This window comes from Peromyscus maniculatus, chromosome 19 (genome assembly GCF_049852395.1).
Source record: "Peromyscus maniculatus bairdii isolate BWxNUB_F1_BW_parent chromosome 19, HU_Pman_BW_mat_3.1, whole genome shotgun sequence".
Lineage (NCBI taxonomy): Eukaryota > Metazoa > Chordata > Mammalia > Rodentia > Cricetidae > Peromyscus > Peromyscus maniculatus.
Window position 1 is genome coordinate 51,366,561 of NC_134870.1, and position 72,089 is coordinate 51,438,649.

The 72,089-nt window shown below is 41.0% G+C and overlaps 2 protein-coding genes and 1 pseudogene across 8 annotated transcripts in view; 2 read left to right on the plus strand and 1 right to left on the minus strand.

Annotated features, from left to right (window-relative positions):
• The first annotated feature begins 248 nt into the window (after positions 1–248).
• LOC102905607 (interferon-inducible GTPase 1-like) lies at positions 249–10,696 on the plus strand (annotated as a pseudogene). The gene is made up of 2 exons (XR_013046121.1): positions 249–387; positions 6,650–10,696. The product of XR_013046121.1 is annotated as an interferon-inducible GTPase 1-like (transcript).
• LOC102909102 (interferon-inducible GTPase 1-like) lies at positions 249–28,994 on the plus strand. Of its 6 annotated transcripts, XM_076555306.1 has the most exons (9): positions 249–387; positions 10,770–10,859; positions 17,140–17,224; positions 18,383–18,517; positions 19,692–19,980; positions 20,087–20,365; positions 20,787–21,017; positions 25,596–25,693; positions 26,185–28,994. In XM_076555306.1, exons 8-9 carry the CDS (start codon positions 25,675–25,677, stop codon positions 27,477–27,479), a joined length of 1,314 nt encoding a protein of 437 aa, XP_076411421.1. In that variant the 5' UTR covers positions 249–387; positions 10,770–10,859; positions 17,140–17,224; positions 18,383–18,517; positions 19,692–19,980; positions 20,087–20,365; positions 20,787–21,017; positions 25,596–25,674; the 3' UTR covers positions 27,480–28,994. The 6 variants fall into 6 exon arrangements, with proteins under 6 accessions (XP_076411421.1, XP_042119873.2, XP_076411422.1 ...); XM_042263939.2 differs by lacking the exon at positions 25,596–25,693; XM_076555307.1 differs by lacking the exon at positions 25,596–25,693 and having other exon boundaries at positions 20,787–20,925.
• Positions 28,995–68,351: 39,357 nt separating this feature from the next.
• Positions 68,352–72,089, minus strand: part of LOC102909410 (interferon-inducible GTPase 1-like) — a 3,742-nt gene continuing 4 nt past the window's right edge. The window contains exons 1-2 of the mRNA XM_006985118.4: positions 71,957–72,089; positions 68,352–71,143 (exon numbers count right to left, since the gene is read on the minus strand). The exon at positions 71,957–72,089 is cut by the window's right edge and continues 4 nt beyond it. Coding sequence (XP_006985180.1) covers positions 69,882–71,123 — 1,242 coding nt within the window. The 5' untranslated portion in view covers positions 71,124–71,143; positions 71,957–72,089 and the 3' untranslated portion in view covers positions 68,352–69,881. The remainder of the gene's footprint in view (positions 71,144–71,956) is intronic.

Below are 72,089 nucleotides of genomic sequence, written 5' to 3' on the forward strand. Positions count from 1 at the left end.
CACTCCTTTATTATTTTAGGACATTCCAGCATGTGCTGCCAAAAAATTAAGACATAATAGAATGAAAAAGAGCTGATAGTTTAATTTTCTCTTTATTCTTCTTGGAAATGCAGGGGATTCTGAAAAACAAGAAGATCCATGAGCTTTGATGATTGGCCAAAACACACTGAGAGGGAAGGGGCACAAGTCAGAAGACTGTACAAATCCTGCCAAACTGCCTTGAGCCTGCAGCTTGCAACAGAGGAAAAGGAAGGAGCAAAGTGCATTGTGGTTCCTGCAGCTGAACTATGCTGAGCAAATCCACTGGACGCCAGAAAAGCTAGTACATGGATAGCAGCGTTCAGATCTAACTTCAAACCCTCACCATCTCTGTTCTGATAAGACCTGGTAGGTAACAAGACTTTTTGGGGACTCACTTTGGAAGCTTTCATTGGAGGCAAGCAGGACAGGCTTGTGGGTGCTCTTAATCAGTTACAGAAGTTGAAGTAGACATAAAGGCGATGATCTTGATATTGGTTTTGGCAAATCACATCCAGTTGTCTTGGCTTCTACCTTATTCCTCTCCATAAAATGGTTGTAAACATATGGTTCTGGTAATGGCATATCTCTGCAGTTTGAGGTTTGTTGTATCTCATTTCAAATTGCTGCCGAGTTCATGGTTAACTATTTAATTCCTTGTATCCCAAGGCCTCTGGTCTGTGGAGAAGAGGTCTCTCTGCATGCTGCTTCTGCTGGAGCTAGCTGTGGAAATCTGTGCCTGAAGAATCTTCTTCACTGTGCTTTTCTTTATTGTAAAGCAGGAGTGCTAAGGATGTTTTCTTATTCTGTAGGGTACATGAGCTGTGTCAGGATGTGGTGGCAGCTGTCACTTAGGCAGGCTTGCTTTTGTAATGTTTGCTGTGTCACAGCCATCTCATTCCCTGTGTTCACATTCTGTGGGCAGACCTTGAAGACAAATGTCACACTGGAGTCTGCATCACAAATCCAGGAGCTGAAACTGAAAGAATGAGAGGGAACTGAAGAGATAGAACAGCCTGTGTGCTGCAGGGATGTCTGTCTGTCTGTGTCCTGTGGGTGACTGTCCCTTTAAACAAGAAATTAGGCAATGGTGTTTATTTAATCAGGTTTAGCTTCCCTTTCAGGACATTCTTTTTACCCACTCCTTCCTGGCCTGTGTCTCCAGTCAGACAGAACAAAGTTCTGGTCCTTTGATTTCTTTTTCTTCTTTTTTTTTTTTTCATTTTTTTTATTAAGAAATTTTCTACTCACCCTACATTCCACCCACAGATCCCACTTCCTCTCACCCCCCAGCCCTCCCTCCCAAGTCACCACTACCCCCATCCCGACATCCTCCAAATCAAGGTCTCCCATGGGGAGTCAGCAGAGCCAGGCACACTGAGCAGAGGCAGGTCCAAGCCCCTCCCCACCACACCAAGCTCCCAAGAGTCTGCCCATGCACCAGGGATGGATCCCGATCGAATGCCCGGGTACTCGACAAACAATTCAAGCTAAACAAACAACTCTCTCCCATATCCAGAGGGCCTACTTCAGTTCCATGGGCGCTCCACAACCAGTAATCCACAGTTCATGGATCTCCACCAGTGTGTCCGGTCATCTCTGCATGTCTTCCCATCATGATCTGGAAGTCCCCTGCCCTTAGAATCCCTCCTCTCTCCCATCGACTAGATTCCCAGAGCTCACCCTGGTGCCCTATCACACATCCCTTATCTACCTCCATCAGTCACTGGATAAAGGCTCTATGATGACAGTTAGGGTATTCACTAGACTGGTCACCAAAGTAGACCAGTCCAGGCACCCCCTCGATCACTGCCAGCTGTCCAAGGTGGGGTCATCCCTGTGGATTCCTGAGAGTTTCCCCTGGGACCCTGCCTTTTCCCACTCCCATGATGTCTTCATCTATCATGGGGTTCTCTTCCCTGTTCTCCCACTCTGTCTCCACTCCAGCTCGACCCTCCCATTCCCCTATGTTCTCACCCCCCATGCCTTGGCCTCTGCCAACTCCCCACCCCCAACCCACTCATGCAGATCCCATCCACTTCTACTTCCCTGGGTTACCCATGTGTCCCTCCCAGAGTCCCTACTGTCAGCTAGCCTCTCCGAAGCCATGGGCTGCAGTCTGGCCATCCCTTGTCCTACATCTAGTATCCACTTATGAGTGAGTACATACCATGTTTGTCCTTTGAGTCTGGGTTACCTCACTCAGGATGATATTTTCTAGTTCCATCCTTTTGCCTGCAAATTTCATATCATTGTTTTTTACTGCTGAGTAGTACTCATTGTGTATATGGGCCACATTTTCTTTATCCATTCTTCAGTTGAGGTGCATCTAGGTTGTTTCCATGTTCTTGCTAGTACAAATAATGCTGATATGAACATAGTTGAGCAAGGGTCATTGTGGTAATATTGAGCATTCCTTGGGTATATGCCCAAGAGTGGTATAGTGGGTCTTGAAGAAGACTTATTCCCAATTTTCTGAGAAACCGCCATTCTGATTTCCACAGTGGTTGTACAAGTTTGCATTCCCACCAACAGTAGAGGAGTGTTCCCCTTGCTCCACATCCTCTACAACATAAGCTGTCTTCAGTGTTTTTGATCTTAGCCATTCTGACAGGTGTAAGATGGTATCTCAGAGTCATTTTGATTTGCATTTCCCTGATGACTAAGGATGTTGAGCAATTCCTTAAATGTCTTTCAGCCATTTGAGATTCTTCTGTTGAGAATTCTCTGTTAAGCTCTGTAGCCCTTTTTTTTTTTTAATTGGATTGTGCAGTATTTTGAAGTCTAGCTTTTTGAGTTCTTTATATAGTTTGGAGAACAGCCCTCTGTCAGATGTGGGGTTGGTGAAGATCTTTTCCCATTCTGTAGGGTGTCATTTTGTCTTATTGACTATGTCCTTTAGTATACAAAAGCTTCTCAGTTTCAGGAGGTCCCATTTATTAATTGTTGTTTTCAGTGTCTGTGCTACTGGTGTTATAATTAGGAAGTGATCTCCTGTGCCAGTGCATTCCAGACCACTTCCTACTTTCTCTTCTATCAAGTTCAGTGTAACTGGATTTATGTTGAGGTCTTTGATCCATTTGGACTCGAGTTTTGTGCATGGTGACAGATTTCTTGTATAGCGCTTCCCATCGGTTCTGTACATTAGAAGGGGCTGCCTGTGCAGTGAGTCTCTATGTGCTTGTGCTCAACACAGTATGATGATAGGGACATCCCTCTTTTGTATTAGACTGTTTTGGGGCTCTCCCCTGACATTTTGCACCCACTGTTTATGAATGTAGTAAGACTTCAATTTCCCACTGAGCAGTTAGAACTACAGAACAAGCAAAAATTTTCACAGTAGAGTCCAAGGATTTTCCTCATAGTGCTCATTCATTGCCTGATGATAAACTAACCTTTACCAATGTGTTGATGGTGATGAAGAAGTGAGCAAGACAAAGGCACATTCTTCAACCTGAGGTTCATTACACTGTGGGAGGCTGACAACAAATGACCCTAGACAAATACACATTATGTGGCAGCAAGTGCTGTGGAGAAACTGAAACATAATGAAAGGATGGTGAATGACAGAGGCAGAAACATATTTATATCCCAAAGGGAATATAAATCCTGAATCCTGTCTAATTGAAGCATACCTAGAGAAAGGTGATTAAGAACCACATGCCTACTGGGGGAGAGCATGAAAATGGAAGCAGGCATGAAGTACAAAGTCCTGAGATGAGAAGATAGCCTGAGATAACAGGGAGGCTAGAATTCAGATATCAGCAGCTCCAGAGGTGTGATAACAAACTTCAAAGGTGTATTGTATGTAGTGTGTACACTGTATACCTAATGCATGTTCCTTGACTGAAATGGGAGTCCTTGTGCTGCCTCTCAGAATTGATATTACATGACATGACTTCAGTGTCAATAGGGTAATCTGGCTGTTTGATCATCCAGGTTGTTGCAAGAACCATCACAAGAAATACAATAATGTGGACAACACAGAAGGTGGGATTGAGGAGGTCTCCAAGAAGATAAAGGAGGGAGAATGACCGATTGTGAGGGAATTTGGAAACAGAGATTAAGTCTTCAAACTGATTTGATATGGATGAGAGAGAAAGAGGAGGCTCCAAGGTGACAATAGGGATTTGCTATTTCCTTTACTGATGGTGAGGTCCATTGTGCTGCCATGGGAGATCTTGTAGGCAGGTTTGTGGAGAATAAAGGGTAGAAAGAAGATATCTGAGCTAGTTAAATACTCAGTCCCTAGGCCTGACAGCAAGTATATTTATCTGTTGAGCCACCTTACTGGACTTGATATTTTTTTTTAAGGCAGGGTCTCAAGTAGCCCAGAATAGCCTTTAACTCACTATGTACTAAGAATGGCCTTGAAGTCCTGACCCTCATACCTCTACTTCCTGACACCAAAATGATAGGGATCCACAAGCACCTGCATTTGATGAGGTGCTGGGGATTGAACTCAAGGCCTTATTCATGCTGGGAAAGCTCTCTACAAATGGACCTACATCTGCAGTGCACAGCTAGATTGCTTTCATAAAATAAAAGGTTTACAAGAAAACAGTGAATATAAATGATGACTTGAGGACACTGAAATGTTGTACTGAATAAATGAATTTTAACATGGACTTTAAGGGTAAAGAAATTTTACATTATTGAGAGTTTATATTCCTCATGGAGTATAAATATAAATATAAATATAAATATAAATATAAATATAAATATAAATATAAATATAAATATATTCCATGGCATGAAAAAGACATAAGGAAAGTAAGTCTAGGAAAATTAGAAATTTTTTCAACAAAATGCAATAGCTGAACTTACTGAAACCTTTGAAAACAAAAGTAACACAGACGAAATCAGATTTATGTGATCATTAGAGAGATTAAACACTGATGTCAATTATCATTCATTAGTGTTGATATTTTAGTGGATAAAACCAGATGTACGTTAAGTTCCCATTCATTTGAAGGCACATTTTGAAGAAAGTGCGCACAGACAGAGAAGACATCTTAGATTTCAAATAGAATACTCTAGTCTGGTTAGGCAGAACACAGTTACGCAAGTTTTCATAGTTGTTGATGCTGGTTAAAAGACACGTGCACATTTTATGTTATTTTCCCTTATTTTACTTAAGTTTCAATTTTTCTATGATAAAGGGTTTAATTGAGAGCTAGTAGAAATTTGTTCGAGTTTTTTACAATGCTATTATAAACAATAGATTTTTTAAAATGTTTTTTGGGGCTTGCACACTCTGCTCACAGTCCATCACTGGGGAAGGCAGGGCAGAAACTCTGCAGGAATAGAAATAGGAACAATGGGAGAATATTGTTTACTGGCTTGCTCCCCATACTTTGATAATGCTTTCTTAAATTACCCAGGACCACCATCCCAAGAGTGGAACCTACCACCAACAGTGGCCTGGGACCTCCCACATCAATCCTCAATCAAGAAAATATCCCATACTTGCCAGGGACCAGCCTCAGCAGTTTTGACGGTCTCGAAGGGCAGGGATGTCTGGCAGGTGCAAGAAAAGACTCAGACACAGGAGTTGGTGCAAGCTGATGAGTCTTGTCAGATCTGGAGATGTGCGTTTTTTCTTCCTTCTCCTGATCAGACTCAACCCCAGTCTTTTATTGTAATAGTACAAGGAAATCAGGGATGAGAAAATTTAACAGGTGATGGGGTTCTTCACAATACTTTCAAAAGTTCTTTTTTTAAATCAGCAAAGTGTATCCCGTGCCCCGTGATTGCACATAGAAGTTCCCAGGAAGAAAGCCAAAGCATACCAGCTTATTCTTTCACAGGTTAATAATTATCAGAACATCTGAGCTAATCACCCCAGAGGCCATCTACTTGCATTTTCTTAAAAAGCACAGAAATGCAAGCAATGGTTTAAGGTACCAGACTGCCAGCTTCCTCTCAGCCTAAGTTCTTCTTCATCTCTCTGCAATTCATCAAGTTGTCTTCTAACTAGTTCTGGACAACTCTTCTCTTCTATCCTATCTAAATGTCACTCCACCTATGAATTTTCTGCCACCAGCATTCTGGGTTTTTCCCATGACCTGCATCACAGCTTTAACTCCTGTCACTGTCACAATCTCAGTATCATTTCTAAATTCATGGAAACCACCACAGGAAAGAGAAAGAAAATCATAAAGAGCAAATAGAGGAGGAGGATTACAAGAACAAGTAACAGTTGGATGGGTGAGAACATGATACGCATACGCCATAAAGTCTGCCCTCGGGACACAAGGGTTGTTCTCTCCCTGGCCCACAGAAGGCAGGCTTAGTATAATATCTGGTGGGGCAGGCCTGGAGGGATTGATGTCCTCATTCTCGGGTACCTCCAACACAGATTCCACTGGCAACACATCAGGCTTTTCATATGCCATCTCCAGCACATACTCATGCTCCCAGTCCATTCTGATGGAGGCAGTTCCTCAAATGAAGTTTTCTCCTCCAAAAGGACAATGGTTTGTATCTTATTGACCAATAATAACCAGCACTACATAATTGGGAACTAGTCAACATCAGAACATAACTGAGGCTGCAGCACAGAGCACACAGTGCTAAGCACAAAGGCCTCTTCAGTCTCATGCAGCTCATTCTCCCTTCCTTCTTTCAGGGCCCATTTTCAACAGAGCCATGGGTCAGTTATTCTCTGATACATCCAAGAATGAAGACAGTGGAGATTTTGAGTCCATCTTCATTGCATATTTTAAGAAAATTAAGATGGAAAACAAAATCATTCCTCAGGAAGCCATCCATTTAATAGAATTACATCTGAAAAAGGAAACATTCAGGGGGCACACTCTGTAATCAGTGATGCATTAAAAAATATTGATAACACCCCAATCAACATTGCTGTGACAGGAGAGTCTGGAGCAGGGAAGTCCAGCTTCATCAATGCCCTGAGGGGGGTTGGACATGAAGAGGAAGATGCAGCTGAAGTTGGAGTAGTAGAGACAACTAAGTGGAGAACTCCGTACCAACACCCCACAATTAAAACTTTGACTTTATGGGACCTGCCTGGCATTGGAACTATGGACTTTCCGCCAAAAGATTATTTGGAAAAAGTGAAACTCCAAGAGTATGACTTCTTCATTATTGTTTCTGCCACATGTTTTACAAAACTTCAACTAGACCTTGCCAAAGCAATCAGATTCATGAAAAAGAATTACTACTTCGTGAGAACCAAGGTGGACACTGATTTAAACAATGAAAAGGAATCCAAACCACGGACCTTTGACAGAGAAGAGATCCTACAGCAGATCAGAAGCTACTATGTAAATTCCTTTAGTCAGAATAACATGGAAGCACCACAGATTTTTTTTTTATTTCTAACAGCCATTTATCTGACTATGATTTTCCAGTTCTGATGGACACCCTGATAAAGGATCTTCCTGTCCAAAAGTGCCATAATTTTATTCTTTCTTTGCCTAATATCACGGAGGCAGCCATTGACAGAAAGCACAAGTCTATGCAGCAGTATATCTGGTTGGAAGCCTTCAAGGCTGGAATTTTGGCTACTTTTCCTGTAGTGGGCATCATCAGGAATGATGTAAAGAAATTCAAGGAGAAGTTAAACCACTTTCGAGTCCTCTTTGGAGTGGATGATGAATCCCTGGAATTCATGGCTAAGGATTCCAAAGTGCCTGTTGAACAGCTGAAAGAAATCATTAAATCTCCTTATTTGTTGGAAACTAAGAATGAAGAAATATTAGCAGAAACATTTTTGAAATATGTGGAGAAATTTGCCTCAGCTAATGGTGGGCTCCTTGCTACAGGTCTTTACTTTAGGAAAGCCTTTTACATGCACCTTCTTTTCCTTGACACAGTGACTGAAGATCCCAAAGTTCTCCTTAGAGAAACATTAAAAAAAAAAAAAAAACTAGTTCAAACTCACCTCATCCACAGCTACTCACCATTACAAGATCAATAGTTAATACCAGGGAGTCAATTAGATAAATTCCTCCTTTTATCTTTTCTTTATACTATCCAATCTACCATCACCATGAGAAAACCTATTGTTTATTAATACTTCAGAATCTGACAATCTCCAGGTGCAACTAAAATCTCTACATTCCTCCCTGTCTTTCAACTGCACATGCATACTTGAATACACAGACACAGACACAGACACACACACGTATACACAACATACACTCGCACACACAGACACACACACACAGACACAGACACACACACACACACACACACACACACACACACACACACTACATAAAGCACTTTGTATGCCAGGCAGATATAAGGAGCAACTCTCGATTTCCAGAAACAACATAAATGGTGAGTGGGTGTGGCATCCACCTTGTACTTCCACATTCAGAAGACAGAGACAGTGGAACCATGGAGCAAGCTGACTGCTAGAGTGTGTACATCTGCAAGCTCTGGGTTCAGTTGAGAGACCCTGCCTTGATGAAAAAGATAGAAAGTGATTGAAGATGAGGCCCAACATAAGCCTGACATGTGCACACACATGTGAACATTCTCACCATACAGACAGATGCTGAGAGCCTTGCTCCTAGCAGGTCCGACAACCTGGGACAGATGTGTGAGGTCAGCAAAATGAAGAAAATAATGACCACCTGTTTCAAACAAGTGACCCCCGGATAGCCTGAGCTGTTTTTATTCATTCAGTTTCAATAGTTTGCATGAACAGTTTTACTATCATGTTTCTTTCCTTAAGTTTATAATAATAATTACAATAGTTGCCAGTTTGCTCCCTTAGCTCATTCCCCTTCTGATGCCCAACTCTCCCACCAGTAATCATTACCTACTTGATTCGTAGCTTTAATGTTAGAAACATAAGCAATCTGGCAAGCAACAAAGAAAGTTTTCTAACTAGGCGCACCTGCAGGTAGAACAGCGTGCCAGCTCGCAGCATTTGCAGTTACAGTATCATATGCAAAGTGAAAGAGAGTTTTGCCTCTAGTGGTTAATGTTTAGCTCTAGTCAAATCTAAGTTCTCACAATGAACTCATCAGCCAAACCTGAATCAATTTATTCTTCATTCTATCTCCTATGGGGGAATATATGAGGTTTTTTCCTATCATCCTGTAAACTACATAATTTAAAGGCTTACTTCTAAAAGCTGACATTACTTATTTCTCTTTTCTCATATTTCCTTCCTTTCAGCTTCCTTCAGAGTTGACTCCTACAGAATTGGCACAACTATTAGAAATAAGGATGTTGTGTGTTTTTATGATACTGCTTTGCTCTCTGTTTCTAGACTGTTCCCATTAACTTGATATCATCTATTCATCTGCATTTCTCTTAGACTCCTGTGGTTAGGATCAATCTCTCTAGAACAATTATACAAATTTATAATGACATAAACTACTGTGACTCACTGGTCTACTCTGGTGACCACCTAGCAAATAACCTAGCTGTCTTCATAGAGCCTTTGTCCAGTGACTGATGGAGGCAGATGCAGATATCCACAGCCAGGCACCAGGCTGAGCTCTGGGAATCCAATTGATGAGAGAGAGGAGGGATTCTGCAGGTGAGGGACGTCGAGATCATGATGGGAGGACATTCAGAGATGACTGGCCACACTAGTGGAAGCCCATCAACTGTGGACTGGTGGCTGTGGAGCCCCCATGGGACTGTACTGGGTCTTCTGGATACAGAAGAGGGTTGTTTGGCTCGAACTGTTTGGGGGCACCCAGGCAGGGGAATGGGGGTCTGTCCCTGGTGCATGGGCAGGCTTCTGGGAATCCAGTGCCTGTGGTGTGATGCCTTGCACAGCCTTGGTGCAGTAGGAAGGGGCTTGGACCTGCCTAGGCTCAGTGTGCTGGGCTCTGCTGACTCCCCATGGGAGACCTCGATTTAGGAGATGTGGGGATGCAGGGTGGCTTGGGAAAGAGGGCTGGGGGTTTGAGGAGGGAGGAGGGGGGATCTGTGGATAGTATGTGGACTGAGTAGAAAATTTCTTAATAAAGAAAAGTGAAAAAAAAACTACTGTGACTCTTTCAGACTTGTCACAAGGTGCATTGAAAAGGCACCATTCTGGTTTTGAGAATCCTGAATTCATGCTTTAGAAGTTGAACATCTCCACTGGTTCACCCAAAGGAGAGTCATCAGGGTGAAGTTTTCCTAATGCAAAGGCCATTTCATCGATGGCTCTAAAAAGTGAGAAAAGAGGCAGCCAGCAACATAATTTTTGTAAAGAAAGCAAGAAGAGCAGATAGCACATATGCTCCTGGGGTCCTGCCCAGAATTGTGCAGCAAACAATCCATCAGCCTTGCCAAAAATGGGTTAAATTCTCCCAGGCCTTGCCACAAGGAGTACTTGTTTGTATTATTCTCAGTCTTTGTCCTCCAAAGAAGTCACATGGCTCTTTGACATGACACATTTTAAATATAAAATAAAATAAGACTCAGGAAGTAAAAACAAAAAAATCACAAGTCTTAGAAAGCATGGAGACATAAGCTCTCCTCAAGGTTATATAATCAAAAAGCATTCTGTGGGAGTAAGGATTTCAGAGCAGCTGAGGTTCCTGAAAATCATGCAGGGGGCTCCATGGCTGCAGCTGTGGTGAATCATTGCCATGCTGGGATGTGTTTTTTCAGGGATGCAGCTGCCTCTGACTGGTCAATGTTCTAATAAGTAACGCTCACCCTAATAAACTCACTCATTCGCCAAACTAGACTTGAAAGATGTTTCCTTGATCTGTTGTGGGTACCTAGATGGGAGGAAGAGATATTTATTTGTATCTCCCCAGGAACAATACTACAACACAAATTGATACCCTGAATATGGACCAGAAGAACCAAAGATGAATTGAAGAGGACTAGTTGTCTTATCCTTACAAGTAGGTGCTGATATATAGGAAGTGAGATGGCACCTGTGTTCAGCCTTCTCAATCCTATACCCAGACATATCTGAATAGAAGCTACACACAAAAGGGTAGATCTTGGAGGGTTGTTGGAACAGATAATCCTGTCCATTGTCTGTAGTGGGTGTAGATGCAGCACAACTGGAGGTGGGTAATGTCATAGGATGGTAGGTGCCATGTTAAAATGGGGAATTGCATGCATCATGCATGCAGGTGAAGGTCCTAGATTGCCCAGTGCATTATCAGAAGAGGACTGTATGTAAAACCCAAAGCAAGTGGAGCCCAGATTGCTAAGCTATCCTCGTGTTCTTGCCCACCTCAAGGGGAGGACAGAGGGCAATGAAAAGTTCTAATAAAACCTTAATAAACTCACTGACTCATTAGAACTGACATGGGTGGAATCACTTCTTTAATTTGTCCTCAGTGCACTTCTGTGGTCTGAAGAGACATTTCTTTCTCTCTTCCCAGGAAAAGTCACATAATAAGACAGATGTTCTAGTGTAAGTAGCCATTGTCAAATATGGAATTTGGTGTCACAGGCCCTAAGTAGTAATTTGTCTTAGTTTGTTTCTCTGGTGATGTGATTAAACTCTAACTGTCAGAACCCAGTCCATGAAAGAAGCTGTGTGAGGAGATTTCTGAGAGATTGTGAGGAAACTCCAAGCAAACAAGACAAAGCCTCCCTGGCAAAAGCCATGATCATATTTACATATTTACATACAAGAGTCCTGTACCTCCGTTCCTCCACAGCATGGATCTGTTCTTGGAATGTGCTGTCATGCCCATCTCAGGTGTAGTAAATGGGAGTGGGTTTACCTTAGATTACCCATTGTCTTACCCATTATTACTCAGAATGATGTTTCTAATTACAAGTTGTCCTCATGACTGCATAAGGCCTAAACTCATGTGACCTTGCCTTTGTGACTGTACATAACATGAATGCAAATGAACTTTGCTCACAGGACCTGGCTTATACTGACAAAATACCCTCAGAATATAAATTGTCTGATGCCCTGAATTAAATTGGCATGAGACTTTAGGCTGCCTCATTTTTAGGAGCCACTCTCTTAGGTTCACACCACCAAACAGAAAGGAAACTCTAACCAAACGCAACTTGGGGGAGGAAGGGATTTAACTGGCTAGCAGGTTACAGTGCATCATCAAGGGAAGCCAAAGCAGGTACTGAAGCAAAGACTGGGAAGGGACACTGCTGACTGACTTGCTCTCCAGGGCTTGCCCATCCTGCTTTCTCCCACAACCCAGGACAACTTTCCTAAGGCTGACATTCACCACAGTGGGCTGGGTCCTCTTACATCAAGAAAATACCCTACAAACATTCAAACAGGCCAATCTGAGGCAGTTCTTAGACTGAGATTCTGTCTTCCAAGTTAGGCAGTGTGGTTCATGCCTCTAATTTCAGCATGATTCCCCATTCCCTGGTATAATTATATTCATGTCAAAGCCTCCCTGGCCAAAGCCATCATCATATTGAATAGATTATTCCAGTTCCCCATATATCTACCACATTCTTCTCTTCCAATTTTCAATCATTCTTATAGTATTGAAAGTCCCAGGAGCCCCCCTGTGATAACCAGAGACAGAAGCATACCCTGTACTGAGTAGGAACAGGTAAGGCCCCATCTCCGGACTGGGCAGACCACGTCCCTAGTCCATAGGCCATGGGGGCACATCCTGTACCACTCCCCCAAGCCATTGGAGCCCCAGGGACTGGCCAGCTGCCCCTTCCCCAGCTCCCTCGCCAAGAAAACAGCCCCCTGTGACACCAGGGAAAGCCGGAGTCACAAGTCCAAACTGCACGAATTGGAACAGGTAAGGCCCCATCTCTGGACTGGGCAGATGAGGTCCCTAGTCCCTAGGCCCTGGGGGCACATCCTGTGCCCCTCCTCCAAGCCATTGGAGCCCCAAGGACTGGCCAGCTGCCTCTTTCTCCGCCCCCTTGCCAAGAAAACAGCCCCCTTGACAGCAGTAAAAACTGGAGACATTAGCACATCCTGCATAGATTAGAAACAGCACAGATTGGACCAAGAGCCCAGATTATGCCAAGAGCTCCCATTAGACCAAGAGTATCAACCAGACCAAAAGAGGCTCCCTCAGACACAGACAGTACTTGTACAGAGTGGAGGAAGAGATGGGAAGATGCCAGTGCAAAAATGCAGTCAACAACATGAAGACCAATACAGCACCATCAGAACCTATTGGTGCTACATCAGCAAGACCTGAACATTCCAAAGCAGAAGAAATAGACCTTTAAAAGGAACTTAAGAAGATGATATAGACTTTTAAAGAGGAAATGAAAGCTGCCCTTAAAGAATTCAAAGAAAAGACAAACAAAAATTTGGAAGAAATCAATAAATCCCTTAAAGAAAGCCAAGAAAAAGCAATTAAACAGGTAAATGAAACAGTCCGAAATTTGAAAACTGAAATAGAGGCAAAGAAAACACAAACCGGGGGAAGGCTGGAAATGGAAAATCTGAATAAATGAACAGGAACTACAGATGCAAGCATAACCAACAGAATGCAAGAGATGGAAGAGAGTATCTCTGGCATTGAAGATACAATAGAGGAAATATATTCATCAGTCAAAGAAAACACTAAAGCCAAAAAAGTCATAACACAAAATGTCCAGGAAATTAGAGACAACATGAAAAGACCAAACCTAAGAATAACAGGGACAGAAGAAGAAGAATACCAACTCAAAGGCACAGAAAATATATTCAACAAAATCATAGAAGAAAACTTTGCCAAGTTAAAGAAAGAAATGCCAATGAAAGTACAAGCTTACAGAACACCAAATAGACTGGATCAAAAAAAAAAAAAAGACCCCTTGCCACATAATAATCAAACCACTAAACATACAGAATAAAGAAAAATTATTAAGAGCTACAAAGGAAAAAGGCCAAGTAACATATAAAGGCAGACCCATAAGAATAACACCTGACTTCTCAATGGAGACTCTGAAAGCCAGAAGGTCCTGGACAGATGTTATGCAGACACTAAGAGACCATGGATGCCAACCCAGACTATTATATCCAGCAAAACTCTCAACTGCCATAGATGGAATAAACAAAATATTCCATGATAAAACCAGATTTAAACAATATCTATCCATAAATCCAGCCCTACAGAAAGCAATAGAAGGAAAATTCCAACCTAAGGAAGTTAGATACAATCATGAAAATACAGGCAATAGATAATCCCACACCAACAAATACCAAAGAAGAGAAACACACAATACTACCACCAAAAATAACAGGAATTAACAATCACTGGTCATTAATATCCATTAATATCAATGGTCTCAGTTCGCCTATAAAAAGACACAGACTGACAGAATGAATACGAAAACCGGATCCATCCTTCTGCTGCATACAAGAAACACACCTCAACTTTAAAGACAGACACTACCTCAGAGTAAAAGGCTGGGAAAAGACTTTCCAATCAAATGGACTTAAGAAGCAAGCTGGTATAGCTATCCTAATATTTAATAAAATAGACTTCAAACTAAAATCAATCAAAAGAGATCGGAAAGGACATTACATACTTATCAAAGGGGAAATCCACCAAAATGAAGTCTCAATTCTGAACATTTATGCCCCACATACAAGGGCACCCACTTATGTAAAAGAAACATTACTAAAGCTTAAGTCACACATCAAACCCCACACACTACTAGTGGGAGACTTCAACACCCCGCTCTCACCACTGGATATATCTGCCAGATTGAAACTTAACAGAGAAATAAAGGACCTAACAGAAGTTATGACTCAAATGGACTTAATAAATATCTACAGAACATTCCACCCTAACACAAAAGAATGTAACTTCTTCTCAGCACCCCATGGAACCTTCTCTAAAATTGACCACATGCTCAGTCACAAAGCAAATCTCAACAGATACAAAAAAATTGGAATAACCTCCTGTATTTTATCAGACCACCATGGCTTAAAGTTAGATTTCAACAGCAACAAAATTTACAGAAAGCCTACAATCTCATGGAAACTGACTAATGCTCAACTGAATTGCTACTGGGCCAAGAAAGAAATAAAAAAAGAAATTAAAGACTTCCTAAGAGATCAATGAAAATAAATATACTGCATACCCAAACTTATGGGATACTATGAAAACAGTCCCAAGAGGAAAATTCATAGCACTAAATGCCCACATAAAGAAGATGGAGAAATGTAGCATGAATCTTAGAAAGTTCTTATTAATAAGAACAAACCTGAGGCCAGTTATTGGGGTGAACGCTGGAAGATCAGAGAGACAGAACAGGCCACAGCCACCTCACCTCACCAGTTCCTCAACTGATCCTGTTTCCTCAGGCTGGAAGCCTCTGAGTCCTCATCCAGAATGAATCTCAGCTGAACTGCTGCTCCAAAGCAGAGATCTAGGACCTCCCTGATCAACAACTCAGGAGTGGGCATTCCACATCTTGTACTCAGCTTTCATTCGATAAGCTGTATCTTCTTCAATGAGCATTTCACCTTCACTTATACATATAGTGACTCCAGTTAAACTCCTTAAGCACACATAAAACAGTCGATTTCAGTCTAGTGTTTTCAGACATACTCAATGATTCCTTCACCCATCCCTTCTCCTCTGCCCTGCCTTTCCCACCTTCCTGCCCACTTAAACTCCTCCCCATTATCCACTTGTGTTCTGCCAACCCCCTTGATATTAGTCAGGGTTCTCTGAAGGATGAGACTCAATGGAGTGAATGTATGTGTGATGTGTACATAATATACATACTATATGTGTAATATATAAAATAATATCTTAAGACAGCTTAAATTGAAACAGTATCAACAGGTGAATCCCAGCAAAGAGGCTGAGAATCTGCTGTTGCTCAATACTTGAGATGGGGTACCTCAGCAGTTAGTATCTTCTCACTAGGCAGGTCATCGCCCTATAGTTGCTCAGGTCATAAGGCTGGTTACCTCCTCAGTCCCAACTAGCACTGAAAACCTGGAAGCTTCCTGGAGAGTCACTGATTCAGAGTCCAGGACATGTCCCTGGAAATGTTTGCTCTGATATCAGTGAAGGAATCAGCAGCAAAGACAGGGTAGTCAACCTGCAGTAAGAGGGAAGGCCAAGCCAGCACAAGGCAAGTGATCATCCCCTGCCTTACCCTTGGCAGCTGAGCTGGTCTTCTCTACCAACCAAGACAATCAGGACACATCTTCGGGTAAGGCTCCATATAAAGAGATTCTAATTTCTTGCCAGTTGACATTAAAAATCAACCACAATATCCTCTATTAAGATGTTTCTTCCCTTCTTGTGGGACTCCTAACAGTGGGTAGAAGAATATCTCTGACTCTATAGTCTGCACTTGGGTCCCTTTTACTCCTTTTACCTCATCTAGCATTGCTAGGAGAGGTTGTGCCTAGTCTTATTGCAATTTGTTATTCGTGTTCAGTTTAATATCCCTGAGAGGCTTGCATTGTGTTTGTTTGTTTTAGCATTTGGAGAAGGAGAGGGAAAGGTGATGATCTATAGTTTGCCTTCCTGCTTCCCCAGCCAGAATCTTGTTTGTTTTCTTAGTCTTAGCCATTCTGACTGGGATTAGATAAAATCTCAGATAGTTTTAATTTGAAGTTTCCTGGTGACTAGGATGGTGAACACTCTTGAATATTTCTACTCATTTGTGTTTCTCCTTTTGAGTATGCTCTGGCCAGTCCCATAATGAATTTTAATTGGATTGATTGTTTTCTCAGTGGGTTTTTTTTTATGGTTTTGCATATTCTTTACAGTGGTCCTCTAACTGATTTAATGCTGGTGAAGATTTTCCCCCATTCTGAAGGCTGCTACACTAGAATAACAGTTTCGTTCATGGTTTGTGAGCATTTTAACTTCATGAAGTCATGCTTCTTGATTGATGGCTGCATTTCCTGTGTGGACAGAGTTCTATACAGAAAGATCTTAACTGAATCTGTATCCTAAAATATACTCCTGATAATTTGCAACAGAAGGTTCAGAATTTTAGGTGTAACTGTTCTGTTGGAAGTTCCACCTCAGCTCCCTCCTCCCCCTCTAAATCCAACCCCTCAGAAAGGACACTAAGCAGTGGCTCCTCCCCAGAGCTGCTCAAAACCAAGTCTACAGAGTACTTAAGTTCTATTCCATTTACCTGCCATATGATTTCTCTTCCTTACTTCCCTTGAGGTCACCCAGGAGTGCTCTGCTCAGATTCAACCTGGTCTTGTTAATCTGACTTGATTTGACTTATTGCATACAGGGAGAAACACCCATTAAGGGGGAGTCAAAATACTTATCAGTAACCGTGAAGTCTTTGATGAAATTGAAACTGATTTTTGGACAAGGTGAGTGAGAATAACAAAGTTTCATCTTCTGCATGATAAATACAGAGTTTTCTCAACACAGTTTCTTGAAGATGCTATATATTCTCCAGTATTTATCTTTGCCATACATGACAAAAAAAAATCAGGTGATTGTAGGTATGTGGATTTATACCTAAGCCCCTGGTACTAGTCCTTTGATTAATCAATGCTTTTGTGATGGGACCATGCTATTTTTACTACTATAACTAGAAATTAGTGTCTTAGATTTTGAACAGTGAAGAGACACCATGACCAAGGCAACATATAAAAGAAAACATTTAAATAGAGAATAAGAGGGTCAATGGATGCACATCATGACTATGGCAGCAAGCAGGCTTTGTGCTGGGGCTGAAGGTAAGACTTGGGCACTCTACACTCCTCTCAATATGCATCCACTGAGGGATGTGTAATATCCATCACATACCATCAATAAGTTGTAGACTGACTCCAAAAACTACGAAAAGAGGTTTCTGAGCCCTGTGGATATGCAGAAAAGAGAACACTCAGTCCCTGCTGGTGGGAGGGCAAACTGGTACAGCCACTAAGGTGATCTGTGAGGAAGCTCTACAGACAGTGAAAATAGATTTCCCACAAGATCCAGCTCTGTCACTCCAGGGCATATTCCCAAAGAATTCTATATCCAACTACAGAGCTACTTGTGTATCCATGTTCATTTATGCTCAGTTCACAATATCCAGGGAATGGAAACAGTCTGGACACCCATCAGCTAAGGAAAGGGTAATGAAAATGTGGACCCAGGGCAGAATGGGATATCACTCAGCTGTTAAGCAAACTGAAACTTAAAGTTTATGGGAGAATAGATGGAGCTGGAAGCATCCTTCTGAGTGAGGTAACACAAGCCCAGAAAGATAAACATCATTTCATTCCTCTCATTTGTGGATGTTAGCTCCCACCGTTCAAATATGTGTGATGCATTTGGAATATCCACAGAGACTTTGAAATTACTATGTGGCCATTGGGTGGGACCATGAAGGGAGGAGAGATAGTATACACTGGTAGAAAGGGTTAAAAGAAAATTACAGTTCAAGAAAGGTTAAAGTGAGGGGAGGCAGATAAGGTAGAGGAAAGAAAATGGGAGGGATAAAGAGCACTGAAGGATTTTTTTTCTTTTCTTTTCAGAGCTGAGGACCAAACCCAGGGCCTTGTACATGCTAGGCAACCGCCCTACCACTGAGCTAAATCCCCAACTCCAGTACTGAAGGATTTTAAACAAGTCATATAGAAACCTACCTCTGCATGCATTTCCTAAACATGGTATGTACTCACTCATAAATGGATACTATATGTAGGACAAGGATTGGCCAGACTGCAGCCCATGGCTTTGGAGAGGCTAGCTGACAGTAGGGACTCTGGGAGGGCCACATGTGTAACCCAGGGAAGTAGAAGTGGATGGGATCTGCATGAGTGGGCTGGGGGTGGGGAGTTGGCAGAGGCCAAGGCATGGGGAGTGAGAACATAGGGGAATGGGAGGGTCGAGCTGGAGTGGGGACAGAGTGGGAGAACAGGGAAGAAGACACCATGATAGATGAAGACATCATGGGAGTGGGAAGAGGCAGGGTGCCAGGGAAACTCTCAGGAATCCACAGGGATGACCCCACCTTGGACAGCTGGCAGTGATCAAGGGGGTGCCTGGACTGGTCTACTCTGGTGACCAGTCTAGTGAATACCCTAACTGTCATCATAGAGCCTTTATCCAGTGACTGATGGAGGTAGATAAGGGATGTGTGATAGGGCACCAGGGTAAGCTCTGGGAATCTAGTCGATGGGAAAGAGGAGGGATTCTAAGGGCAGGGGACTTCCAGATCATGATGGGAAGACATGCAGAGATGACTGGACACACTGATGGAGATCCATGAACTGTGGATTACTGGTTGTGGAGCGCCCATGGAACTGAAGTAGGCCCTCTGGATATGGGAGAGAGTTGTTTGTTTAGCTTGAATTGTTTGTCAAGTACCCGGGCATTCGATTGGGATCCATCCCTGGTGCATGGGCAGACTCTTGGGAGCTTGGTGTGGTGGGGAGGGGCTTGGACCTGCCTCTGCTCAGTGTGCCTGGCTCTGCTGACTCCCCATGGGAGACCTTGATTTGGAGGATGTCGGGATGGGGGTAGTGGTGACTTGGGAGGGAGGGCTGGGGGGTGAGAGGAAGTGGGATCTGTGGGTGGTATGTAGGGTGAGTAGAAAATTTCTTAATAAAAAAAATGAAAAAAAAAATCAGAGGGCCAGAACTTTGTTCTGTCTGACTGGAGACACGGGCCAGGAAGGAGTGGGTAAAGAGAATGCCCTGAAAGGGAAGCTAAACCTGATTAAATAAACACCATTGCCTAATTTCTTGTTTAAAGGGACAGTCACCCACAGGACACAGACAGACAGATGTCCCTGCAGCACACAGGCTGTTCTATCTCTTCAGTTCCCTCTCATTCTTTCAGTTCCAGCTCCTGGATTTGTGATGCAGACTCCAGTGTGACGGTTGTCTTCAAGGTCTGTCCACTGAACGTGAACACAGGGAATGAGAAGGCTGTGACACAGCAAACATTATAAAAGGAAGCCTGCCTAAGTGACAGCTGCCACCACATCCTGACACATACCTACCAGTGTACTCATGGCAAAATGTCTTGGGAGTAAGCAACTGCTTCCTGATTGGATTCAATAGTTTCTCCACAAGATGAAACCTGTATCTGGGCAAGAACCTAAGGCTAGACAGATCATAGACCCTAGGTGAGAATTATTATTATTTATTATTATTATTATTATTATTATTATACTTCATGGACATAATATTAAGTCACTTCCTAATGAGTTATCATTATACCTACAAAATAAGGCATCTCTCACCCTTCATCATGGAAGCTTGTGGTTGCAGTAGATGATCATCAGTCCAGAGACCCACAACTGGCCAAGATTCAGAGAATAAAACACTGAGGAATATCCAGCCCTAAATGGAAGATGTTAATTCTACCTCCAAAGGCACAGGGATGGCTGTGGAAGAAGGAGTGAAAGGACTGGAAGAGCCAGAGTTGGTGGACGATGACAGGGAAATGGTGTTGTCTGGACACAGCAGCACAGCTCCTTGTATGAACTCACCATGGCTGTGACAGCATGTGTAAGACCTGTTGAGCCCAAGCTGGACTGAATACTAACATAAACAGGGGAGTTGAGAATGACAAGGATTAATGAACATGAATTTACCATCATGAGAAAATAAGGTTGTAGTCAGAGGGGAGAAAATGAGTTTTGTCTTGAATGAGATTAAAACTGACATCTGCACAGGAGTCTGCACAATGTTTTGTGTGATCAGTTCAGGGTGCATTTGTGGAGTCAGGGATCAGAAAAATTATCTTTCAAGGGTTTGTGTTCCTGTTTATATGAACTGCTTCGCCATGTTCCCCCCTGTTTCCAATGCCCACATTCCACTGCTTCATTGTTTTAGGACATCCCAGGCTGTGCCGCCAAGGAATTAAGACACAATGGAATGAAAAACAACCAATAGTTTCATTTTCTCTTTCTTCTTCTTGGAAATGCAGCAGATTCCCAAAAAATAACAAGATCCGAGAGCTTTGACGATTGGCCAAAACACACTGAGAGGGAAGGGGCGGAAGGCAGCAGAGTGTATAAGTCCTGCAGAATTGCCTTAGCCTGCTGCTTTCCATGGAAGAAGCAGAGGTGAGTGTCAAGTGAAGAGACTGGAGTGCAGTGGAGAGTGGTTCCTGTAGCTGAACTACAGTGAGCAAATCCACTGGACACAGGATAATCTGGTAAGTGGAAAGCAGCGTTCAGATCTAACTTCTAACCCTCACCATATTTTTTCTCATAACAGCTAATAGGTAACAAGACAGTAGGAACATGCCCTGAGAGTGAGGGTTCTCAGTTTGGAAGCTAAGGAGCTTTGGTGGGAAGCAGTCAGGACAGGCTTGTGGATAAAGTCTTAGCTAATTACTCAAGTTGAGGTAGACCTAAAGCCAATGATCTTGATACTGTTTATGGCTTGTCTCTTATTTTTCTCCCTAAAATGGTTGTGGATAGATGATTCAGGTAATGGAATATTTCTGCAGTGTGTATGAGAGTTGTTGTATCTGAAACATAGTGAAAGGATGGTGAATGATAGAGACAGGTACATATTTACAATGTACACATAAATCCTGAATCCTGCCTAACTGAAGCAGAACCTAGAGAAAGGTGATTAACAGCCATGTGGCTACTGGGTAGAGCACAAAGACATGGAAGCAGTCACAAAGTACAAAGTGCTGAAATGAGAAGACAGCCTGAGATAACAGAGAGGCTAGAATTCAGACACCATCAGCTTCAAATGTGTAATAATGGAGTTCAAAGGTTTGTTGTATGTGGTGTGTGCACTGGATAACTAGTGAATGACCCCTGACTGAAATAGGAATCCCTGTGGTGCCTCTCAGAATTGACTTGACATGGTATGACTTCAGTGTCAACAGGATTAACTGTGACTGTTTGATCATCCATGTTGTTACAAGAACAGTCACAGGAAATATAATCAAACATAACATAGTCAAAGCTGGAGTTGAGGAAGTCTTGAAGAAGATAATGTAGGAGGAATGATCAATTGTGATTGGATTTGGAAACTGATTTGATGTGGGTAAGACAGACAGAGGAGGCCCCACGGTGACAGTGGGGATTGCTGTTTTCTTTTTGTTGTTGTTGTTTTCTTTCTTTTTTTTTTTTTTTTTGGAGTGATAATTTTTTTAAATTTAATTTAATTTTATTTTACAATACCATTCAGTTCTACATAACAGCCACAGATTCCCTTGTTCTCCCCCTTTCTGCCCCCCCCTCCAATTCCCCCCAGCTCACCCCCCATTACCACCTCCTCCAGGACAAAGCCTCCCCCGAGGACTGAGATCGACCTGGTAGATTCAGTGCAGGCAGGTCCCAGACTGAGCCAAGCTTCCCTGCATAAGTCCCAGGTTTCAAACAGCTAACTCATACAATGAGCCCAGGATCTGGTACCACTGCCTAGATGCCTCCCAAACAGATCAAGCCAATCAACTGTCTCACCTATTCAGAGGGCCTGGTCCAGTTGGGGGCCCCTCAGCCTTTGGTTCATAGTTCATGTGTTTCCATTCGTTTGGCTATTTGTCCCTGTGCTTTATCCAACCTTGGTCTCAACAATTCTCGCTCATATAAACCCTCCTCTTTCTCGATAATTAAACTCCAGGCACTCCACCCGGGGCCTAGCCGTGGATGTCTGCATCCAGATTCTTCAGTCCTTGGATGGGGTTTCTGGCACAACTATTAGGGTGCTTGGCCATCCCATCACCAGAGTAGGTCAGTTCCAGCTGTCTCTCGACCATTGCCAGCAGTCTTTTGTGGGGGTATCTTTGTGGATTTCTGTGGGCCTCTCTAGCACTTTGTTTCTTCCTTTTCTCATGTGGTCTTCATTTACCATGGTCTCCTATTCCTTGTTCTCCTTCTCTGTTCTTGATCCAGCTGGGATCTCCCGCTCTCTTTCCCTCGACCTTCGCCCTTCATTGCTCCCACTCATGTCCAGGTTGTTCATGAAGATCTCAGCCATTTCTCCGTCATTGGGCGATCCTCGTGTCTTTCTTGGGGTCCTGTTTTCCAGGTAGCCTCACTGATGATGTGAGTAGCAGTCTAGTCATCCTTGTTCCACATCTAGTAATCCTGAGTGTTATTTTCTTTTTTTATTATAAGAAATTTTTTATTCAATTTACATACCAACTTCAGATCCCCCTTCATCTTCCCACTTCCCATCCCCCAGCCTTACCCCAACACCCCCCCTCCCCACATTTCCCAAGTCAAGGTCTCCCATGGGAAGTCTGCAGAACCTGGCACACTCAGCTGAGGCAGGTCCAAGCCCTTTCCCACTGTACCAAGGCTGTGCAAGATGTTTTCTTAACTGATGGTGAGGTCCATTGTGCTGCTATAGCAGGTCTTGTAGGCACGTTTGTGGAGAACAAAGGGCAGATATATGAGATCTGAGCTGGCTAAATACCCAACAATCAAACTCAGGTCCTTAGGCCTCGCAGCAAGTGTATTTACCTGCTAAGCCATCTTACTGGACTTGATATTAACTTTTTTTTGAGACAGGGTCTCAAGTAGCCCAGGCTAGCCTCTACCAAGAATGACCTTGTAGTCCTGACCCTCTTACCTCTAATTCCTGAACACCAGTATTATGGGGATCTGCAGACACATGCATTTGATGAGGTGTTGGAGATTGAATCCAAGGCCTTATTCATGCTGAGAAAGCTCTCTCTACCAATTGACCAGTATCTCCAGTGCACAGCTAGATTGCTTTCATAAAGTAAAATGTGTAACAGAAAACAGTGAGTCTAAATGATGACTTGAGGACACTGAAATGTTGTATTAAAGAAATGGATTTTAATGTGGACTTTAAGGGTAAAGAAGGTTTTTATTATTGCTAGTTGATATTCCTCACGGAGAAGAGCTCCAAGTCATGAAAAAGACAGAAGGAAAGTAGATCTAGGAAAATTAGGAATCATTTCAAAAAACCACAATAGCTGTACTTACTGAAATCTTTTTTTTCTTCTTTTTCTGAAATATTTTGAAAACATAAATAAAATAGACAAAATAGATTTATGTGATCATTAGAGATTTGGCATTGATTAAACACTGATGTCAAGTATCATTCATTATTTTGATTTTTCAGCTTGAGAAACTAGATGTCTGTTCACTAAGTTTCCATTCTTTTGAAGGCGCACACTTAAGGAAGTGTGCACAGATGAAGAAGACATTAAATTTCATATACAATACTGCAGTCAGGTTAGATACAATACAGTTGTTCATGTCTTTATACTTGTTGGTGCTGGCTAGAGGACTCCTGCAGTTTTTGTATTTTTTCCCTTCCTTTACCTAAGTTTTAATTTTTCCATAATGAAGGCTTTAATTGAGAGCAAGTAGAAATTTGTTCTAGTTTCCTTTCTTTTTTTTCTTTATTTTATTTTACATACCAACCAGAGCTTCCCCTCCCTCCTCTCCTCCTGTTCCCTCCCCCCCCACCTCCCTTCTACCCTCCCCCATCCACTCCTCCTCTCTCTCCATTCAGATGGGGTAAGGTCTCCCATTGGAATTAACAAAGCATGGCATATCAAGTTGCTGTAGGACTAAGCTCCTCCCCCCTGCATCAAGGCTAAAGAAGGCATCTCACCATAGGAAATAGGTTCTAAAGAGCCAGCTCATGCATCAGGTACAGGTCCTGGTCCCACTGTTAGGGTCCCCACAAAAAACCAAACTATACAACTGTCACCCAGATGCAGAAGGCCTAGGTCAGTCCTATGACAACTACCTAGCTGTCTGTCCAGAGTCTATGAGCTCCCACAAGCTCAGGTAAGCTGTCTCTGTGGGTTTTCCTGTCGTGATCTTGATGCTCATATAAATCCTCCACCCTCTCTTCAAATGGACTCCCAGAACTTGGATCAGTGCTTGGCTGTGGATCTCTGGTTCTGCTTCCATCAGGTGTTGGATGAAGGCTCTAAGATGGCAATTAGGGTAGTCACCACCCTGATTACAGGGGAAGGCCAGTTCAGGCACCCTCTCCACTATTGCTAGGAGTCTTAGCTCGGGTCATCCTTGTGGATTCCTGGAAGTTTGGCTGGCAACAGGCTTTTCCCTAATTCTATAATGGCCCCCTCAATCATGATACCTTTTTTATTACTCTCCCTCTCCATCGTGCGTGCAACTCAACCATCCTGACCCCTCGTGTTCCCATCTCCCCATCCACTTCCCTCTACCCTCCTTGTCCCCCGTTTACCCAGCACCTCTCACCCATTTTCTCTTCCCAGGGAGATCCATGTGTCCCTCTCAGGCTCCTCCTTGTTACCTAGTTTCTCTGAGGCTGAGGATTGTAGTCTGGTTATCCTTTGCTTTACCTCTAATGTACTCACTTATGAGTGAGTACATACCATGTTCATCTTTCTGGTCTGGGTCACTGCATTCAGGATGATTTTTTTGTTTGTTTCATCCATTTGCCTGCAAATTTCATGATGTCATTGATTGTATCTGCTGAGTAATGCTCCATTGTGTAGGTATACCACATTTTCACTAGTTCCCTTTCTATTGCCTTTATAAACTCCATTACCAAAATCATTTTGAAAAGAAAACAGTGTTTTGGGCTTACACACTCTATTCACAGTCTATCACTGGGGGAAGTCAGGATAGAAACTCTCCAGGAATACAGGCATGAACACGGGAAGAATATTGTTTCCTGGTTTGCTCCCCATAGTTCAATGTTATGGAATAATCTTTTTGTACATTGTGAAGATGTGTCTTTGCAAGGCGCCTTCTGATTAGTTTAATAAAAAGCTAAATGGCCACTATCTAAGCAGGAGAGATAAAAAGGACAGCCAGACAGAGAACTCTGGGGGGAAGAAAGGCAGAGTCACCAGCAGACAAAGAGGAAGCAGCATGACAGTACAGAGTAATGGTAACCAAATCATGCAAAAAAAAATGTAGACAAAAGATATGGGTTAGTTTAAGTTATGAGCTAGTTAGAAACAAGCCTAAGCTATCACCCAAGCTTTTATAATTAATAAGTCTCCATGTCATAATTGGGGAGATGGCGGTCCCAACAAAAAAGCCCAACTACAGTTTATTAATGCTTTCTTAAATTAGCCAGGACCACCAGCCTAGGGGTGTGCCACCCACAGCGGACTGGGACCACCCACATCGATCCTCAATATAGAAAATGTCCCTATAGGTGTGCCCCAGAGTCAATCTGATGGAGGCAGTTCCTCAAATGAGGTTTTCTCCTCCAAAAAGACTATAGCTTCTATCTTGTTGACAAAAAAAAAATCCACAATTACATGGAAACTAGTCAACATCAGAACATAACTGAGGCTGCAGCACAGAGCACACAGTGCTAAGCACAAAGGCATCTGCAGTCTCATGCAGCTCACTCTCCCTTCCTTCTTTCAGGGCCCCTTTTCAACAGAGCCATGGGTCAGTTATTCTCTGATACATCCAAGGATGAAGACAGTGGAGATTTGGAGACCAGCTTCATTGCATATTTTAAGAAAATAAAGACGGAAAACAAAATCATTCCTCAGGAAACCATCCGTTTAATAGAATTACATCTGAAAAAAGGACACATTCAGGGTGCACACTCTGTAATCAGTGATGCATTAAAAAATGTCGATAAAGTCCCAATCAACATTGCTGTGACAGGAGAGTCTGGAGCAGGGAAGTCCAGCTTCATCAATGCCCTGAGGGGGGTTGGACATGAAGAGGAAGATGCAGCTGAAGTTGGGGTAGTAGAGACAACTAAGTGGAGAACTCCATACCAACACCCCAAAATTAAAAATATGACTTTATGGGACCTGCCTGGTATTGGGACCACAAATTTCCCACCAAAAGATTATCTGGAGAAAGTGGAATTCCAAGAGTATGACTTCTTCATTATTGTTTCTGCCACACGTTTTACAAAACTTGAACTAGAACTTGCCAAAGCAATCAGATTTATGGGAAAGAATTATTACTTTGTGAGAGCCAAGGTGGACATAGATTTAGACAATGAAAAGAAATCCAAACCACGGACCTTTGACAGAGAAAATATTCTGCAGAAGATCAGAAGCTACTGTGTGAATACCTTTCATCAGAATAACATGGAAGCACCAGAGATTTTCTTGATTTCTAGCAGCCATTTATCTGACTATGATTTTCCAGTTCTGATGGACACCCTGATAAAGGATCTTCCTGTTCAAAAGCGCCACAATTTTATGCTTTCCTTGCCTAATATCACGGAGGCAGCCATTGACAGAAAGCACAAGTCTGTGCAGCAGACTGTCTGGTTGGAAGCCTTCAAGGGTGGAATTTTGGCTACTGTTCCTGTAGTGGGCATCATCAGGGATGATGTGGAGAAATTGAAGGAGAAGCTAAACCACTATCGAGACCTCTTTGGAGTGGATGATGAATCCCTGGAATTCATGGCTAAGGCTTCCCAAGTGCCTGTTGAACGACTGAAAGAAATCATTAAATCTCCTTATTTGTTGGACACTAAGAATGAAGAAACATTAGGAGAAATGTTTTTGAAATGTTTGGAGAAATTTGCCTCAGCTAATGGTGGGCTCCTTGCTACAGGTCTTTACTTTAGGAAAACCTTTTACATGCACCTTCTTTTCCTTGACACAGTGACTGATGATGCCAAAGTTCTCCTTAGAGAGACATTAAAAAACAAAGAACTAGTTCAAACTCACCTCACCCACAGCTACTGACCATGACAACATGAAATGGTTAATGCCAGGGAGTCATTAGATAAATTCCTGCTCCTGACATATTTTCTTTACACTAGTCAATTGTTATAGAATATTATTTTAAGGTATGTTTTGTTTATGTTGCATTTGTTGAACTCTGTGGAGCTGTGTAAAATACCTGATGGTCTAATAAAGAACTGGCCGATAGCAAGGCAGGAGAAAGGATAGGTGGGGCTGGCAGGCAGAGAGAATATATAGAAGGAGAAATCTGGGAGAGAGCTAGGAGAAAGAGAAGGAGGAGGACTCCAGGAGCCAGCCACCCAGCTACACAGCCAGCCGTGGAATAAGAGTAAGATTTACAGAAGTAAGAGAACAGGAAAAGCCCAGAGGAAAAAGGTAGATGAAATAAGTTAAGGAAAGCTGGCAAGAAAGAAGCTAAGCTAAGGCCAGCATTCATAAGTAAAAATAAGCCTCCATGTGTGATATTTGGGAGCTGCCCCCAAAAGAGAAAAAAAAAACAACAACCAACAACAGCCAATTAACGATCACCATGGGAAAAACCTAAAGATAAGGGCCATGGGTCTTACTATGTCAGAACTTTAAAATCCCCAGTCTCTCTACTCTCTATCTTCCTCTCTGACGGTCAACTCCACCTGAACACTTGAATACAAACACACACACACTCCTCTCTCTCTCTCTCTCTCTCTCTCTCTCTCTCTCTCTCTCTCTCTCTCTCTCTCTCTCTCACACACACACACACACACACACACACCACTCAATAATGCACAAGCACACACACACACACACCACTCAATAATGCACAAACGCGCACACACACACACACACACACACACACACACACACACACACAAAAGATACCAATAGGTGTTTTATAGCTATTTTCTCCTAATCAAAACATTCTAATGAAAACTCGGGAAGTTGGGGGCTCTGTGATCAGTGCATAAAACACTTGCCATGCATGTATGAGGACCAGAGCTCAATTTCCAGAACCCATTTAAATGGTGAGTGGGTGTGGCATCCACCTTGTACTTCCACATTCAGAAGGCAGAGACAGTGGAACCATGAAGCTAGCTAGAGTGTGTATATCTACAACCTCTTGGTTCAATTGAGACACCTGCCTTGATGAAAAAGACAAAAAGCAATTGAAGATGAGGTCCAACATAAGTCTGACATGCCCACACACAAGTGAGAATACACACCATACAGACAGGCAAATTGAAAATATAAAATAAAATAATTCTTGGGAAGTAAATAAAAATCTCAAGACTTACAAAGTAAAGAAATATATAAGATTCACGAAGTTCTCCTCAAGGTTATATAAGCAAGAAGCATTCTGTGGGACTGGGGATTTCAAACAACTGAGGTGTCTGTAACTCATTGAGGGGGCTCCAGGGATGCAGCTGTGGTGAATCATTACCCTGCTGCTGGGGTGGGATTTTCAATGATGAAGCTGCCTTTAAGTGATCGATGTTTCTGTAAGCAACCCTTGCCCTAATAAAGTCACTCATTTGCTAAGCTGGACTCAGAAGACTTGTTTTGTTTTGTTTTGTTTTGTTTTTGTTCTGTCATTGGTGCCTATACAAGGCGAATAGAAATTTGTTGGTGTCTCTCCAAGAAAAGATCATACAACACAATTGATGCCTTGAACAGGGACTAGGAGAACCAACGATGAGTTGATAGGACTGGTTGCATTGTCCTTATGATGGGTGCTGATAAATGAAAGTGAGACTGCCCACGTGATCAGCCTCCTCAATCCTTGTGGTGGTTGGAAAGGAAATGCCCCCCACCCCCGTAGGCTCATAGGAAGTGGCACTATTAAGAGTTGTGGCTTTGTTGGAATAGGTGTGGCCTTGTTGGAGGAAGTGTGTCACTAGGGTTAGGCTTTGAGGTCTCAGATCTCAAGCCAGGCCTAGTGTCTCACTCTCTTCCTGCTGCCTGCCAATCAAGATGAATAACTTTCAGCTACCTCTCATGCACCATGACTGCCTGCATGCCTCCATGCTTCCCACCCCGATGATAATGAACTAAACCTCTGAACTCTAAGCCAGCCACAATTAGATGATTCCCTATAAGAGTTGCAGTGTTCATGGCATCTATTCACAGCAGTAAAATCCTAATTATGATAACACTATACCCAGATATAGCTACATAGAAACTACAAAAAGTTTGGTAGTTGTTGGGAGAATCCTGTCCATTGTCTGTAGTGGGGTGTACATGCAGCCCAACAGGGGGTAGGTAATGTCCTAGGATGGTAGGTGCTATGGTAAGATTTGCAGTATAATGCATGCAGGTGAAGGTCCCAGGTTGCCCAGTGCATTATCAGAAGAGGACTGTATGTTAAACACAAACCAAGAGGAGCCCAGGTTGCTAAGCTATCCTCATGTGCTTGCCTGTCTGAAGGGGATGACAGAGGGCAGTAAAAAGTACTAATACAACCTTAATAAATTTGCCGGCTCATTAGACCTGACATGGGTGGGATCACTTCTTTAGCTTGTCATTGTTCAGTTTCAAACCCAGGGCAAGTGTTTGAGATACCTATTTAACATATCAAAGCTGAACCTGGCCACCAGGTTCTCCCAGGACCCCTCAGTCCCTACCTGTTAGAGGGTATGGCTCATATAACACCCTCTACCCTGAACTCTCCAGCCCAGGGACTGGGCTGCCCTTCCACCAAAGGCTCTTCCCTATTAATCCAGATATTTTGTCTATCCACCCCTTTGGAACTTTGGCCTCCCAGCTGCTCTACCTGGTTTCCTCTCTCCCTTTTCCCTTCTCCTCCTTCTCTCCCCACACAGCCCAGCTGAGTCTGGTCATGTCTGTTCTGGACTCTCCCAGATGTCCCTGCCTCTGACTATGCCCTTCCTTTTATCTACAGTAAACTTTTTCCTCCACCATACCTGGGAACAGTCATGACCTTTCCTTTGTATTTTTTTTTTCATTCAGTCATCAGTGTCCTATCTGGTCTGAATAGGCAATTTTTCATCTCTTCCCAGGAAAAGTCATATAATAGGAGAGATGGTTTGTCTTAAATAGTCATTGTCACAATACTGAGTTTGCTGTCACAGGCCCTAAAAAGTAATCTGCACATTTTGTTTCTCTGTTGGTGTGATTAAACACTAAATGTCAGAACACAGTCCATGAAGGAAGCTGGATGAAGAGATTTCTCAGAGGTTAAGAGCACCGACTGTTCTTCCAGAGGTCCTGAGTTCAATTCCCAGCAACCACATGGTGGCTCACGACCATCTGTAATGAGATCTGGCGCCCTCTTCTGTATACATAATAAATAAATAAATCTTTAAAAAAAAAGAGAGAGATTTCTGAGAGCTTGTGAGAAAACTTCAAGTAAACCAGACAAGAGTCCTGTAACCTCTGCTCCTCCATAGCATGGATCTGTTCTTGGGATGTGCTGTCATGCCCCTCTCAGGAGTAGTAAATAAGAGTGGGTTTGCTTTAGATTATCCATCATCTGACCCATTGTTATTCAGAATGATGTTTTCAAGCATGAGTTGTCCTCCTGCCTGTATAGAGACTAAACTCATGTGACCTTGCCTTTGTGGCTGTACATAACTTGAATGCAAGTGAACTTTGCTCACATGACCTTGCTTAACCACAGAATGCCCTCAGAATATAAACTGTCTCATGTCCTGAATAAAATTGGCTATTGCATGAGACTTTACACTGGCTCATTTTGGGGGGTCACTATCCCAGGTTCTTGCTGCCAAATACAGCAGAAACATTAACGAAATCAACCTGAGAGAGGAAAAGATTCTTTTCCTGGCAGTTCAGAGCCCATCATCGAGGGAAGACAGCACAGGAACGGAAGGAGAAACTGGGAAGGAACACTGCTTCCTGACCGGCTCTCCATGCCTTGCTCACCCTGCTTTCTCACACAACCCAGCCCCACATTCCTAAGATGGCACTCCACAAGGGGCTGGATCCTCCTACACCATTATCAATCAAGAAAATGTCTCACAGACATTTGGACAAACCAGTCTGATGGAAGGAATCTCTCAATTGAGAGTCCCTCTTCCAATGTGGTCCTATGCTCTAATCACAACACTCTGGTGATTAATTATTACCAGGTATGATTGTGCTCATGTCAAAGCCTCCATCATATTTACTAGATTAATACAGTTCCCCGTATATCTACCACATTCTTCTCTTCCCGTTTTCAATCATTCTTCTAGTGTTGACAGTTCCAGTACAACTGGCAGGGAACCTGCTACTACACAGGTCTGCCCGTCCTTTGGAATTGTTTGTTTGATTGTTTGTTTGTTGCTTGTAGTAAAGAACATGGATAGTACATTTCAGAAGAAAAAGAAAAGAAAATTCTTATGAAACACTCTTGGAGTGGGGTGAATAAAGACTTTGTGTGCAATGAAGACTCAGTGCAGGTCAGGGTTATTTCCAGAGGTTCCAGGTGTAATATGGCCCACAGGAAACCACGGTATCACTTTAGCCTATTTGGAGGCAGAGATTGTTGGAGTTGCAGTGAAGTGACAGTCCTGAGCTCAGGATCTGTGGCACCTAGGACTTAAGTTCATATAAACTCTTAAGACTCAGGAGAATCGAGATAACATACACACAAGTCTGTGACTCAGACTTATTGCTCAGTAGCTCATTTCAAGACACAGAATGTGATGGGATCTTTGTCCCTGGGGAACAGAGCACAGCACTGGCATAGTTCTAACAGGAAAGGGATGCTACAGAGACTCCTGCTCAGTAGAACAGGATTCTATTCCAACACGAGTCACAGTTGCCAACAGATAGTATTTCAGGCCCCCAGTGATTGGGCATGATGCAGTAGTGACCCTGGACCCCAGGTTAAAAGGACGTGGCAGTCACTGTACTCTTTAAAGCCAGTGGATAAAGTAGAAAAAAATAAGCTGCAAATGGCAAGTTATAGTTAGGCCTTGAGTCTTGGGGTCATGGGAGAATGGTCATGGATTAGATGCCAAGATTTTTGCAGAAGAGGAAAGCAAGTGTCTATGGGTACCTGGTCTTTGAACACATCCTCAGTCAATAAGACTCTTCTTCCTCAGCAGCCTGAGTAGCACCTTCCAATACTGTGAATGCTAGCTACAGAGCAAGAAGCTTTCTGGTCAGTAACAACATATTTCTATGTCATGTGACCAAAGCATATGGTGTCTTCATCAACAGAATCTAAGCATCACCTCCTGGTGGGGAATCAAGAATAACACCAGTAGCCTGTATTGTTTTAAGGTCTCTGGGAACTTCCTGCTCGACAACTTGGGAGCAGGTACCACACACCTGGCACTGAGTTTCTGTTTGATAACTCCAATAGCTATTCTTGATGGTCAACTTGACTATATCTGCAATGAACTACAATCCAGAAATGGAGGGCACATCTGTGAGAGATTTTATGCTGGAGTTGTAACGGCTGAATTTGCTTCCAGTCTGAACCATTGAGATAGGAAGACAAGCACCTTTAATCTGGGCCATACTTTCTGCTGAAAGCATATATAAGCACATAGAAGAAGGAACCTTTTGTTCTTGGCCTGCTTGCCCTCACCTTGCAAGCACATCCATTCTGTCACTGGCATTGAAGTCTATTATTTGGGATTCCAGCATATACAGAAGACCAGCTGAGACATCTAGCCTTGTGGGACTAAGCAACTAGATTCTTGGACTTTCCATTCACAGCTAGCCATTGTTGAATTAGCTGGACTGCAGCCTGTATCATTCCAACAAATCCCCTTTATATATAAAGAGAGAGATTAATTCTAAGTTCTGTGACTCTAGAGAAACTTGAGTAATACAATACACTGTATCTTCTTGAATGATCATTACCCCCTCACTGCTGCACACGGTAAGTACATTGGAACTCCTTAAGCACACATACAATAGCAGGATTCAGTATAGTGTTTGCAGACATCCTCAGTTAGTGATGCCTTCTCCCACTCCCTCCTCCTCTGCCCTGCCCTCCCAATCTCCTCACCACTTAATCTCTCCCCATTACTCACCTTTCCATCTTCACACCACTTGTCTTCTACCAACCCCTTCAGTATTAGTCAGGGGTCTCTAGAGGAAGAGAATCAATGGAGTGAATATATGTATAATGTGTACATAATATACAATAATATATGCATAATATATAAAAGAAAATATTAAGACAGCTTACATTGGAATAGTATCAACAGCTGAATCCCAGCTGAGAAACTGAGAACCTGCTGGTTGCTCCATACATGAGGGGTCCTGACTCAGCAGTTAGGAAATCCCACAATGGCTGTCTCTCACTAGGCAGGCCAACAACCCCACGGTTGCTCAGGCCACAAGGCTGGTACCTCTGCAGACCCAATTAGCACCGAAAACCTGGAAGCTTCCAGAAGAGTCACCAATCCAGAGTCCAGGACAGATTTCTGGAAATGTTTGTTCTGATATCAGTGAAGGAATCAGCAGCAGAGACAGAGTAGTCAACCTGCAGTAAGAGGGAAGGCCAAGCCAGTACAAGGCAAGTGATCATCCCTTTGCCTTACCCTTGGCATCTGGGTGAGTCTTCCACCACCAACCAATGCAATCAGGACACTTCTTCAGGTGAGGTTCCCTATTAAGTGATTCTAATTTGTGGCTAGTTGACATTAAAATCAGCCACAATACCCTCCATTAAAGTCTTTCTTCCCTCCTGCAGTGACCCTTTTCCAGTTCCCTGGATTCTATGATTATTCAAATTAAATAACTCACATCTGAAGATTCAAACTAGAATCTATATAGGAGAAAGAAAGAACATATGGTGTTTTGTTCTTCTGGGTCGGGGATACATCACTCAATATGTTTTCCAGATCCATCCATTTACCTGAAATTTTTGTGATTTTAATTTCCTTTATAGGTCAATAAAATTCTACTGTATATATGTGTCAAGTTTTCATTGCTTGTTCATCATTTGATGAACATCTAGACTGATTCCATCTCCTGGCTATGGTGAGTAGAGTTGGAATGAACATGAAAGAGTAAATATCTCTATGGTATGATATATAGTCCTAGGAGTATATGCCTAGGATTGATATAGCTGGATATATGGTAAATCTATTTCTAGTAGTTTTAATTTTTGTTTGTTTGTTTGAGAAACAAAACTTCACAATGATTTCCACAATGGCTGCACTAGCTTCCACTTCCACCAACCATGAATAAGAGTTTCCATTATCACACATCCTGGCCAGAATTTATTGTTCTTCCTTTTCTTTTTCTTCCCCCTTCCCTTATATTCTCACATACTACTTCCTGATTTCCGTTTCCCATTTCTCTACTCACAATTCCTCCTCACCTCATATCCCATACAGATACATTTCCTTTCTGTCTCTCATTAGAAATCATCCTAAGAGACAACAATAAAATAAAATATGTATAATATTTTATACATATAATAATATAATATAATATGGTACAACAAATATACATAATATGGTAAAACAAAAACTAACACATTGCAATTGAAGAAAACAAACAAAGAGACGGAAAACACACCAAGAAAATGCACAAAACAGAGATCCACTCTTTCCCATACTAAGAAACACCATAGAAACACCACACTGAAAGCCATAAGATGCATGTAAAGGGCATTGTGTAGATATAAGTGTGACCTGTGCATGCTGCCTCGGTTTCTGTGAGTTCATATGTGTGTCAATTCTGCTGAATTAGAGGGCCTATTTCTTGGTGTCCTTCATTCCCTCTGGATCATATGTTCTTTCTTCCCACTCTTCTGAAGGGTACCCAGAGCTTAGGGCAGGGAATTGATGGAAACATCCCATTTGGCACTGAGTGTTTGAAGGTCTCTCCCTCTCTTTATAACATCTGGTTGTGAGTGTCTGTATTTGTTCCCATCCACTACAGGAGGAAACTTCCCTAATGATAGCTGAGCAAGGCACTGATCTTTGTACACAGCGGAGTTTCATTAGGAATCATTTTGTTGCTACTTTTTATTTTTTTAGAGCAGTAGTATTTGGGTTTACCCTATGACCCTTGCCTATCTAGTCCCTTTAGTCTCTGGTTCTTGGCCACACAGTAACTGTCAGGTATGATTTCCAGCTCATGGAGTGGGTCTTAAGTCAAATCACATATTGCCCGGTTACTCCTACAAGCTTTGTGCCACTATGGCCCAGTACATCTTACAGCAAGAACACCATTGTCAATCAAAGGGTTTGCCACTGTGTTGATGTTTACATTTCTCTTATGGTAGCATGCAGAGTATCTTCTTATACCAAAGACACTAGAACATATGAGTGAAGGCTCTAGGTAGGCCTCAGCTGGACTACTCCATGTTCAATAAGTTCTTCAGTGATGGGTCCTTGCCATCATTTTGTGGAGAAGAACCTATAGTCTTGGCAACAGCCTGAGTAGTTCGTGATTCCCAGGGGACCCTTTGACCAATAACTAAATTATATGTAACCCATTCCCAGTACTGTAAGCTTCATTTGGTGACAAAAGGTTTTCATTGGGGTCTCTGTCTTCCCCATTAATTGCAATTTCATTATTATTGCCTTCATATGTGTATGTATTTTAGGAAAACTTCTAATATCTTAGACTTCCATACTACCTCTCAAATAACTCTTAATTTTAGCTGTCTCTAACACTATTTCATCCTTTTTTCCCTCCTCTTCCCACTATGGGTAGATCCTCCTATTCTAGCCACACACATACATGTTTCCTTGCATCTGTACATGAATATCCACTCTTTTTCCTTTTAATAAGGAGATCTATCTGTTCTCCCAAGTTCTTTACTCTATACCTAACTTCTGTGGATCCATGGATTGCAGATTAGTTATCATGATTTAACAAGTAATATCTACAAATGAGTGAATACATGCCTTATTTGTCTCTCTGGGTCTGGGTTACCTCACCCAGGATAATTTTTTTCTAGTTTCATTCATTTACCTGCAAATTTCAGTATTTCATTCTTTTTAAATTACACAAAGGAGTAATATCCCTTTGTGCAAATGTACCACATTTTCTTTATCCATTCATCTGTTGAGGGACATCTAGTTTATTTCCAGTTTCTGGCTGCTATAAATCCAGCAGCAATGAACAGGGTTGAGCAAGTGTCTCTGAGGAAGGAGAAAGTGCTGTTTAAGGATATGCTCAAGAGTGGTATAGATGGATCTTGAGGTAGATTGGTTTCCATCTTCCTGAGGAATGACCAAACTGATTTCCATGGTGGCTGTACAAGTTTGCAGTCCAACCAGCGATGGATGAGTGTTCCCTTTTACTCCATATCCTCACCAAAAGAGCTGTAACTTGTTTGTTTGATCTCATCCATTCTGATGGGTGTAAGATGAAATCTAAAAGTAGTTTCGATATGCATTTCCATTGTGAATAAAGATGTTGAAAGAAAGTTTCTCAACTTTTAAGTTTTCTCTATTGAGAATTAACTGTGTAAGTCTATACCCCATTTTTAACTGGGTTAATTATTTTTTTTTGATGTCCAGGTGGTTTGTTGTTTGTTTGTTTTTGTTTTCAGTTCTTTAGATATTTTGGGTATTAGTCCTGACCTCCCACCCTTTTTTCTATCCCTGCCATGAAAAGTTCTGTGGGAAAGCACCCAATTCTGTTCCAGAAACTCAGGGTCCAAAGGCCCCAGCTAACTGCATATCTTTGACTTCTGTTAAAATGCTTGCTCTCTTTATTTCCACCTGCAACTGCCCACCAGAGTGAAGTTTTGTCTGTGTTCTTTGCCTTTATAAGCACCCTGTAAAATGCATTTGATGCTGCTCTGTCACAAGTGTTTCTCTCCATTAGTCACTTGCTTAAAATAGACTCTCATGCTGAGCAGTATTGGGGTCTCTATTACACAGTGGTGGATGATCTTGGATTCATTTTGCAAGTATTTCATGAGAACATTTGGATTTATGTTCATAATGGAAATTGAACTGTAATTCCTTATCTTTGTTGGGTCTTTATGTGGTTTGGGGATCAAGGTAACATTGGCTTCATAAAACATGTAAGGCAATGTCCCTTCTGTTTCTCTTTTGTAGAATACTTTTTGGAGTATTGGCATTAACTCTTCATTGACTGTCTCGTAGAATTCTGCACTAAAACAATTTGGCACTGGGCTTTTTTTAGGCACTGGGACACTTTTAATTACTGATTCTATTTCACTAGGGATTATAAATCTACTTAAATTGCTTATCTGAACTTGATTTAACTTTGGTGAGTGGTATGGATTGAGGAAATTATCCATTTCATTCAGATTTTCCAATCTGGTAGAAGGCAGATATTCAAAGTATGTTTTTATGACTCTGGGCTTTCATGGTGTCTGTTGTTACAACCCTCTTTTCATTTCTAATTGTATTAATTTGGATATTCTCTCCTCACCTATTACTTTATTTGGATAAGGATATGTCAATCTTATTGATTTCCTCAAAGAACCAACTGTTATATTGAATCTTTATATTTTTTGTTTGTTTCTATTTTATTGATTTCAGTGCTCAATTATTTCTTGCTGTATACTCCTTTTCACTGTGATGTCTTTATTTTGTTCTAGAGATATCAGGTGTGCTCTTAAGTTAATAATATGAAATGTCTCTAGGATTTTGGATTTTTTTGTTTTGTGTTTTTGTTTTTTAATATATGCAGTTGGTGCTATGAAGTTGCCTCCTAGAAAAACTTTATTGTATCTCATTATTTTGGGTATGTTGTGAATTCATTTCCATTCAATTCTAGAAAGTCTTTAGTTCTTTCTTAATTTCTGTCTTGGTCCATTTATTATTCAGTGGATAGTTCTTCAGTTTCCATGAGTTTGTATGCATTCTGTTGTTTCTGTTGTTGATATCCAGCTTTAATGTGTGGTTGTCAGAAATGATGTGGGATGAAATTTCAATTTGATTGTATCTGTTGAGGCTTACTTCATGTTAAAGATGGAGTCAATTTTGGGGAAAGTTTCATGGACTTCTGAGAAGAAAGTATCTTTTGTCTTTGGGTAAAATGTTCTGTAAATATATGGTAGGTTCCTCTCTTAGTTCAGGTTTTTATTGCTGTGAAGAGACACCATGGCTATGGCAACTGTTATAAAGAAAACATTTAATTGGTGTGGTTCACTTATACTTTCAGAGGCTCTGTCCTTTATTATGGTGAGGAGCATGGTGGCCTGTAGGTAGACAGGTACTGGGGAGGTAGCTGAAAGTCCTACATCTTGAAAGCAACAGGAAGTCAACTGAAACAGTTGAGCATAGAAAGCCTCAAAGCCTACCCCCAACAGTGGCACACTTCCTCAAATAAGGCAATACCCACTCCAACAAAGCCAGGCCTCCTAATAATCTCCCTATGAGTTTATAAAGGCCACTTACATTCAACTACCACAGTTTTTTTGATTCATAGTATCTGTTAGCACTAGTATTTCTCTGTTTAGATTCTTGTCTAGATGACCTATCGATTGGCAAAGGTGAGATATTAAAGTCTCTCACTGTCATGTTTTATTGTCGATACATGATTTAAGCTGTAGTGGTGATTCTTTTAAGAACTGGGGTTTCATTGTGTTTGGTGCATAGATGTTAAGAATTGCAGTTTCCTCTTGGTGGTTTTACCTTTGATGAGCATATGTGTCCTTCACTATCTCTTATGCTTACTTTTGGTTTGAAGTCTATTTCGTTAGATATTAAAATGGCTAGAAATAAAGAAATTAAAGACTTCTAGAATCCAATGAAAATGAATGCACAACATACACAAACTTACAATGCACAATGAAAGTGGTGCTAAAAGGAAAGATCACAACACTAAGGGCCTTCATAAAGAAATTAGAGAGATCTCATGCTAGCAACTAAACAGCACACCTGAAAGCTTTAGAACAAAAAGAAGCAAACATACTCAAGAGGAAATGGCAGGAAATACTCAAACTAAGGGCTGAAATCAATAAAATAGAAATAAAGAGAACATACAAAGAATCAATGAAACAAAGACTTGGTCCTTTGAGAAAATCAACAAGTTAGACAGACTCTTATCCAAACTATTAAAGGGTAGAGAGAGAATATCTAAACTAACAAAATCAGAAACAAATAGGAAGATAACAACAGACACCAAGGAAATCCAAAGAATCATTAGGGCTTACTTCAATAAACCATACTCCACAAAATTGGATAATCTAAAAGAAATGGACAATTTTCCTGATAGATACCACTTACCAAAGTTAAGCCAAGATCATGGAAACAATTTAAATAGACCTATAACCCCTACAGAAATAGAAGCAGTCATTAAAAGCCTCCCAACCAAAAAAAAGGCCAGGACCAGATGGTTTTAGCAAGAATTCTACCAGACTGTCAAAGAAGAATTAATAACAAGACTCCTCAAATTATTCCACAAAATAGAAACAGAAGGATCATTGCCAAATTCATTTTGAGAGGCTACACTCATGCTGATACCCAAACACAAAGATGCAACAAAAAAAGAATCATAGACCAAATTCCCTCATGAACACTGATATAAAAAATATCCCGTAAAATACAAACAGAATACAAGAACATATCAAAAAGATAATTTACCATGATCAAGTAAGACTCATCTCAGAAATGCAGAGATGGTTTAAAATACAGAAATCTGCCAATGCAATCCAAAATATAAAAAATAACTTGAAAGAAAATAAACATATGATCATTTCATTAGATGCTGGAAAAACACTTGACAGAATCCAACACTAATTCGTGATAAACGTCGTGGAGAGATCAGGGATAAAAGGAACACACCTGAATATAATAAGAGCAATATACAGCAAGCCTACAGTGAACATCAAACTAAATGGAGAGAATCCCAAAGCAATTACACTAAAATCATGAACAAGACAATGCTGTCCATTCTCTCCATATCTATTCAACATAGCACTTGAAGTTCTAGCTAGATAAATAAGACAACAAAAGGAGATCAAGGGGATACAAATTGGAAAGAAAGAAGTCAAACTTGTAATATTCACAGATGATAAGATAGTAACCAATCCCAAAAATTCTACCAGGGAACTCCTATAGCTAATAAACACCTTCAGCAAAGTGGATGGATACAAGATAAACCCAAAAAAATCAATAACCCTCATATATACAAATGACAAAAGGGCTGAGAAAGAAATCAAGTATAGAACACCCTTCATAATAGCCATAAATAATATAAAATATCTTGGGATAACTCTAACCAAGCAAATGAAAGAACTGTATGACAAGAACTTCAGGTCTTGAAAGGAAGAAACTGAAGAAGATATCAGAAGATGGAAAGATCTTGCTCACAGATCAGTAGGATTAACATGGTAAAAAATGGCCATCTTAACAAAAGCAATCTACAGATTCAGTGCAACCTCCATCAAAATTCTAACACAATTCTTCACAGTCCTTGAAAGAACAATACTCAACTTCATATGGAAACACAAGAAACCCAAGATAACTAAAACAATCCTGTACAATAAAAAAAAAAATTTCTGGAGGTATCACCACCCCCTGATTTCAAGCTGTACTACAGAGCAATAGTAATAAAAACCACATCGTGGTGTTGAAATAAAAAACAGACAGGTTGATCAATGGAATCAAATCAAAGACCCAGATGTAAATCCACACACCTATGTACACCTGAATTTTGATAAAGAAACCAGAATTGTACAATCCAAAAATAGAAAGCATCTTCAACAAATGTTGAACTGGTGCTGGTCTAACTGGATGTCAGCATATAGAAGAAAACAAATAGAGCCAAATCTACCACCCTGTACAAAACTGAAATCCAAGCAGATCAAAGACCTCAACACAAAACCACTGAACCTGATAGAAGAGAAAGTGGGGATTAGCCTTGAAGACATTGGTACAGGAGACAACTTTCTGAACAGAACACTAACAGCATAGGCACTAAGATTAGCTGAAAAGCTGCTGTAAGACAAAAAAAAACACCAACAGTACAAAATAGAGGCCTACAAAATTGGAAAAGATTTTTTACCAACTTCACATCTGACAGAGGACTAATATCCAAAACATATAAAAAGTCAAGAAGCTAGACATAAACCAAATAATCCAATTTTAAAAACGAAGTACAGATCTAAACAGAATTCTCAACAGAAGAATCTCAAATGGCTGAGAAACAAAGAAATGTTTGACATCCTTAGCCATCAGGGAAATGCAAATGGAAATGACTCTGAGGTTCTATCTTACACCAGTCAGAATGACTAAGATCAAAAACACAAGTGACAGCCTATGATGGAAAGGAGGAAGAGCAAAAGGAACACTCCTCCACTGCTGGTGGGAGTGCAAACTTGTACAGCCACTTTGGAAAGCAATATGACTGTTTCCCAGAAAATTGGGTATCAATCTACTCCAAGACCCAGCTATTCCACTCCTGGGCATATACTCAAAGGGTGCTCCATCCTACTATAAATACACTTGCTCACTCGTGTTCATTCTAGCTTTATTCATAATAGCCAAAAACTGAAAACAACCTAGATGTCCCTCAACCTAAGAATGGATAAAGAAAATGTGTACATATGCACAATGGAGTATTACTCAACTGTAAAAACAAAAATAATAACATCATGAAATTTGCAGACAAATGAATGGAGCTAAAAAAAAAAAAAAAAAAAAAAAACATCCCAAATGAGGTAACCCAGATCCAGAAAGACAAACATGGTGTGAACTCACTTATAAGTGGGTATTAGCTGTAAAGTAAAGGATAATCATGCTACAATCCACAGATCCAGAGAGGCTAAGTTACAAGGAGGGCTCAAGTGAGGAAGCATGAATCTCCCTGGGAAGGGGAAATTGAATAGATATTACAGGTAGACTTCGGGCAGGAACAAGAGGGATCAGATGCAGAGGATTGAAGGAGAGAGTACCGGGAGAGATACCTGGAATTGTGAGGCATTTCAGAGGTGAGAGAGAAACCTAATGCAATGAAAACTCCCAGGAATTTATGAAGGTGATCTAGCAAAAATCCCCAGTAGTAGAGTATATGGAGTCTGAATTGCCTGTCAGGAATCAGGCAAGGCTTCCAGTAGAGGAAGTAGGACACCAACCCAGCCACAAAACCTTTGACCTACAATTTGTCCTGCCTACAGGATATGCTGTGGTAAAGGTGGCTCAGGAATTGTGGGAGTGATCAATCACTGACTGATATAAGTTGAGACCCATACCATGAGAGGGACCCCACCCCTGACACTGCCTGGAGGGCCATGAATCAGAGGCTGGATATCCCAGAGACCTAGGATAGAGCCAAGCATGACTGGGGGCGGGGGTTGGGGGGGGAGTCAATGAAATGATTCCTAATGATATTCTGCTATACTCATATATCAGCACCTAGCCCAATCATCATCAGAGAGGTTTCATCCAGAAACTGATGGGAACAGACAAAGAGAACCATAGCCAAACAAGGGAATTCTGCAGAAAAAGAGGAGGAAGGATTATAGGAGCCAGAGAGGTCAAGGGCACTATAAGAAAATCCATAGAAACAACTAACCTGGGTTCATAGGGGCTCACAGAGATTGAACCAACAATCAGGGAGCCTGTGTGTGTCTGACCTAGGCCCTCTGCATATATGTTATGGTTGTGTGGCTTTGTGTACTTGTAGGACCTCTAACAGTGGGTGTAGGAACTGTCTGACTCTTATGCCTGCTTTTGGGACCCTTTTCCTCCTACTAGATTACCTCATACAGCATTGATATGAGGATATGTGCCTAGACTTATTGTAACTTATTATGGCACATTTGGCTTATATCCCTAGGAGGCCTGCTGCTTTCTGGCAGGGAACAGAGGAGGGGTAGATATAAGAGAAAGAGAATGTGGGAGAGAGGGACTGAGAGGAGATTAAAAAAAGAGAAACTGTGGCCAAGATGTAATATAGAAGAGAAGGAGGAAGAAGAAGAAGAAGAAGAAGAAGAAGAAGAAGAAGAAGAAGAAGAAGAAGAAGAAGAAGAAGAAGAAGAAGAAGAAGAAGAAGAAAAAGAAGAAGAAGAAAAAGAAGAAGAAGAAAAGGAAGGAAGAAAAGGAGAAAGGAAGGAAGAAAAGGAGAAAGGAAGGAACGAAGGAAAGTTGATTTGTTAATACAGAGGAAGAGAAAGTCCATGATTCAGCAGGCATGTGGGGACCTTAAGAACAGCCCAGGAGAGTAAACTGTGACAATCAAGGAACATCAGAAACTGAGCAGCTCTAGTTGGGAATTTTAAACAAACAACAAAAGAGACTCTCACAGCCTAGCTTATGGAGCAGTGGGATGTGGGGACAATTAAGTGAGCCTGAGGACACTGGCAGTGTACAGAGTAATAGAACTTCCGGTCCTCCTTGAGGGAGAGGTTACATAATACAAGGCAAAATGAGGGGCATGGATCTCTGGTAAACTGGTCCATAGGAGCCATTAGGGAGCTGTGGTCACCACAGGATGGGGTCCCATGAATATCAGGAAGACCACAAAGGGCACACATTATAGAGAACTGGGCGCGAGAGAGCCAGTATTCAACACCCAGCTTCTTAGGCAGAGAGAACTGTAGTCACAGAGAGCTAGGGGGCACCATGAGCTATGAGCTTGTTGTGCAAGCCTGAGGACCTGTGTTGGGATCCGCAGCACCCACACAGAACTCCGGGTGTTGTGACACATCCCTGACACCCGACCCTGGGAGCGTGGAGAGAGCAAAATATCTGGGGCTTGCTAGTGAGCTCAGCTAGCTGAATCAGTGGGCCCCAGGTTCAAGGAGAGACCCTGTCTCAAAAATAAGATGTAGAAGCAACTGAAGAAGACAGAAAATCTTTTCTCTGTTGTCCTCGATTTCTAGTTTGTGTTAACCCATCTCCACCTCTTCTTGTATCCTTCTCTCTCTCTCTCTTCCTCTCTCTCTCTCTCTCCCTCTCTCTTCCTCTCTCTCTCTCTCTCTCTCTCTCTCTCTCTCTCTCTCTCTCTCTCTCACACACACACACACACACACACACACACACACACACCTACTTTCATACCATGTGTTCCTCCAGCCCTTCTCTGCTTACGGGCTCTTCCCCATTCCTTGTCAAGGACACTTTTGGCTTTCTGGGGTCTACTCCAAATTAAACACATAAATCTAAAAATTCAAGCCTATGGCCCACATGTGAGGGAGAATATAGTGTGTGTCTCTCTGGGCCTGGGTCACCCCATTCAGTATAACATTTTCCTACCAATTTCATAATTTCATTGTCTTTACAACTGAATTAAATTCCATTCTGTAAGTGTACCACATTTTCATTATCTGTTCTTCAGTTGATGGACGGGTAGGCTGATTCCATCTCCTAATAGAGATTGACCTGCAAGAGTCTCCGGAGAAGGAAATGGACTCTTGTGGATCTGTGGTGGGAGTGATATGGCTATCATAGGGTAGTATTTTTTTAGCTTTTTAAGGACACTTCACACTAATTTCCACAATGGCTATACAAATTTGCACCCTCACCAAAATGAATAAGTGTTATTCTTTCCTCATGTTATTGCCAGTATTTGATGTCATTTGTTTTGTTTGATCTTAGCCTTTGTGACTGGAATGAGGTGTAATCTCTAAATAACCTTTTTAATATTCAAATTATTTTAATCTTACTATATAAGAATGCAAATATGTAAAATTTTAAACAAATGAGTTAATTCTACAATAGCCAATTTATTCAATTACGTGTAAGGCTAAGGCTCCAGCCCAGGCCTTGTACATGCTAGGCAAGCATTTTATCAGTAAACTACACACCTCACCTTGTGACAGCTTTTAGATTTAAGTAAGCTAATAATCTGACTGTTATGGAATTCTGTACTCATATTATTTAATTACCATATCTATTCTAACAAAAATATGATAAAATGTGGATTACATATTGTCATAATCCTGACAGATAATGTAAATTAAATAGGTTCTTCAAGGTCAACATAATTGTATGTAGCAAACCAACAGCCACTTATTTTTTAAGTCATTAATAGTAAGTCAGAATTAGTTTGAATCCCTTACGGACATTTGAAATTCTTTTTTTTGAAGTCATCTTTTTTAACTTACAGGTGCACCTGGGGGCCCGAGGACCGAGGACAGCTTGTGTAGTCGGTTTTCTCCGTCCACCGTGTGGCTTCAGGGCATCGAACTCAGCAACTCAGGCTTGTTGGCCAGGACCTTCACCCCTCTATCTCACCATCTCAAGCTCCAGCCTGAGTGAGCCTGGACAAGGCAGTTAACACAGTGGAGATGCTCTGGTTCCTTGGAGGATGCTGAGCTGACTGTGGACTGCACAGGACCAGAGGGACTAGGGAGACTTTTCTCTCAAGTGCCACAGGGAAGGAGGAGTAGAGAGCAGCAGCCCACACCAGGAGGCAAATATTAGGTCTGCAGCATCTTAGTAGTTTTAATTTGCATATACCTGATTAAACACTTTTTCAAATGCTCATTAGCCATTTATATTTCTTGTTTTATAATTTTCATTATTAAGAAATTTTCTACTCAATTTACCTAACAAACACAGATCACCGCTACTCCCTCTTCCCACCCTCCAGCGTTCCCCCCAACCCCTCCCCTTTCCCACCTGATCCAAGTCAGAGTCTCACATCAGGAGTCAGCAGAGCCTGGTACATTCTGCTGAGGCAGGTCCAAGCCCCTCCCCCATGCACCAAGGCTGAGCAAGGTGTCCCACCCTAGGAACTGAGCTCCAAAAAGCCCACTCATACATTAGGGATGGATCCTGATACCCCTGCCTGGGGGCACCCCAAACAGTTCAAGCTAAGCAACTATCTTACCTATCCAGAGGGCTTAGTCCAGTCCCAAGGGGGCTCCACAGCTATTGGTCCACAGCTCATGGGTTTCCACCAGTTTGGCTGGCGTCTCTGTACATTTTCCCATCATGATAACCATGTCCCTTGCTCATAGAATCCCTCCTCTCTCTCATTGACTGGACTCCTGGAGCTCAGCCTGGCACTGGCAGTGGGTCTCTGCAAGTGCTTCCATCAGTCACAGGATGAAGGGTCTAAGATGAGAGGGTATTTACTAATGTGATTACTGGAGTAGGCCAGTTCAGGCACCCTCTCGACTATTGCCGGTAGTCTAAGGTGGGGTCATCCCTGTGGATTCCTGGGATCTTCCCTAGCACCTGTTTTCTCCCTATTCCCATGATGTCTTCATTTATTATGGTATCTCTTTCCTTGCTCTTCCACTCTGTCCCTGTTCCTGTTCCAGTCTGAACCTCCTGTTCCCTTATGTTCTCATCCCCCATGCCTTGCCCACCATCACTCCCTTCCACTCCCAGTTTGCTCATGTAAATTCCATCTATTTCTCCTTTGCTGGTGATCCATGCATCCTTCCTAGGGTCTTCCCTGCTAGCTAGCTTCCCTGGAGCTGTGGGTTGCAGTCTGGTTATCCTTTGATTTACATCTATTATCCACTTATGAGTGAGTATATACCATGTTTGTCCTTCTGAGTATGGGTTACTTTACTCAGGATGATGTCTTCTAGCTCTATCCATTTGCCTGCAAATTTCATGATATCATTTTTTTTTACTACTGAGTTGTATTCCATTGTGTATATGTGCCATTTTTTCATTTTTCTTTATTAAGAAATTTTCTACTCACTCCACATACCACCCACAGATCCCACCTCCTCCCTTCTCCCACCCACCCCCAGCTCTCTCTCCCAAGCCACCCCGCATCCCCCAAATCAAGGTCTCCCATGAGGAGTCAGCAGAGCCCGGCATACTGAGCCTAGGATGGTCCAAGCCCCTTCCCAGTGCACCAAGGCTTTGCAAGGTGTCACACCACAGGCACTGGTTTCCAGAAGCCTGCCCATAGACCAAGGACAGATCCCGATCCCCCTGCCTGGGTGCCCCGCCCCCAAACAATTCAAGCCAAACAACTGTCTTCCATATCCAGAGGGCCTAGTCCAGTCCCACGGGGGCTCCACAGCCACCAGTTCATAGTTCATGGGCTTCTACTAGTGTGGCCAGTCATCTCTGCACATCTTCCCATCATGATCTCGACGTCCCTCGCCTGCAGAATCCCTCCTCTCTCTCATCAATCAGATTACTGGAGCTCAGCCTGGTGCCTGGCCGTGGATCTCTGCATCTGCCTCCATCAGTCACTGGACAAAGGCCCTATGATGACAGTTCGTTATTAGCTAGACCAGTCACCAGAGTAGACCAGTGCAGGCACCCTCTGGACCATTGCCAGCAGTCCAAGGTGGGGTCCTCCTTGTGGATTCCTGAGAGCCTCCCCAGAACCCTGCCTCTTCCTATTCCCATGATGTCCTCATCTGTCATGGTATCTCCCTCCCTGTCCTTCCACTGTCCCTGTTCTAGCTTGACCCTCCCATTTCCCTATGATCTCATCCTTCATTCCTCACCCTCTGCCACCCCCTCCACACCCAGTCCACTCATATAGATCCCATCCACTTCTCCTTCATAGGGTCATCCATGTGTCCCTCTAAGGGTCTTTCCCTGTTAGCTAGCCTCTCTGGAATTGTGAGTTGCAGTCTGGCCATCCCTTCCCTCACATCTAGTATCCACTTAAGAGTGAGTGCATACTATGTTTGTACTTCTGAGTCTGGGTTACCTCACTCAAGATGATATTTTCTAGTTCCATCCTTTTGCCTGCAAATTTCATGATATCATTGGGTTTAGTTGCTGAATAGTACTCCATTGTGTATATGTGCCACATTTTCTGTATCCATTCTTTAGTTGAGGGGCATCTTGGTTGTTTCCATGTTCTTGCTAGTACGAATAATGCTTCTATGAACATAGTTGAGCAAGGGTCCTTGTGGTAATATTGAGCATTCCTTGGGTATATGCCCAAGAGTGGTACAGCTGGATCTTGAGGATGATTGATTCCCATTTTCTGAGAAGCCACCATACTGATTTTCAAAGTGGCTGCACAAGTATGCACTCCCACCACAGTGGAGGAATGTTCCCCTTGCTCTGCCTCCTCTCCAACATCAACTGCCATCAGTGTTTTTGATCAGAACCATTCTGACAAGTATAAGATGGTACCTCAGTGTTGTTTTGATTTGCATTTCACTGACGACTAAGGATGTTGATAAATTCTTTAAATGTCTTTTGGCCATTTGAGATTCTTCTGTTGAGAATTCTCTGTTTAGCTCTGTAGCCCATTTTTTTAACTGGACTGTTCCACATTTTGCTGACTAATTTCTTGAATTCTTTATATATTTTAGACATCAGCCCTTTATTAGATGTGGGGTTGGTGAAGATCTTTTCCCATTCTGTAGGCTGTTGTTTTGTCTAACTGACCATGTCCTTTACCCTACAAAAGCTTCTCAGTTTCAGGAAGTTTCATTTATTAATTGTTGCACTCAGTATCTGCTACTGGTGCTATATTTAGGAAGTGGTATCCTGTGCCAATACGTTCAAGACTATTTCCTACTTTCTCTTCTATCAAATTCAAAGTAAATGGATTTATGTTGAGGTCTTTAATCCATTTGGACTTGAGTTTTGTGCATGGTGACAGATATGTATCTAATTGCAATCTTCTACATATTGACATCCAGTTATGCCAGCACCATTTGTTGAAGATGCTTTCTTTTTTCCATTGTACATTTTGGCTTCTTTATCAAAAATCAGGTGTTCATAGGTGTGAGGATTAATGTCAGGGTCTTCAACTCTATTCCATTGGTCCACATGTTGGTTTTTATGCCAATACCAAAATGTTTTTATTACTATAGCTCTATAGCAGAGCTTGAGGTCAGGGATGGTGATGCCTCTGGGGTGGCTTTATTGCATAGGATTCTTTTAGCTGTCCTGGGTTTTTTTGTTTTTCTATAAGAAGTTGAGTATTGTTCTTCCCAGGTCTGTGAAGAATTGTGTTGGGATTTTGATAGGAATTGCACTAAATCTGTAGATTGCTTTTGGTAAGACTGCCATTTTTTTATGTTAATCCTATCTATCCATGAGCATGGGAGATCTTTCTATTTCCTAATATCTTCTTCAATTTCTTTCTTCAGAGACTTAAAGTTCTTATCACACAGGTCTTCAACTTACTTAGTTAGAGTTACCCCCATTGTATATTATATTATTTATGGCTATTATAAAGGGTGATATTTCTCTGATTTCTTTCTCAGTCCATTTATCATTTGTATATAGGAGGGCTAATGATTTTTTTAAATTAATCTTGTATCCTGCTACATTACTGAAGGAGTTTATCAGCTGTAGGAGTTCCCCGGTAGAATTTTGGGGAATATATATATATATATATATATATATATATATAATCATATCATCTGCAAATAGTGAAAGCTTGATTTCTCCCTTTCCAATTTCTATCCCGTTAATATCCTTTTGTTATTTTATTGCTCTAGCTAGAACTTCGAGTACTATATTGAATAAATATGGGGAGAGTGGACAGCCTCATTTTGTTCCTGATTTTAGCGGAACTGCTTTGAGTTTCTCCCCATTTAATTTGATGTTGGCTGCTGGCTTGCTGTAAATTGCCTTTTTATGTTTGGGTATGCTCCTTGTATTCCTGGTCTCTCTAGAACCTTTATCATGAAGGGGTATTGGATTTTGTCAAAGGCTTTTCCAGCATCTGAGATGATCTTGTGTGTTTTTTCTCTTTCATTTTGTTTATATGGTACATTACATTGACAGATTTTTGTATGTTGAACCATCCTTTCATCCCTGGGCTGAAGCCTACATGGTCATGGTGTATAATTTTTTGATGTGTTCTTGGATTTTCTTTGCTAATATTTTAATGAGTATTTTTGCATCAATGTTCATGAGGGACATTGATCTGTAGTTCTCTTCATTGTTGCATTTTTATGTGGTTTGGGTATCAGGGTAACTGTAGCCTCATAAAAAGAGTTTGTTAATGTTCCTCCTGTTTCTATTGTGTGGAACAATTTGAAGAGTATTGGAATTAGGTCTTCTTTGAAAATCTGGTAGAATTCTGCACTGAAACCATCTGGTCCTGGGCTTTTTTTGGTTGGGAGATTTTAATGACTGTTTTTATATCCTTATAGGGGTTATCGGTCTATTTAAATAGTTTTACTGGTCCTGATTTAACTTTGGTATGCGGTACCTATCCAGAAAATTGTCCATTTTTTTCAGATTATCCAAGTTTTTTGGAGTACAAGTTTTTCATGTATGACCTGATGATTCTCTGTATTTCCTTATTGTCTGTTGTTAAGTCTGTCTTTTCATTTCTGATTTTGTTAATATGGATGCTCTCTCTCTCTCTCTGCTTTTGGTTAATTTGGATAAGGGCTTGTCTATCTTGTTGATTTTTTCAAAGAATGAACTCTTTGCCTCATTAATTATTTGTATTGTTCTCTTTGATTCTATTGTATTGATTTCAGCACTCAATTTGATTATTTCCTGGCATCTAATCCTTCTGGGCGAGTTTCCTTCTTTTTGTTCTAGAGCTTTCAGGTGTGCTCTTAAGTCACTAGTGTCAGATTTCACCATCTTATTTATGTGGGCATTTAGTGCTATGAATTTTCCTCTTAGCACTACTTTCATTGTGTCCCCTAAGTTTGGGTACGTTGTACTTTCATTTTCATTGAATTCTAGGAAATCTTTAATTTATTTCTTTATTTCTTCCTTGAACCATTAGTGATTCAGTTATGCATTATTCAGTTCCCATGAGATTGTAGGCTTTCTGTAATTTTTGTTGTTGTTAAAATGTAACTTTAAGTCGTGGTGGTCCAATAAAATACAGGAGGTTATTCCAATTTTTTTTGTATCTGCTGAAATTTGCTTTGTGACCAAGCATGTGGTCAATTTTAGAGAAGGTTCCATGAGGTGCTGAGAAGAAGGTATATTTTTTTGTGTTAGGGTGGAATGTTCTGTGGATATCTATTAAGTCCATTTGAGTCATAACTTCTTATTTCTCTGTTAAGTTTCATCTGGCAGATCTTTCCATTGGTGAGAGTGGGGTGTTGAAGTCTTCCTCTACTAATGTATGGGGTTTGATGTGTAATTTAAGCTTTGGTAATATTATTTTCACAAATGTGGGTGCCCTTGTATTTGTGGCATAAATGTTCAGAATTGAGACTTCATCTTAGTGGATTTTCCCTGTGATAAATATGTAATATCCTTTTCAATCTCTTTCGATTGATTTTAGTTTGAAGTCTATTTTATTAGGTATTAGGATAGCTATACCAGCTTGCTTCTTAAGACCAGTTGATTGGAAAGTCTTTTGTAAGCCTTTTTTTCTGAGGTAATGTCTGTCTTTAAAGTTGAGGTGTGTTTCTTGTATGCAGAAGAAAGTTGGATCCTGTTTTTGTATCCATTCCATTAGCCTGTGTCTTTTTATAGGCGAATCGAAATCATTGATATTAATGGATATTAATTACCAGTGACTGTTAATTCCTGTACTTTTTTTATGGTATTGCTGTGTGTTTCCCTTCTTTGTTATTTTTTGGTGTGGGATTATCTATTACCTATGTTTTCATGGGTGTATCTAACTTCTTTAGGTTGAATTTTTCCTTCTAGTGCTTTCTGTAGGGCTGGATTTGTGGATAGGTGTGATTTAAATCTGGTTTTGTCTTGGAACATTTTGTTTACTCCATCTATGGTGACTGAGAGTTTTGCTGTATAATAGTCTGGGTTGGTATCCATGGTCTCTTAGTGTCTGCATAATGTCTGTCTAAGACCTGGCTTTCAGAGTCACCATTGAGAAATCTAGTGTTATTCTTATGGGTCTGCCTTTGTATGTTATTTGGCCTTTTCCCCTGCAGCTCTTAATATTTTTTTTATTCTGTATATCTAGTATTTGATTATTATGTGGCGAGGTGACTTTTTTTTTGATCCAGTCTATTTGGTGTTCTATAAGCTTCTTGTATCTTCATAGGCATTTCAATCTTTAGGTTGAGAAAGTTTTCTTCTATGATTTTGTTGAATATATTTTCTGTGCCTTTGAGTTGGTATTCTTCTCCTTCTTCTATCCCTATTATTTTTAGGTTTTGACTTTTCATGGTGCCCAAAATTTCCTGGATGTTTTGTGGTATGACTTTCTTGGCTTTAATGTTTTCTTTGACTGACGAATCTATTTCCTCTATCATATCTTCAATGATAGAGATTCTCTCTTTCAACTTTTGCATTCTGTTGGTTATGCTTGCATCTATAGCTCCTGTTCATTTACTCAGATTTTCCATTTCTAGCATTCCCTCAGTTTGTGCCTCTTTTATTGCCTCTATTTCATTTTTCAAATCATGAACTGTTCCCTTCACCTGTTAATTGTTTTTTTCTTGGCTTTCTTTAAGGGTTTTATTGATTTCTTCACAATTTTTGTCTATTCCTCAATTTCTTTAAGAAAATTTTTCATTTCCTCTTTAAAGGCCTCTATCATCTTCTTAAAGTCATTTTTTAAGATCTATTTCTTCTGATTCTTCTGCGTTGGAATGTTCAGGTCTTGCTGATGTAGAACCACTAAGTTCTGATGGTGTCATATTGGTCTTTATGTTGTTGACTATATTTTTGCACTGGCATCTACCCATCTCTTTTTCCACTTGGTACTAGTGGTGTCTGTGTCTGAGGGAGCCTCTCTTGGTCCAATGGGAGCTCTTGGTCTAATCAGGGCTCTTGGTCCAATCAGTGCTGATAGACTCTATGTCTCAGGAGCAGCTCTTAGCCAGTTGGTACTGGTGGGCTCTGTCTCAGGGAATAGCTACAGTCTCAGAGGGTGTATTGGTTTGGGATGGGTGGGGCTTGTGGGTTACAGGGTCTGGTGGGAGGATGGTATTTCAGACTGTCTGCAGGAGACCTGCTTCCTGGCCCAAAGGGGCTGGGGTGTTCAGTTATGAGGACAAAGATTTACCTCTTAGTCCAATTGGTGCTGCCTGGCTCTATCTCAAGGAGCAGTTGTAGTCTTAGAGGTTGGATGGGTTTGGGAGAGGTGGGGCTTATGAGTTACAGGTCTGGTGAAGGATGATGGTATTCTGACCTGTCTGAGGAGACCTCCCTGCTGGCCTGAAACTGGGACTGCAATGGGTGGTGGTGTGGGGGTGCAGGGTTATGGCCCTGGGCCCAAAACCTAGAGGCTGGAGTGTTCAGCCATGAGGACAAAGGTTCACCTCTTAGTCCAATCAGCGCTGGCGGGCTCTGCTAATTTTTCTTTATTTCTTTCTTGACCCATTTGGTGATTCAGTTGAGCATTATTCAGCTTCCATGCAATTGTTGCCTTTCTGTAATTTTTGTTGTTGTTGAAATATAACTTTGAGCCATTGTGGTCTGATAAAATACAGGTGGTTATTCCAATTTTTTGTATCTGTTAAGATTTGATTTGTGACTCAGTATGTGGTCAATTTTAGAGAAGGTTCTATGGAATGCTGAGAAGAAGGTATATTCTTTTGTGTTAGGGTGGAATGTTCTGTAGATATCTATTAAGTCCATTTGAATCCTATCATCTGTTAGTTCCCTTATTTCTCTGTTAAGTTTCTGTCTGGCAGACCTGTTCATTGGTGAGAGTGGGTTGTTGAAGTCTCCCACTATTAGTGTATGGGATTTGATGAGCAATTTAAGCTTCAGTAATATTTCTTTTACAAACATGGGTGCTTTTGTATTTGGGGTATAAATGTTCAAAATGGAGACTTCATATTGATGGATTTTTCCTGTGATGAATATGTAATGTCCTTCCTGTTCTCTTTTAATTGATTTTAGTTTGAAGTCTATTTTATTAGATATTAGGATAGCTACACCAGCTTGCTTCTTAAGTCCATTTGACTGGAAAGTCCTTTTCCAGCCTTTTATTCTGGGGTAGTATCTGTCTTTTAAGTTGAGGTGTGTTTCTTGTATGCAGCAGAAGGATGGATCCTGTTTTCATATCCATTCTGTTGGCTTGTGACTTTTTATAGGTGAATTGAGCTCATTGATATTAATGCATATTAATTACCAGTGATTGTAAACTCCTGTTTTCTTTTGGTGGTAGTGTGTGTATATTTTCCTTCTTGGGGTTTGTTGCTGTGTAGTTATCTATTATCTGTGTTTTTGTGGGTGTATCTGATTTCCTTAGGTTGGAGTTTTTTTTTCTAGTGTTTTCTGTAGGGTTAGATTTGTGGATAGGTATTGTTTAAATCTGGTTTTGTCTTGGAACATTTTGTTCACTCCAACTATGGTGATTGAAGGGTTTGCTTGGTATAGTAGTCTGGGCTGCCATCCATGGTCTCTTAGTATCTGCATTACATCTGTCGAGGACCTTCTGATTTTCAGAGTCTCCATTGAGAAATCTGGTATTATTCTGATGGATCTGCTTTTATAAGTCAATTGGGCCATTTCCTTTGCTGCTCTTAATATTCTTTCTTTATTCAGTATGTTTAGTGGTTTTAATTATTATGTGGCAAAGGGACTTTTTGGGGGGTCTAGTCTATTTGGTGTTCTATAAGCTTCTTGTATCTTCATAGGTATTTCTTTCTTTAAGTTGGGAAATTTTTCTTCCATCATTTTGTGGAATATATTTTTGTGCCTTTAAGTTGGTATTCTTCTCCTTCTTATATCCCAATTATTCTTAGAATTGCACTTTTCATGGTGTTCCAGATTCCTGAACATTTTGTGTTACTACTTTTTTGGCTTTCATGTTCTTTTTGACTGACAGATCTATTCCCTCTATTGTATCTTCCACACCAAAGATTCTCTCTTCTATCTCTTGTGTTTTGTTGGTTATGTTTGCATCTATAGTTCCTGTAGTCAGATTTTCTATTTCCAGCATTCCCTCAGTTCATGTCTTCTTCAATGTTTCTGTTTCGGTTTTCAGGTCTTGAACTGTTTCTTTCACCCATTTAACTGCTTTTTTATGGTTTTCTTGGCTTTTGTTTAAGGGATTTATTTATTTCTTCCAATTTTTTGTTCGCCTCTTCCTCAATTTCTTTAAGGGAATTTTTCATTTCCCCTTTAAAGGTCCCTGTCATCTTCATAAAGTTATTTTTAAAGTCACTTTCTTCTGCTTCTTCTACATTGTGATGTTCAGGTCTTGCTCTTGTAGAACTGCCAGGTTCTAGTGATGCCATATGCTCTTTATGTTGTTGTTTGTATTTTTGCACTGGCATCTACCTATCTCTTCCTCCAACAGGTGCAAGAAGTTCCTGTTTCTGAGCAAGCTGCTCTTGGTCCAATCTGTGCTTGCTGTGTCTGTGTCTCGGGGAACCACTCTGGTCCAATCTTAACTCTTGGTCTAATTGGAGCTGGCTGATTCTGTGTCTCATGGAGCTGTTCTTGGTCCTATCAGGGCTCTTGGTCCAATCAGAGCTAGTGGATTCTGTATCTCAGGAAGCTGCTCTTGGTCCAATGAGAGCTGGAGGATTCTGTGTCTCAGGAAGCCACTGGAGTCACAGGAGAATGGGTAGGTTGGGGTAGGGCATGAGTCTTGTAGATTGCAGGGTCTAATGGGGTGGGGGAGGTTGGGGCGGGAGCCTGCCCGCAGGAGTCTTCCCTGCTTACCGGCAACTGGGGCAACAATGGGTGAGGGTTCTGTACATTTTTTAACTGGATTATTTGGTTTGTTTACATGTAGCTTCTTAAATTCTTTATATATTTTGGATATTAGCCCTCTCTCAGATGTGGAGTTGGTAAACAAAATTTTCCCATTCCACAGGCTGCCATTTTGTCCTGTTGATGGTGTCCATTGCCTTACAGCAGCTTTTTCATTTCATAAGTTCCCATTTATTAATTTCTGATCCTAGTGCCTAAGCTATTAGTGTTCGGTTCAGGAAGTTATCCCCTGTGCCAATGCATTCAAGGCTATTCCCTACTTTCTCTTCTCTCAGTTCAGTGTATCTGGAAGTCTTTGATTTACCTAGACTTGAGTTTCATTCAGAGTGGCAGATACATATTTATTTGCTTTCTTCTACATAGCAACAACCAGGTAGACCAGCACCAGTTCAACATTTGTTGAAAAAGCTTTGTTTTTTGCATTATATAATTCTGGATTCTTTATAAAAACTCAGGTGACCATAGGTGTATGGATTTACATTTGGGTCTTCAATTCCATTCCATTGATTAGCCTGTCTGTTTTTATGCCAATGGCCTGTGTTTTTTATTACTATTGCTCTGTAGTACAGCTTGAAATCAGGGGGTGGTGATACTTCCAGAATATCTTTTATTATACAGGATTGTTTTAGCTACCCTGGGTTTTTGTGTTTCCATATGAAGCTGAGTATTGTTCTTTCAAGGCCAGTAAAGAATTTTGTTGGAATTTTGATGGGGATTGCATTGAATCTGTAGATTGTTTTTAAGATGGTCATTTTTACTATGTAAATCTTACTGATCTGTGAGCAAGATCTCTCCATCTTCTGATATCTTCTTCAGTTTCTTCCTTTAAAGACTTGAAGTTATTGTCATACAGGTCATTCACTTCTTTGGTTAAAGTTACCCAAAGGTATTTTATATTATTTGTGGATATTGTGAAAGGTATTTTCCTTCATTTCTTTCTCAGCTCGATTGCCATTTGCATATAGGAGGTATACTGATTTTTTTAAGTTGATCTTGTACACAGCCACTTCACTGAAGGTATCAGCTCTAGGAGTTCCGTGGTAGAACTGTTGGAGTTGCTTATGTATACTCTTACCATCTGCAAATAGCAAAAGGTTGACTTTTTCCTTTTCAATTCTTGATCTCCTTCTATTGTCTTAATGCTCTTGCTAGAACTTCAAGTACTATATTGAATAGATATGGAGTGTATAGCCTTGTCTTGCTCCTGATTTTAGTGGAATTGCTTTGAGTTTCTCTCTATTTAGTTTGATGTTGGCTGTTGGCTCATTGTATATTGTTTTTATTTTTTGTTTTATTGATTCTCTGTATTTGTTGTTTGATTTGTGTCTATTTTATTGATTTCAACCCTCAATTATTTCTTGATATATACTCCTTTTCAATGTGATTTCTTTCTTTTTGTTCTAGGAATATCATGTGTGCTCTTAAGTTACTAATATGAAATCTCTCCAGAAATTTTTATGTCTTTTTATTGTTTTTGTTTTTAACATATGCACTTGGTGCTATGAAGTTGCCTATTAGAACCCCTTTATTGGGTCTCATTAGTTTGGGTATACTGTGAAATCATTTTTACTCATTTATAGAAAGTCTTTAATTCTTTCTTAATTTCTGTCTTTATCCATTTATCTCTCAGTAGAGAGTTATTGGGTTTCCATGAGTTTGTATGCATTCTATTTTTTCTGTTATTTATATCCAGCTTTAAACCATGATCGTCATATATAATGTAGGGTGTTATTTCATTTTAGTTGTATCTGTTAAGACATGTTTTGTGTCAAAGATGTAATCAGGTTGGGAGAAACTTCCATGAACTTCTGAGAAAAAAGTAAATTCTTTTGTCATTAGGTAGAATGTTCCATAAATATATGGCAGGTCTCTGTCTTAGTTAAGGTTTTTATTCCTGTAAAGAGATACCATGACCATGGCAACTCTTATAAAGAAAATGTTTAATTGGGGTTGTTCATTTACACTTTCAGAAGTTCAGTCCTTTATCATTGTGGGGGGACATGGCAGTGTGTAGGCAGACATGGTGCTGGAGAAGGAGATGAGAGTCCTACATCTTGTAAGCAACAGGAGTCGACTGAAACACTGGGTACTATCCTGAGCATAGGGAACCTCAAAGCCCACCTCCACAGTGACACACTTGCTCCAATAAGTTATACTTATGCCAACAAAGCTACACGGTTTAATCGTGCTAATCCCTATGAGATTATGAAGGCCAGTTACATTCACATTACCACAATCCCTTTGGTTCATAATGTCTGTTAGCTCCAGCATTTCTCTGTTTAGTTTCTGTCTGGATGGCCTATCTATTGGCAAGGTTGAGGTATTGAAGTCTCTATGATTTTTTAGTGTCAATACATGATTTAAGCTGTAGTAGTGATTCTTTTAAGAACTTGGGTGCCTTGTGTTTGATGGGTAGACGTTAAGAATTACAGTTTCTTCTTGGTGGTTTTTACTTTATTGAGAATATAGTGTCCTTCCCTGTCTCTTATGATTACTTTTTGTTTGAAGTCTATTTTGTTAGATATTAAAGTGTCTAGAAATAAAGAAAGAAATTAAAGATTCCTAGAATTCAGTGAAAATGAATACACAATGTACCCAAACTTATGAGATACATGAAAGTGGTGTTAAGAAGAAATGTCATAGCAATAAGTGGCTTTGTAAAGAAATTAGAGAGATCTCATGCTAGCAACTTAACAGCACACCTGAAAGTTCTAGAAAAAACAGAAGCACACATACCCAAGAGGAGTAGATGGTAGGATACAATCAAACTGAGGACTGAAACCAATAAAACAGAAACAAAGAGAACAATGCAAAGAATCAATGAAGCAAAAAAAGTTGGTTCTTTGAGGAAATCAACAAGTTAAACAAACCCTTATTCACACTGCTAAAAGGCAGAGAGAGAATTTCCAAACTAGCAAAATCAGAAACAAAAAGAGGGACATAATAATAGACAATGAGGAAATCCAAAGAATCATTAGGTCATGTTTCAAAAACCTATACTCCACAAAATTGAATAACCTGAAAGAAATGGACAATGTTCTTGATAGATACCACTTACCAAAGTTAAATCAAGATCAGGCAAACAATTTAAATAGAGCTATAACCTTTAAGGAAAGAGAATTAGTCATTAAGTCTCCCAACCAACAAAAAAGCAAAGGAGCAGATGTTTTCAACAAAAATTCTACCAGACTTTCAAAGAAGAGCTAATGCCAATACTAATCAAATTATTCCACAAAATAGAAACAGGAGAAAAATTGCCAAATTCATTTTGAGAGGCCACAGTCATGCTGATACCCAAACCACACAAAAATTCAACAAAGAAAGAGAAGTACAGACCAATTTCTCTCATGAACATTGATGTAAAAATATGCCACAAAATACTCACAAATAGAATCCAAGAACACATCAAAAAGACCATTTACCATGATCAGGTAAGCTTCATCCCAGAGATGTAGGGAGGTTAAACAAAATCTGTAAATGTAATCCACCATATAAACAAACTGAAAGAAGGCTGGAGAGATGGCTCAGTGGTTAAGAGCACTGGCTGTTCTTCCAGAGGTCCTGGGTTCAATTCCCAGCAACCATATGGTGGTTCACAACCATCTGTAATGAGGTCTGGTGCCCTCTTCTGGCCTGCAAGCATGTAGGCAGAATATTGTATACATAACAAATAAATCTTAAGAAAGAAAGAAAGAAAGAAAGAAAGAAAGAAAGAAAGAAAGAAAGAAAGAAAGAAAGAAAGAAAGAAAGAAAGAAAGAAAGAAAGAAAGAAACTGGTTTTAAAAAAACCAAACTGAAAGAAAATAACTATATGATCATCTCATTGAATGCTGAAAATGCACTTGACAAAATCCAACATCCCTTCATGATAAAGGTCTTGGATAAGGGACATAACTAAACATAACAAACCTTTATCCAAATTAACTAATAGGTGGAGAGAAACTATCCAAATTAACACAATTAGAAATGAAAGGGAGCTGAAACAATAGAGACCATGATAATCTAGAGAATTATAAGGACATACTTTGAAAACCTGTCTTCCACCAAATTGGAAAATCTGAAAGAAATGGATAATTTCCTCAATCCATACCACTCACCAAAGTTAAATCAAGATCAGATAAGCAATTTAAGTAGACTTATAACCCTTAGTGAAATAGAATCAGTAATTAAAAGTGTCCCAGTGCCTAAAAAAGGCCAGTGCCAAATTGTTTTAGTGCAGAATTCTACCAGACAGTCAATGAAGAGTTAATGCCAATACTCCAAAAACTATTCTACAAAAGAGAAACAGAAGGGACATTGCCTTACATGTTTTATAAATCCACAGTTACTCTGATCCCAAAACCACATAAAGACCCAACAAAGATAGGGAATTACAGTTCAATATCCATTATGAACATAAATCCAAATGTTCTCATGAAACACTTACAAAATGAATCCAAGAACACATCCACTGATCACCCACCACTGTGTAATAGAGACCCTAAAACCACTCAGCATGAGAGTCTGTTTTAAGCAAGTGACTAATGGAGAGAAACACTTGTGACAGAGCAGCATCAAATGCATTTTACAGGGAGCTTATAAAGGCAAAGGGATAGAAAAAACGGGTGGGAGGTCAGGACTAATACCCAAAATATCTAAAGAACTGAAAACAAAAACAACCAAACAACAAACCATCTGGACATCAAAAAAATAATTAACCCAGTTAAAAATGGGGTATAGCCCTAAACAGTTAATTCTCAATAGAGAAAACTTAAAAGTTGAGAAACACTTAAAGAAAAGTTCAACATCTTTATTCACAATGGAAATGCATATCAAAACTACTTTTAGATTTCATCTTACACCCATCAGAATGGATGAGATCAAACAAACAAGTTACAGCTCTTTTGGTGAGGATATGGAGTAAAAGGGAACACTCATCCATCGCTGGTTGGACTGCAAACTTGTACAGCCACCATGGAAATCAGTTTGGTCATTCCTCAGGAAGATGGAAATCAATCTACCTCAAGATCCATCTACACCACTCTTGAGCATATCCTTAAACAGCACTTTCTCCTTCCTCAGAGACACTTGCTCAACCCTGTTCATTGCTGCTGTATTCATAGCAGTCAGAAACTGGAAATAAATTAGATCTGTCCCTCAACAGATGAATGGATAAAGAAAATGTAGTACATTTGCACAAAGGGATATCACTCCTTTGTGTAATTTAAAAAGAATGAAATACTGAAATTTGCAGGTAAATGAATAAAACAAAAAAAAATTATCTTGGGTGAGCTAACCCAGACTCAGAGAGACAAATATGGTATGTATTCACTCATTTGTAGATATTAGTTGTTAAATCAATGATAACTAAACTGCAATCCATGGATCCACGGAGGTTAGGTATAGGGTAAAGAACTTGGGAGGACAGATAGATCTCTTTATTAAAAGGAAAAAGAATGGATATTCATGGACAGATGCACGGAAACATGTATGTCTGTGGCTAGAATAGGAGGATCTACCTAGAGTGGGAAGAGGAGGGGAAAAAAGTATGAAACATTGTTAGAGACAGCTAAAATTAAGAGTTATTTGAGAGACAGTATGGCAGCCTAACATATTAGAAGTTTTCCTAAAATACATATACATATGAAGGCAATAATAATGAAATTGAAATTAATGGGGAAGACAGAGACCCTAATGAACACCTTTTGTCACCAAATGAATCTTACAGTACGGGGAATGGGTTACATATAATTTAGTTATTGGTCAAAGGGTCCCCTGGGAACCACCAGCTACTCAGTCTGTTGCCAAGAATATAGGTTCTTCTCCACAAAATGATGGCAAGGACCCATCACTGAAGAATTTATTGAACATGGAGAAGTCCAGCTGAAGCCTACCTAGAGCCTTCACTCATATGTTCTAGTGTCTTTGGTATAAGAAGATACTCTGCATGCTACCATAAGAGAAATGTAAACATCAACACAGTGACAAACCCTTTGATTGAAATGGTGTTCTTGCTGCAAGATGTACTGGGCCATGGTGGCACAAAGCTTGTAGGAGTAACCGGCCAATATGTGATTTGACTTAAGACCCACTCCATGAGCTAGAACTCATCTGACAGTTATTGTGTGGCCAAGAACCAGAGACTAAAGAGACTAGATTGCCCAGGGTCATAGGGTAAACCCAAATACTACTGCTCTAAAAAAATAAAAAGTAACAATAAAATGACTCCTAATGACACTCTGCTGTATACAAAGATCAGTGCCTTGTTCAGCTATCATTAGGCAAGTTTCCTCCTGTAGTGGATGGGAACAAATACAGACACTCACAACCAGATGTTATAAAGAGAGGGAGAGACCTTCAAACACTCAGTGCCAAATGGGATGTTTCCATCAAATCCCTGCCCTAAGCTCTGAATACCCTTCAGAAGAGTGGGAAGAAAGAACATATGATCCAGAGGGAATGAAGGACACCAAGAAATAGGCCCTCTAATTCAGCAGAATTGACACACATATGAACTCACAGAAACCGAGGCAGCAATCACAGGTCACACGTATATCTACACAATGCCCTTTATATGCATCTTATGGCTTTCAGTGTGGTGTTTCTATGGGAATCCTTAGCATGGGAAAGAGTGGATCTCTGTTTTGTGCATTTTCTTGGTGTGTTTTCCGTCTGTTTGTTGGTTTTCTTCAATTCCAATGTGTTAGTTTTTGTTTTACAATATTATATATATTTGTTTTACCATATTATATTATATCATATCATATATAATGATGTAATATTATTATATTATATCATATCATATTATATTATATTATGTATAAAATATTATATGTATTTTATTTTATTGTTGTCTCTTAGAATGATTTCTAATGAGAGACAGAAAGGAAATGTATCTGTATGGGATATGAGGTGAGGAGGAATTGTGAGTAGAGAGAGGAGAAATGGAAATCAGGATGTAGTATGTGAGAATATAAGGGAAGGGGGAAGAAAAAGAAAACAAAGAACAATAAATTCTGGCCAGGATGTGTGATCATGGAAACTCTTATTCATGGTTGGTGGAAGTGGAAGCTAGTGCAGCCATTATGGAAATCATTGCGGAGGTTTGTTTCTCAAACAAACAAACAACAAAATTTAAAACTACTAGAAATAGATTCACCATATATCCAGCTATATCAATCCTAGGCATATACCCACAGGACTATATATCATACCACAGACTTATTTACCCTTTCATGTTCATTCCAACTCTGCTCACCATAGCCAGGAGATGGAAACAGTCTAGATGTTCATCAAATGATGAACAAGCAATGAAAACTTGACAGATATATACAGTAGAATTTTATTGACCTATAAAGGAAATTAAAATCACAAAAATTTCAGGTAAATGGATGGATCTGGCAAACATATTGAGTGATGTATCCCCGACCCAGAAGAACAAAACACCACATGTTCTTTCTTTCTCCTATATAGATTCCAGTTTGAATCTTCAGATTTCAGTCATTTATTTTGAATAATCATAGAATCCAGGAAACTGGAAAAGGGTCACTGCAGGAGGGAAGAAAGACTTTAATGGAGGATATTGTGGCTGATTTTAATATCAACTAGCCACAAATTAGAATCACTTGATAGGGAACCTCACCTGAAGAAGTGTCCTGATTGCCTTGGTTGGTGGTAGAAGACACACCCAGATGCCAAGGGTAAGGCAAAGGGATGATCACTTGCCTTGTACTGAAAGGGATGATCACTTGCCTTGTACTGGCTTGGCCTTCCTTCTTACTTCAGGTTGACTTACCCTGTCTCTGCTGCTGATTCCTTCACTGATATCAGAACAAACACTTCCAGAAATCTGTCCTGGACTCTGGATTGGTGACTCTCCTGGAAGCTTCCAGGTTTTCTGTGCTAGTTGGGACTGCAGAGGTACCAGCCTGAGCAACCGTGGGGTGGTTGACCTGCCTTGTGAGAGAGACAGCCATTGGGGGACTTCCTAACTGCTGAGTCAGGACCCCTCAAGTATGGAGCAACCAGCAGGTTCTCAGTTTCTCAGCTGGGATTCAGCTGTTGATACTATTCCAATGTAAGCTGTCTTAATATTTTATTTTATATATTATTGTATACTATGTACACATTATACATATATTCACTCCATTGATTCTCTTCCTCTAGAGACCCCTGACTAATACTGAAGGGGTTGGTAGAACACAAGTGGTATGAAGATGGACAGGTGAATAATGGGGAGATATTAAGTGGTGAGGAGATTGGGAGGGCAGGGCAGAGGAGGAGGGAGTGGGAGAAGGCATCACTAACTGAGTCTGCAAACACTATACTGAATCCTGCTATTGTTTGTGTGCTTAAGGAGTTCCAATGTACTTACTGTGTGCAGGAGTGAGGGGGTAATGCTCATTCAAGAAGATACAGTGTATTGTATTACTCAAGTTTCTCTAGAGTCACAGAACTTAGAATTAATCTCTCTCTTTATATATAAAGGGGATTTGTTGGAATGATACAGGCTGCAGTCCAGCTAATTCAACAATGGCTAGCTGTGAATGGAAAGTCCAAGAATCTAGTTGCTTAGTCCCACAAGGCTAGATGTCTCAGCTGGTCTTCTGTATATGCTGGAATCCCAAATAATAGACTTCAATGCCAGTGATAGAATGGATGTGCTTGCAAGGTGAGGGCAAGCAGGCAAAGAACAAAAGGCTCCTTCTTCTATGTGCTTATATATGCTTTCAGCAGAAAGTATGGCCCAGATTAAAGGTGCTTGTCTTCCTATCTCAATGGTTCAGACTGGAAGCAAATTCAGCCGTTACAACTCCAGCATAAAATCTCTCACAGATGTGCCCTCCATTTCTGGATTGTAGTTCATTGCAGATATAGTCAAGTTGACCATCAAGAATAGCTATTGGAGTTATCAAACAGAAACTCAGTGCCAGGTGTGTGGTACCTGCTCCCAAGTTGTTGAGCAGGAAGTTCCCAGAGACCTTAAAACAATACAGGCTACTGGTGTTATTCTTGATTCCCCACCAGGAGGTGATGCTTAGATTCTGTTGATGAAGACACCATATGCTTTGGTCACAGGACATAGAAATATGTTGTTACTGACCAGAAAGCTTCTTGCTCTGTAGCTAGCATTCACAGTATTGGAAGGTGCTACTCAGGCTGCTGAGGAAGAAGAGTCTTATTGACTGAAGATGTGTTCAAAGACCAGGTACCCATAGACACTTGCTTTCCTCTTCTGCAAAAATCTTGGCATCTAATCCATGACCACTGTCCCATGACCCCAAGACTCAAGGCCTAGGTATAACTTGCCATTTGCAGCTTATTTTCTTCTACTTTATCTACTGGCTTTAAAGAGTGCAGTGACTGCCACGTCCTTTTATCCTGGGGTCCAGAGTCACTACTGCATCCTGCCTAATCACTGGGGGCCTGAAATACTATCTGTTGGCAACTGTGACTCGTGTTGGAATAGAATCCTGTTCTACTGAGCAGGAGTCTCTGTAGCATCTCTTTCCTGTTAGAACTATGCCAGTGCTGTGCTCTGTTCCCCAGCGACAAAGATCCCATCACATTTGTGTCTTGAAATGAGCTACTGAGCAATAAGTCTGAGTCACAGACTTGTGTGTATGTTATCTCTATTCTCCTGAGTCTTAAGAGTTTATATGAACTTAAGTCCTAGGTGCCCCAGATCCTGAGCTCAGGACTGTCACTTCACTGCAACTCCAACAATCTCTGCCTCTAAATAGGCGAAAGTGATGCCGTGGTTTCCTGTGGGCCATATTACACCTGGAACCTCTGGAAATAACCCTGACCTGCACTGAGTCTTCATTGCACACAAAGTCTTTATTCACCCCACTCCAAGAGTGTTTCATAAGAATTTTCTTTTCTTTTTCTTCTGAAATGTACTATCCATGTTCTTTACTACAAGCAACAAACAAACAATCAAACAAACAATTCCAAAGGACGGGCAGACCTGTGTAGTAGCAGGTTCCCTGCCAGTTGTACTGGAACTTTCAACACTAGAAGAATGATTGAAAATGGGAAGAGAAGAATGTGGTAGATATACGGGGCACTGTATTAATCTAGTAAATATGATGGAGGCTTTGTCATGAGCACAATCATACCTGGTAATGATTAATCACAAGAGTGTTGTGATTAGAGCATAGGACCACATTGGAAAAGGGACCCTCAATTGAGAGATTCCTTCCATCAGACTGGCTTGTTCCAATGTCTGTGAGACATTTTCTTGATTGATAATGGTGTAGGAGGATCCAGGCCCTTGTGGTGAGTGCCATCTTAGGAATGTGGGGCTGGGTTGTGTGAGAAAGCAGGGTGAGCAAGGCATGGAGAGCCGGGCAGGAAGCAGTGTCCCTTCAGTTTCTCCTTCCGTTCCTGTGTTGTCTTCCCTCGATGATGGGCTCTGAACTGCCAGGAAAAGAATCTTTTCCTCTCTCAGGTTGATTTGGTTAATGTTTCTGCTGTATTTGGCAGCAAGAACCTGGCATAGTGACCCCCCCAAAATGAGCCAGTGTAAAGTCTCATGCAATAGCCAATTTTATTCAGGACATGAGACAGTTTATATTCTGAGGGCATTCTGTGGTTAAGCAAGGTCAGGTGAGCAAAGTTCACTTGCATTCAAGTTATGTACAGCCACAAAGGCAAGATCACATGAGTTTAGTCTCTATACAGGCAGGAGGACAACTCATGCTTGAAAACATCATTCTGAATAACAATGGGTCAGATGATGGATAATCTAAAGTAAACCCACTCTTATTTACTACTCCTGAGAGGGGCATGACAGCACATCCCAAGAACAGATCCATGCTATGGAGGAGCAGAGGTTACAGGACTCTTGTCTGGTTTACTTGAAGTTTTCTCACAAGCTCTCAGAAATCTCTTCATCCAGCTTCCTTCATGGACTGTGTTCTGACATTTAGTGTTTGATCACAGCAACAGAGAAACAAAATGTGCAGATTACTTCTTAGGGCCTGTGACAGCAAACTCAGTATTGTGACAATGACTATTTAAGACAAACCATCTCTCCTATTATATGACTTTTCCTGGGAAGAGATGAAAAATTGCCTATTCAGACCAGATAGGACACTGATGACTGAAAGAAAAAAGAAATACAAAGGAAAGGTTGTGACTGTTCCCAGGTATGGTGGAGGAAAAAGTTTACTGTAAATAAAAGGAAGGGCATAGTCAGAGGCAGGGACATCTGGGAGAGTCCAGAACAGACATGAGCAGACTGAGCTGGGCCGTGTGGGGAGAGAAGGAGGAGAAGGGAGAGGGGAGAAAGGAAACCAAGTACAGCAGCTGGGAGGCCAAAGTTCCAAGGGGGTGGATAGACAAAATGTCTGGATTAATAGGGAAGAGCCTTTGGCAGAAGGGCAGCCCAGTCCCTGGGCTGGAGAGTTCAGGGTAGAGGGTGTTATATGAGCCATACCCTCTAACAGGTAGGGACTGAGGGGTCCTGGGAGAACCTGGTGGCCAGGTTCAGCTTTGATATGTTAAATAGGTATCTCAAACACTTGCCCTGGGTTTGAAACTGAACAATGACAAGCTAAAGAAGTGATCCCACCCATGTCAGGTCTAATGAGCCGGCAAATTTATTAAGGTTGTATTAGAACTTTTTACTGCCCTCTGTCATCCCCTTCAGACAGACAAGCACATGAGGATAGCTTAGCAACCTGGGCTCCTCTTGGTTTGTGTTTAACATACAGTCCTCTTCTGATAATGCACTGGGCAACCTGGGACCTTCACCTGCATGCATTATACTGCAAATCTTACCACAGCACCTACCATCCTAGGACATTACCTACCCCCTGTTGGGCTGCATGTACACCCCACTACAGACAATGGACAGGATTCTCTATCCCAACAACTTACCAAGATCTACCCTTTTTTGTAGTTTCTATGTAGCTATATCTAGGTATAGTGGTGTCATAATTAGGATTTTACTGCTGTGAATAGATGCCATGAACACTGCAACTCTTATAGGGAATCATTTAATTGTGGCTGGCTTAGAGTTCAGAGGTTTAGTTCATTATCATCGGGGTGGGAAGCATGTAGGCATGCAGGCAGACATGGTGCATGAGAGGTAGCTGAAAGTTATTCATCTGGATTGGCAGGCAGCAGAAAGAGAGTGAGACACTAGGCCTGGCTTGAGATCTGAGACCTCAAAGCCCAACCCTAGTGACACACTTCCTCTAACAAGGCCACACCTATTCCAACAAAGCCACAACTCCTAATAGTGCCACTCCCTATGAGCCTATGGGGGTGGGGGGCATTTCCTTTCCAACCACCACAAGGATTGAGGAGGCTGATCACGAGGGCAGTCTCACTTTCACATATCAGCACCCATCTTAAGAACAATGCAACTAGTCCTATCAACTCATCGTTGGTTCTCCTAGTCCCTGTTCAAGGCATCAATTGTGTTGTATGATCTTTTCTTGGAGAGACACCAACAAATTTCTATTCGCCCTGTATAGACACCCATGACAGAACAAAAACAAAACAAAACAAGTCTTCCGAGTCCAGCTTAGCAAATGAGTGACTTTATTAGGGCGAGGGTTGCTTACAGAAACATCGATCACTAAAAGACAGCTGCATCATTGAAAATCCCACCCCAGCAGCAGGGCAATGATTCACCACAGCTGCATCCCTGGAGCCCCCTCAATGAGTTACAGGCACCTCAGCTGGTTTGAAATCCCCAGTCCCACAGAATGCTTCTTGCTTATATAACCTTGAGGAGAACTTTATGAATCTTATATATTTCTTTACTTTGTAAGTCTTGAGATTTTTATTTACTTCCCAAGAATTATTTTATTTTATATTTTCAATTTGTCTGTCTGTATGGTGTGTATGCTCACTTGTGTGTGGGCATGTCAGACTTATGTTGGACCTCATCTTCAATTGCTTTTTGTCTTTTTCATCAAGGCAGGTGTCTCAATTGAACCAAGAGGTTGTAGATATACACACTCTAGCTAGCCAGCTTGCTTCATGGATCCACTGTCTCTGCCTTCTGAATGTGGAAGTACAAGGTGGATGCCACACCCACTCACCATTTAAGTGGGTTCTGGAAATTAAGCTCTCGTCCTCATACATGCATGGCAAGTGTTTTATGCACTGATCACAGAGCCCCCAACTTCCCGAGTTTTCACTAGAATGTATTGATTAGGAGGAAATAGCTATAAAACACCTATTGCTATCTTTTGTGTGTGTGTGCTTGTCCATTATTGAGTGGTGTGTGTGTGTGTGTGTGTGTGTGTGTGTGTGTGTGTGTGTGTGTGTGTGTGTGTGTGAGAGAGAGAGAGAGAGAGAGAGAGAGAGAGGAGTGTGTGTGTGTGTGTGTGTGTGTGTGTGTGTGTGTATTCAAGTGTGCAGGAGGAGTTGACAGTTAGAGAGGAAGATAGAGAATTGAGAGACTGGGGATTTTAAAGTTCTGACATATTAAGACCCATGACCCTTATCTTTAGGTTTTTCCCATGGTGATTGTGAATTGGCTGTTGTTGGATGTTTCTTTTTTCTCTTTTGGGGGCAGCTCCCAAATATCACACATGGAGGCTTATTTTTACTTATGAATGCTGGCCTTAGCTTAGCTTCTTTCTTGCCAGCTTTCCTTAACTTATTCCATCTACCTTTTTCCTCTGGGCTTTTCCTGTTCTCTTACTTCTGTAAATCTTACTCTTATTCCACAGCTTGCTGTGTAGCTGGGTGGCTGGCCCCTGGAGTCCTCCTCCTTCTCTGGCTACTTCTCTTTTTCTCCCAGATTTCTCCTTCTATATATTCTCTCTGCCTGCCAGCCCCACCTATCTTTTCTCCTAACTTGCTATCGGCCAGTTCTTTATTAGACCATCAGGTATTTTACACAGGCACAGTAACACAGCTCCACAGAGTTAAACAAATGCAACATAAACAAAAGTAACATACCTTAAAATAATAGTCTATAACAATTGAGTAGTGTAAAGAAAATATGTCAGGAGCAGGAATTTATCTAATGACTTCCTGGCATTAACCATTTGATGTTGTCATGGTTAGTAGCTGTGGGTGAGGTGAGTTTGAACTAGTTTTTTTTTAATGTCTCTCTAAGGAGAACTTTGGCGTCTTCAGTCACTGTGTCAAGGAAAAGAAGGTGCATGTAAAAGGCTTTCTTAAAGTAAAGACCTGTAGCAAGGAGCCCACCATTAGCTGAGGCAAATTTCTCCAAACATTTCAAAAACATTTCTCCTAATGTTTCTTCATTCTTAGTGTCCAACAAATAAGGAGATTTAATGATTTCTTTCAGTCGATCTACAGGCACTTGGGAAGCCTTAGCCATGAATTCCAGGGATTCATTATCCACTCCAAAGAGGTCTCGATAGTAGTTTAGCTTCTCCTTCAATTTCTCCACATCATCCCTAATGATGCCCACTACAGGAACAGTAGCCAAAATTCCACCCTTGAAGGCTTCCAACCAGATATACTGCTGCATAGACTTTCGCTTTCTGTCAATGGCTGCCTCCGTGATATTAGGCAAAGAAAGCATAAAATTGTGGCGCTTTTGAGCTGGAAGATCCTTTATCAGGGTGTCCATCAGGACTGGAAAATCATAGTCAGATAAATGGCTGTTAGAAATCAAGAAAATCTCTGGTGCTTCCATGTTATTCTGACTAAAGGAATCTACATAGTAGCTTTTGATCTTCTGCAGGATCTTATCTCTGTCAAAGGTCCGTGGTTTGGTTTTCTTTTCATTGTCTAAATCCATGTCCACCTTGGTTCTCACTAAGTAGTAATTCTTTTTCATGAATCTGATTGCTTTGGCAAGGTCTAGTTCATGTTTTGTAAAACGTGTGGCAGAAACAATAACAAAGAGGTCATACTCTTGGAATTCCACTTTCTCCAGATAATCTTTTGGTGGAAATTTCATAGTTCCAATGCCAGGCAGGTCCCATAAAGTCATATTTTTAATTTGGGGATGTTTGTATGGAGTTCTCTCCATAGTTGTCTCTGTTACCCCAACTTCAGCTGCATCTTCATCTTCATGTCTAACCCCCCTCAGGGCATTGATGAAGCTGGACTTCCCTGCTCCAGACTCTCCTGTCACAGCAATGTTGATTGGGACTTTATCGACATTTTTTAATCCATCACTGATTACAGAGTGTGCCCCCTGAATGTTTCCTTTTTTCAGATGTAATTCTATTAAACGGACGGTTTCCTGAGGAATGATTTTGTTTTCCACCTTAATTTTCTTAAAATATGCAATGAAGCTGGCCTCCAAACCTCCACTGTCTTCATCCTTGGATGTATCAGAGAATAACTGACCCATGGCTCTGTTGAAAAGGGGCCCTGAAAGAAGGAAGGGAGAGTGAGCTGCATGAGACTGCAGACGCCTTTGTGCTCAGCACTGTGTGCTCTGTGCTGCAGCCTCAGTTATGTTCTGATGTTGACTAGTTCCCATGTATTTGGTTTTTTGTTTCTTTTTTTTTGTCAACAAGATAGAAGCTATAGTCTTATTGGAGGAGAAAACCTCATTTGAGGAACTACCTCCATCAGATACATACAACACAACCTTTGAACTCCATTATTACAAGTTTGAAGCCGATGGTGTCTGAATTCTAGCCTCCCTGTTATCTCAGGTTGTCTTCTCATCTCAGGACTTTGTACTTTGCGACTGCTTTCATGTCTTTGTGCTCTACCCAGTAGCCGCATAGCTGTTAATCACCTTTGTCTAGGTTCTGCTTCAGTTAGGCAGGATTCAGGATTTATGTGTACATTGTAAATATGTACCTGTCTCTATCATTCACCATCCTTTCACTGTGTTTCAGATACGACAACCCTCATACACACTGCAGAAATATTCCATTACCTGAATCATCTATCCATAACCATTTTAGGGAGAAAAATAAGAGACAAGTCAAAAAAACTGAATGTGTTTTTGCCAAAAACAGTATCAAGGTCATTGGCTTTAGGTCTACCTCAACTTGAGTAATTAGCTAAGACTTTATCCACAAGCCTGTCCTGTCTGCTTCCCACCAAAGCTTCCAAACTGAGAACCCTCACTCTCAGGGCATGTTCCTACTGTCTTGTTACCTATTAGCTCTTATGAGAAAAGATATGGTGAGGATTAGAAGTTAGATCTGAACGCTGCTTTCCACTTACCAGATTATCCTGTGTCCAGTGGATTTGCTCACTGTAGTTCAGCTACAGGAACCACGCTCCACTGCGCTCCAGTCTCTTCACTTGACACTCACCTCTGCTTCTTCCATGGAAAGCAGCAGGCTAAGGCAATTCT